This window comes from Gossypium raimondii, chromosome 8, assembly GCF_025698545.1.
Source record: "Gossypium raimondii isolate GPD5lz chromosome 8, ASM2569854v1, whole genome shotgun sequence".
Lineage (NCBI taxonomy): Eukaryota > Viridiplantae > Streptophyta > Magnoliopsida > Malvales > Malvaceae > Gossypium > Gossypium raimondii.
Genome location: NC_068572.1, coordinates 40611017 through 40683105, shown reverse-complemented (window position 1 = coordinate 40683105; position 72089 = coordinate 40611017). Strand labels below are relative to the sequence as shown.

At 33.2% G+C, this 72089-nt stretch overlaps 2 protein-coding genes and 1 long non-coding RNA gene across 5 annotated transcripts; 1 reads left to right on the top strand and 2 right to left on the bottom strand.

The window, feature by feature from the left end:
- Positions 1-37789: 37789 nt before the first annotated feature.
- Positions 37790-42222, top strand: LOC105791450 (importin subunit alpha). The gene is made up of 11 exons (XM_012619517.2): positions 37790-38168; positions 38466-38562; positions 38654-38745; positions 38832-38963; positions 39053-39238; positions 39324-39487; positions 39629-39707; positions 40394-40522; positions 40598-40725; positions 40817-41191; positions 41776-42222. The coding sequence occupies exons 1-10, from the start codon at positions 37944-37946 to the stop codon at positions 41187-41189; spliced, it is 1605 nt and encodes a 534-aa protein (XP_012474971.1). The 5' UTR covers positions 37790-37943; the 3' UTR covers positions 41190-41191; positions 41776-42222.
- Positions 42223-42655: 433 nt separating this feature from the next.
- On the bottom strand, positions 42656-45870 carry LOC105791449 (uncharacterized). 3 transcript variants are annotated; one of them, XM_052634648.1, is made up of 6 exons: positions 45261-45870; positions 44550-44776; positions 43663-43915; positions 43484-43569; positions 43302-43393; positions 42656-43213 (listed from the first exon to the last, which is right to left on the bottom strand). In XM_052634648.1, exons 1-6 carry the CDS (start codon positions 45603-45605, stop codon positions 42957-42959), a joined length of 1260 nt encoding a protein of 419 aa, XP_052490608.1. In that variant the 5' UTR covers positions 45606-45870; the 3' UTR covers positions 42656-42956. The 3 variants fall into 3 exon arrangements, with proteins under 3 accessions (XP_052490608.1, XP_052490607.1, XP_012474969.1); XM_052634647.1 differs by having other exon boundaries at positions 42656-43216; positions 45261-45869; XM_012619515.2 differs by having other exon boundaries at positions 42656-43216; positions 44550-44749; positions 45261-45866.
- Positions 45871-49189: 3319 nt separating this feature from the next.
- LOC128042884 (uncharacterized) lies at positions 49190-50179 on the bottom strand. Its single transcript, XR_008198405.1, has 2 exons — positions 49943-50179; positions 49190-49401 (listed from the first exon to the last, which is right to left on the bottom strand). It is a non-coding gene; the product is annotated as an uncharacterized LOC128042884 (long non-coding RNA).
- Positions 50180-72089: the final 21910 nt, after the last annotated feature.

Genomic DNA, 72089 nt, shown 5'->3' with positions numbered 1-72089 from the left:
CTCTAATTTTAGTGCCAAAAATATACTTGTTTTTGTTTTCTACTTTTAACACTTGTTCGCTGTCTACCAGAACTTTCAACTTAGCAAATATATTTTCTTTCCGACATAAGTCACTTCTCAAAATTTCCCCATCGCTTAACAAATTATTTACATCATTATACAACATCAGTTTATAAATAATCTATAATTTATCATCTATAGATACAAAACTGAAAAGAAAACTAGAGGATAGAGGAAGCCAAACTAGTTGTTTAAAAAGTGAAAATAAACATACACTTAAAACGAGCAAATAAAAACTCGATGTATATACACAATAATTTATAATACTTGTTACAGCATTTTTCAAATTTCTAAATTTTGAGATGTCAACCACTTACTCTTTTAAATTATTAACAATACTTTGTATTTAACCTAAAGTTTTAGAGAAGTGGATTGCTTAGATGAAGTTTTTACGACACGTAATCTCCAACTCTACAAAAAATTATCTTTTAAGTTATGCTTAACTAATACATATTCAACAAAAATAAAATATCATACGTCAATCATATTGGAATAATTTGTATAGCCTTTCACAACTTTAGATACTAATTTAAGTACTCATTTAAAATTAATAATAACTTTTCTTAACAAATTTGAATTCTATGATTAAATAATGTGAAATAGAACATGACTGGCAGATATCCAAATTTTCTTTATTTTTATTAGGTTTATAGGTATAAAAATCTTTTAAAATATAAAATTTAAGTCCCTACATTAAATTCACATCTAATTGAGTTTTGTCATTAACTAAAAAATAAAATTTAACCCCTTCATTAATGGTTTCATCTTTGATCAAGTTGACCTTTAAAATTAATTGGTGGACCAATCAAATAATGTCATGCGGCAACTTCTAATTTAATCTTATATTTTCTCATAAAAACCATGAAAATTATCGAAATATTTAAAAAAAAAGATTGATATAAACTTATTGTTAGATTATTAAGAGTTGTGTGACCCAAATTCCTATTAAAATAAAATACAAGTGACAAGATAGGAGGATCTACGAGGGCAAAGGCCGCAGCCCGTCGTAGATCCCCAATAAGCAAATTATTAGACTGGGGCTCGTGGTACGGTACAGGCTGTACAAGTGGAATCCGTATAGAAATTTAGCTCCTTTATTTTGATATTTGATTAGAATAAGGTGTTTTAACCTTACTGCATTAATTCTATTAGACTTTGATTAGAATAAGGTTTTTAACCTATAAATGGATGTATTCGTCTCTCCTCTTGCACCATTCAAATTTGACATAGTGAATTTTCTTCTCCTCTACCCGTGGTTTTTCCCCGAAAGGGTTTCCACGCAAAATTCTATGTGTTCTATTTTTCTCTCTTTTTTTGCGATTCGTTGTCATTATCGACGTTCCAATTTTCACACTTATAAAAAGTATAAAAATATAAAAAAAATCATAAAAACTTATGTATTATAAAAATTCATAAAATTATAAAAAATTATAAAAATTAATAAAACGTATTTAACATATTCAAAATAAAAAAAAGCTTATAACAATTCACAAAACTTATAAATAAATATAAAAATTCTTATAAATTATAAAAAATTAAAATTTATAAAAAAATTCAAACCCTAAACTCATAATGAACACATGACATCAAACCAACCATTGAATAATGAGAATAGTTGTCAAATCGTTAGGGTCATTTTCATATTGAATAAAATACTCTCCATCTTTCACAAATAAAATGATAATTGTGGGACTCTCTCTTTTTATTAACAAATTATTGTTACAATTTTTATCTCCAATTTTTCAAGTACAATGCAATAGTTTAGACCTTGAAAAGTTGAAAATTATTTGCTAAGTATGGTATGGTATAAAGTATTTTTGAAACACTTAGATACCATCAAACCAAAATTTTATTATCCAACTATTGCAAATATTAACATATGGCAGCATGAAATATTCTAAACAAGATTTTTAGAACCGAACCGGTGACTGAACTGATCACGCCATCGGTTGGAAGTGGTCAAGCTATCGGTTCAACAGTTCAACTAGTCCATCCGATTTAATTAAATAAATCATTAAAATTTAAAAAAAATGAAAAAAATCTTGTTCAACCACTCGATTTGTAATGGTTCCCAGGTCAATTGATGTAATGGCTTTCTCCAGATCGTTATCCTTGCCAATTCTCGGTCTAACCAACCAATATGGTATAGTTCTAACAATATTGATTTTGACACGATTCCCGTTATCCAACAGTTGTTCTAATGTCATGCATTCATTTTGATTTTAGGGACTTAGTTTCCAAAATAAGGAATCGATAATGTTTTATAATTTTATTAAAAATTATAATTTTTTTATAATTTATTAGAACTTATTATGAATTTTTTTATAAGTTTTATATATTTTTATAATATTTATAATTTTATATAAATTTTTAATATTTTAGTTTTTTTTAAATTTTAAGAATTTTTATTTTTTTAATACTTTTTATGATTTTTTATGAGAAAAATATTGAACTAAAACCAAAAGATGCCAAGTAACATCATCTGATTGGTCTGTCGATTGATTTTAACAGTTTATATGGCCAAAGATGGAAACCATTAATTGAGGGACTTAATTGATATTTTTATTAACAGTAAGGGCTTAATTGAGTGTGAATTTAGTACAAGAGCTCAACTTTTTTTTTCTTAAAGCTATATGTAACGCCCTAACTAATTTATTTATTTTTATTTTAATTTTATCATAAATGAGTATATGCTTTAGTGGTTAAGTGATATAGGTGTGTGTTTGAGGTTTTGGGTTCAAGTCCCACTTTTTGGAAAATTTTATTATTTTTATTCTAGCCTTATCATTGATGGGTTGGGTTATGTTTTATCTTTAGTAAACTTATATTGGAATGAGCTTGCTGGTTCGAGTGGTAAAGTGTTATTTTGTTGAAGGTCTTGTGTTCAAATCCTTGCAATGAGTGTGGGGGTTAATTTTTGCTTCAATTGTGTGATAGTTTGGTGGAAGTGGAATTTTGAGGTAGTTAGACGTGGTTGAGTAGGATTACGAGGGATTTAGGTATTAGTAGGAAGTTAGGATAATTTCTTTTAATTTCATTTTTATTTCATTTTTATTTTTCCCTATAATCCCTGGTTTTTGACGTTCTCCTCTCCCCTTTCTTTGCATTTTCTTTTCTTTTCTTTTCTTCTCTTTTCTTTTTTCTTCTATCCTGTTCAGAATCTGTCGTCATAACCTTGTGTCTTGGATTTCTAATTTTCTTCGTTCGTTTTGATAAGTGGGGTTTTGGTTTTTCTGTAGCTTTCGATTTTCGTAAGGCCAGTTGGAATTATACCTTTTGTTTTGGGGTAATGGTGTGTAGTTAAAGGATTTAATTTCTGTGAATGTGTGTTGCATAGGAGAAGACTGTGAAGCAGCGAATTGCGCTCCAACAACCTGATTTCGTGAGAGAGGTTATTTTTGTCGCCAGTAAGTTCATCTGCTTTGTTTGGGTTATTGTTGTTGATTCGTAAATTAAATTGCTAAAATGGTGTTTGGTATACTATTTTAGGGTTTTAGAGGTCTCGGGATTATTTTTGCATGAAAAATGCACCAAGTGTGTAACGAAAACACGGAAAAATGAGGTTCGACAAAAGCCAAAAAAGTGGCCTCTCGATGCCACACGGGAGTATGCCCGGCCGTGTACGACACACAGCCGTGTGACGGACGAGTGTGTGGCCGTGTAAGTCACACGGGATAGGCCGATTTGGGCGTATGGGCCACACCGGCGTGTGGGTCATGGGCAAGGCTGTGTCGGCCACATAGGCAAGGCCAATTTGGGCATGTGGGCCCACACGAGCATGTGGGCTCAAAATTCTAAAATTCTCCCTAGGGTCGTACACGTTGTTCCGATTGACTATGGAGCTTTCGTAAGGTCGATAAGGGCAAAAAAACCCTAATGTATGAGATTTTTTATTTGTATAAACTGATCTAAGTTTAGGAAAACTGATATGTATGTCTGATTGTGTTGCATAAGCATGTATGATATTTGAATACGAGCATGCGAGTCATGTTAAATCTGTTAATTTTGTATATTTGTATTCTGTATCTGTTTATGGGGTGGGTTTTGTTCGTTGGAGGAAGCGCTCTGTGAGGCGATAATTCTCCATTATTCTGGCAGCACAGGTGCAAATTATTCCGATAAGTGTCGTATCGGCACTATGTGGTGTGCAGGGCTATGTAGGTGTTTTATACCCCACGTGGTTTGTTGGGATGGTCGGAGATGGTGTGTAGAGGATGGGGGTAGGACTTTGCATATATGTATATTTCAGATAATCTGATTCTGACAAGGACTTATGTTCTCTTCTGTTCTGATATACTGAAATTCTGAATTTGATGCATGTATATTTCGTTGAGTTACACACTGAGTTTATGAAAACTCATATCTGTTGTCTATTCTGTTCAGGTAATCCTCAAACATAGGCGGGTCAGTGCGACGAAGTCTCAGCAGTGACCACTAGGTTGCGAACTGTTTTGGTTAATGGTCTTTATTGAAAATCTGGAATATTTTTAGAGTTTTGTAATTTTGGGACTCTCTAGACTGTTTGTTTTAATTTTGGTTTTGGATGTGTTTTTGACTTTTATACTAAGATGTTTGACAAAGCCACAGTTTTACGCAAACAAATATTTTTCAGAAAACACAAACTCGGTTTTCAACTTTAATAGTATCAAACTTTCGCTGCAAAATAAGTTTTCTGAAATAGAAAATTAACAATGTTTTCCTTAACGAAAATAATAATATTTTTGAAAAATGTGGGTTCTTTTTAGTAACGATTAAATGCGAGAAATTTTACATAATAAGATTGATTCCAAAACCCTTTTTCGTAACACTCCCAGATTCGGCCATAACGTCTAGGCCGGGTTTGGGGTGTTACACTATAAGCTTTTTTATTATTATAATTTTATATTTTAGATTAATTTTAATAATTTTATATGAAAATAATTTGATATACTATGAGAAAATTTTAGATTTCATAAATATATTTAAACGATGACACATATTTATTTAAGATATGGTGAAAAAAATAAGTTCTAAAAAGGGGTTGTAGTACTATTTAAACCGTTTAAACTTATTTTTTTTATAACATAACAAAATTAATCAGGATGTGGTGTGGTGGTTGGTTACCTCATCCCTTAATCATGAGGTTAGAGGTTTGATCCTCACCCATGAGAATGGAGCACACTTCATGGCTAGTTGCTTACTATTAGGAAAACACTTGCGTCGAGTGAATGTAGGAAACATAGTAAAAAATGGATGCGCTTAGACATTCCATTTCCCCATTTTTATTCTTCCCAGAAAAATATCTCTTCAAGCTTCTTCTTACTTTAAGAGTGTACAACTCGCCTACGGACATGATGAATATATATATATTCTATAGCTAGCTTTAAAAACAATTTAGATAATTTTCAGAAAAGTTCTTTGACCACCCCTCGATGTGCGTAGGTCTAGGCAAGAGAATCAAAACAAATACAATCATAAATATAGCGGTTATTTGCAAGTATGATAGGTCAGTTGTAAGATTTTTATGTTACAGCTAAACATGAAATATTTCGAGGATCGAACCTAAGAGAGTTTGAGTGAAAAGGTGATTAACAATGAAAATGCATGCAAACAAGAAGTCTAGCTAGCTACTTATTAAGTATCATAGTACAAAAAATCATTATCAAAGGTTAACTACGCTATCTAATACCTAGAAGGACTAAATTACAAAAAAATCAAAAGTGCACAAAAATCAATTCAAAAAGCTAAAGTGGTCGATTGACTTTCATGTTGCTAGTTAATTCTTGGATTAGGGATCAAAAGATTTCAAACTACTAATTGGTTCAATTTTAGCTCTCGGCCACCATTTTACCCAATTAGACGATTTAGTTTGGTTTATCTCTCAATCTCACTAAACTAAATCGGGACAATCAGATTGGTTCCCAATAGGTTCTCCTCTTGATATCACCTATCTAATTGTTTACCTAGAGGTGTCAAATCTAGATTTTGAACTTTATTCAATTTAGTCCAATTTTTACAATTTAGTCCCTAATCCAAAAACTAACCATGCAACATTTCTACCAACCAACCACCATAAAGTTTAGTTACTATCCATGATCAACACAATAACATCATCCAAATTCATGCTCAAATAATTAATTAAAGAAAGTATAAATGTAAGGTTAAAGAAACCTTAGGGATTCCTAAGGAAAGTGGAGATTTTTATGCTTTTGAGAGTTAACAAAGTTGAAATATATTGAAGGATTAAAGGAGAAATCAAAATACAAAGTAGAGTTTGTGTATCTAAGTACAAAGAAAAGAAAAGAAAAGCTACAATAAAAATTGATAAAACTACTAACTACAACTACTAAGCTAAAAAAAATAAAGAACTAAAACCTAAAAATGGAGAAAATAACTACTAAGCTAAAAAGATGATAAAAGGTGGCTCCTTTAAGTTTGATAGCGAAAACATCTTTAATACAAATAAAATTTCAACCTTAAAATTGAAAAAAATACCCTTAAAATGGATGAGTTGACTTGTCTTTGTGTTGGACATAAAACTACCCCTGTAGTATATTTCAACCTATCAAGTAAAGGTGTCATGACATCCAAGCTTCAGTGTCGCGACACCCTCGATAGTGGCACACTCTTGGCTCTAGGGTTCTCGATGTCGTGACATTGATTGGCTAGTGTGGCAACATCTTCGATAGTGGCACTGACTTCTTCAACAGCCAGCAGTGGTATTGGGACCATGAAGGCTTGGTGTCACGACTTTAAGCTTAGTGCTGCGACACAACACCCTTAGTGTTGCAGCACTCTCAGCAATCTGCTCTAGGTTAATTTCTTGTTGAAGTCTTGCTCCTTTAAGGTAATGGAGGCTCAGTGTCGTGACACCCATGTCAAATGTAGTTCTCCTCAAGGTTTGGTCATTGTCGTCTCTCTACACAAACTCAAATGGCCCATTAAAATCCCAATGGCACCATTTTTCCAATTTGGGCCTTAAAAGGACTAAAACTAAATAAAAACAATCATTAACGCTAAAAACTAAAAATCAGTGGAAAGTATAGAAAAAACTCATAAATTACTTAAGAACAAACTCAGTAAGTGTTTTAGATATCCTAATTTGACGTAGTAAATTACGACATATCAAACTCCCTCATACTTAAGTCTTTGCTTGTAATCAAGCAAACAACTAAGACAGTGCACATGCAACTTAGACGACCTTTAAACAATGGTGAGATCTAACAATCAATTGATGGATATGTACAGTGCAACAAATTCTTCTACTATACAAACTAAGAATAATGAATCATAAATTCACAACTTTGGAAGCAAATCAACCTAGTTCACAAAGTTACAGAGTAAATAAATATAGAGGCAATCCTAGAAAAGCAATATGCTTCATACTATTCCATTAACATAATATAAGCACATATAAAGTATATATACAAGATGGAATTTGACTTATTCATCTCTCACTAAGTTTTGCAAGTATTGGTTTTATAAACAAAGATGTTAAGGTCACATAGGCCTTTTAGGATTGTAACGTTTTGAGGCTTAGGCTAGTATGAATTCAAATAAATGGTCGGCTTAAAATGATTTAAGCACTAAGAATAGTATAACACTTGACATTGTTCCCATTTCCCTCCATATGTGATCATCAAGCTCACTGCCTTATTTCTCCTTCTCTCACCTCCCTTTTCTCTCCAACAATGTGGAAGATATGGCTCGATATTAACGAGTATAGAAAACTAGCAAGCAATTATGCATTGTGAAAGTGAAAAGTCCTTTTTAAGCTCATGAATTAATTTTTCACTTTGAGCATATTCTAAAATTTTTCACTATTTCCACTCACAATGCTTTTATCCTTATCTGTATTTTTATTCAATCATTTTTCTTTTGACCTTTATATTGCTTTTGTTCACTCAACACTTTTCATTCTAAGCATATTTTTGCAAGAGTTTGTACGTGCTAGATCGGGCCATCTCTTTACTATTCACTCAAATTTATTTTTTTAAAATCACCAAATTATTTCTACCTAACCCTCATGTTCGTGGCTTGACGTCTATTTCGTAGTGTAACACAAATATAAGACAGACAGTTTGAGAATTAAACTCAACTTAGGCTCAAGGTTTAAAAAAATAGGGGTTCGTCAAGGGTCCATAATGGATCAAAATTTGGGAACTAGGGATATATATAGCATATAGGTTAGTCATTTAGGCTATTGACTACTCAAACAATGTCTTAAATCATCCCTAAACATCTCAATGAATACAAAACCAAAACATGCTTTTAATAGTAATTCCATGAATAACATTGAATTCCAAAACATTAATCGCCTCCGAACATACCAACATCTAGAGTAGAAATCCTGCACAAAAGATGTAAAAAAGCAATATCCGCAAGTATACAGGTCAGGTTGTAATATAGTACTCTGAGGATTGTACCCAAGGAAGGCAAGCACTAAATTAATTCTAATCTAAACATAAATATATCTAATTAGTACTTAAATCGAATTATAGTACGAAGAATTAACGGAGAGGTTTTTGATAAATTATACTAAAAAAATAATAAGAAATAAAATAAAATAAAATAGATGAAAAACAAGAATCAAATAATTGAATGTGTCAAATCTAGGCATGGGTGATTAGCTCGCTTTGGTAGTCATAATCAACTGTCGTCTTGGGTTTTCTTGTTCAATCAGCTAGTCAATACTCCAACAGGATCTTTCCATACATCCACTGAAATACTGAGTCAGCAAGAACTACTTATCTTCTGACCTAACAGTCTAGATTGGTTTAGGGTTAAGGTGTTCCCAGATAGGCCATATCAAATTTGGGTTAATTCCCACCTTGATGATTTCCTAAGGTTGTCAAGCCTAGGATCTAGATTCTTCCTTTCCTAAACAATTGATCCATTAAGAAATCCCTACAAAAAGTTAATTATTCATACCTCCACTCGCTAATCCCCCACAGGAGGATTAGTTCCTAATGAATCTAATAAATGATATAAAATTAATGAACAGAATGAACATAAAGAACAATTAAAGAATAGAGTTTAGAAGAAGCCTAATTTGTATTAAGCACAAAATCCTTACAGAGTTTGACAGTAATCTAGAATCTGATTTCTTCACAAAAATAAATAACAAGAACAGAAATCTAAAACCTAAGAAAAGGAAAAATGAAAGACTAAATCTAACGAATAAATTATACAATATGAAAGGTGTATGTAACATGTGCTAAATGAGCCTATTTATAGACTTTAGGGTGGTCGTCGTCCTTAACCCTAGGTCAACTACCATCCTCGTGTTTAATGTTTGATTGTGCGGACCAAAACACCCATTACTCATAATTATTTCAAGTTCAGAGGTGATGTCGCGACACACCAGGTCATGTGTCCCGACATTGAGGGCAGTATGCTCAGCTTCAGGGAGTCTTCAGGGGTATGTTGGGACATCCTCAAGCTATGTCGCGACATTGAAGGTAGTTTTAGAATTCTTCTATTCTGCTCCCTATGTTGCAACATCGCATGCTCCGTGTTGCAACCTAGTGACCACTCTTGAGTTAATATGCCTTCTAATGGTCTCCTGCACATTCACAAAGTATATTAGCTTACCCTTAGGCCTCATTCGACCCCAAATATCAATAAAGGACTCAAATTGCACGTTTTATAAACTTAACTAATAGTTACGAAATTGTAATTAAAACTTAACTAAAATGATTATGTTCGAGCTCCTAAAGTGCGAAAACTAGTTTAATCTGCTACACCAAATTACGACAGATCAAACATGCATTTGCACATCTATCTACATACTTATTCATAATTTGGTCTAAAATATAAAAAAAAAATTATATATTTTGATCACCTCTACTCTATTATACAATGTAACTAATTAAACTTGTAACGGCCCGATTTTTAGTGGTGCAAGAAACAGTGGTTTTGAAACCCCGTTCTTTGATGATCGAGTTTGTAAATATTATTAATTAATATTTAGGATTTAATTATATTATTAGTGAATTTTTTTCTAGTGAAAATTGCAATTGTATAGTTAGTTAAAGTACAAGTGTGCTGGCCTTAAAGTCAGTGGTGTCAGAAAATGAGGTACCAAGACCTTGTTTTCTTTTATTAAATATTTATTGACTGATTATATGGATGAATTGAATTTTAGATAGGAAATTTTACTCAATTAGTGACTAATTAAGGTACAAGGACTAAATCGTAAAAATAATTTCTATTGATTTCCATTAACTAGAAAGGGCTAAATAATGATTATTCAAGGCTTTAAATGAAAAATTAGCCATTTTAAGTTATAGTGGGACGGTTAAGTGTATAAAATTGATATTTTATATGTTAAAGTTTAAATGAAAATAATAATATATATGTTAATAATATAATAAATTAAGAAGCCATCGTCTCCTTTTTATTTTTCTTTCCCCCATCATCCAAAAACAAGAAAAATAAACATGGAAGCATTTTTTATTTCAAACATTCGGTCAAGCTTTCCATTCTTACATGGTAAGCTAATCAAATCTCATTTTTAGTATTTTTATGTTTTTTAGATTGTTGTAACTCGATTTAGCTAATCCGGATGTTAGTTTTCACAACTGTTAAAGTTTTTAAATGTTATGCTTGAAGAAATTGGTAATATTTAATTAGATTTGATGCTTAGATATGAAAAAGGATTAATTTGTAAAGTGAAAATTGTTAATTTTGAATATAGGGACTAAAGTGTAAATATTTCAAAATTGGTATGAAATTTTTAATTATAGATAATAGAGGGTTATAGAATGATGAAATTGAAATCAAATTGAAAAACAAAGCTTGAATTTGAAAGGTATAGTTATTTTGATTTTATGGATTAAATTGAATAAAATGTAAATCTTTAGGGAGATCCAAAAATGAAATTTAACGATATATGTTTATAATAATAGGCTGTTAAAAGATGTTTAGAATTGATAAATTGAAATAAATTATTATAGATCGGGATTTGAATCAATTGAAAGATAATAGAGAAATAGGAGAAATTGCAGATTAGTCATTGACACTTCTTTTATTGTTGTTTGTATCTGATAAGTTCATATGAGACTTATTTTTTTAATTCATAATATGTTTGTATTATTTTATTAACTCTAGTTTTGTAAGGATTATTGAAACCTATAATGATTTCTGAATGGAAATGGGAGCAAATCACCATGGACTTTGTGACAAGATTGACATTATCACCGAAAAATAAGGGTTCAATTTAAGTGCTTGTAGACAAGTTGAAGAACTCTGCTCATTTTATTGTAGTTTGTTAAACTAATCTTTAGTTGGCAAATAATTTTGATATAAAAAATATTATTTTTTGAATCAAAATCATTTTAAAACAATACTTGGCAAAAAGTTGATCTCAAATGATATCTTAAAAGAAAATATATTGAACTTATACTTAGAAATTTTTTAAAAGCCAATTTAGTTAAAAAAATGTCTTAGAAATTTTTCCAAACAAGTTAAAATTGCTCTAGACCAAAAAGTATTGATCCAGGATCGATACTTTTTTGTCAAGTATTGTAACATCCCGAATTTTGGGCCTAGAAGAAATAGGTTTTGAATAAGGGAACGGTTAGAAGATTGCACATAAATATTTAGTTGTACAAGAAAGTGACATAAATGAATGTTTGCTTAAATGGTTAAGTGATTTAGGAGTGTTTGGAAGTATTTGAGAAGTCAGGGGTTCAAGTCTTAACTTTTGCAAAATTTTTAGTTTGCTCTTAAATGAATCTGGACACTGGCATATAGGCCTTATAAATAATAGTGTTTGTTTTATGACATGAAAAGTGCTTGTGGTCTAGTGGTAAGGTGTCATGTTGTGTAACTGTGAGGTTTGAGGTTCAAGTCTTGGGTTGCACTTGGGAGTATTTATTTTGCTGCTTGAGCTGGGTAGGTGGTGGAGTTGGAATAGAACACTGCTAAATGGAGTTTGAACTGGTCATAGAGGGAGTTGAGGAGAAATAGGTGGAGTGACTCAAGGAGGGATAAGGGGAGAGATTTGGGGAGGAAATCAAGGAATTTGATTTGGGAGGGTGGTTGTGCCGAATTTGATCATTTATCACTTAAGGTATTCGGTTTTGGTTTTTTTGGAGCTTCTCTCTCAGTCTGTTTCGATTTCTGTGAGTTCGGGTTTCACGTTTTAGTTTTGGTGTCGAATTTTGCCAAGTACTGGAAGTTACTCTCGGGTTTGCTCATTTATTTCATTTTCTTCTCTTTACTTTTCTTTTTTTCCTTTTTGTTTGTTGTGGCCGAATCCCCTCCTTGCCAAATCTCTTTTCTCTTCCCTCTTCTCTTCTCTTATCTGCCGGGCCGAATCACTTTTCTCTCCTCTTCTTTTTCTTTGGCTGAATGTCCTTCTCACTCTATCTTTGATTTCAATCTCTAATTATTTTCTTTGTGATCGAGGGCTATTTCTTTTCCCATATTGATTGTGGTTCAGCCAATTGTCGCCATTCCATTCTCTAACAATTCGAATTCCTTTAGGAGGGAAGGAATATTCAAATGTTTCCAAGTCATCGAAATCTTCCTATCCTCTCTCGATCTAAGGTAGGTATGTGGGCTAGCATTCTTGGTGTAGGCCGAATGCTCTATGTATTTCTATAAGTTATCATGATTAAAAAAGTTTGTTTAATAAATCCGTTTCCAATGCAGATATCCGTCAAGAAGATTTTTGTCAACCTTCGTCAATGGTATAAGTGGTCTAAGCCATTTTTGTTAGTCAAGATTTTGGGTGTTCGTGAATCTAGGTGCGTCTTCACAATCAGGTGTGTAATCACCCAATGCAACTGTAGATCGGCGAAAAGCCGTTAACACAGCTTTTTAGTCCACACGGGCGTGCGATCACTCGAGTGGTAAGCCCAACATGTAATTTGTGGGCAAATGACTGAAATACCCCTACAGGGTAAAATGACCGAAATACCCTCGGAGGGTAAAATGACTGAAATGCCTTCGAAGGGTAAAATGATCAAAATACCCTCGAAAGGTAAAATGATCAAAAATACCCTCGAAGGGAAAAATGACCGAAATGCCCTCAAAGGGTAAAATAACCAAAAATACCCTCGAAGGGTAAAACAATCGAAATACCCCTACAGGGTAAAGTGACTGAAATACCCTCAAAGGGTAAAATGACCAAAATACCCTCGATAGGTAAAATGATCGAAATACCCCCAAAAGGTGAAATAACCGAAATACCCTTGAAGTAAGAAATGACCGAAATACCCCCATAGGGTCAAATGACCAAATTACTCCCATAGGGTAAAATGACCAAAATACCCCGAAGGGTGAAATGATCGAAATACCCCAAAGGGTAAAATGACTAAAATACCCTCATAGGGTAAAATGACTGAATTACCCCATAGGATAAAATGATCAAAATACCCCCATAGGATAAAATGACTTTATACCCCTAGGAGATGAAATGACTGTATGGCCTTATGTTATGTATGATTGTTTGTTCTATGATATGTATGACATTCTGCATACACGTATGATTTATGACATGACATATTGCATGGGGCTGAGATACTATTATGGAGGAAGTATATCATTCTGGCGACTTTTTTGCGATCATGTCATTGACAACTTTGTGCGATCTTGTTACTAGCGACTTTCTTTGCGATTCTATTCTTGATGACTTTCTTTGCAATATTGGTGTGTTAGCTGGATGGGTCGATTTTATCCCCACATGGTGTGTTGGTGGTACAGAGTGGTGTGTTGGCTGGATTGGGATGGGTTGCATCATTGCACGGTACTGATATTGTTTAGGGCTAAGGCCCACATTGTTACTGTATTGGGCTAAGGCCCACATTGTTACTATATTAGGATAAGACCCACATTGTTACTGTATTGGGCTAAGGCCCACATTGTTGTTGTATTGGGCTAAGGCTCACATTGTTGCTATATTGGGCTAAGGTCCACACTGTACTGTTACTGAATAGGGCTCAGGCCCAGGCTATCACTGCTTGTTGTTTACTAATTGACTGATAGGGAATTACACACTGAGTTTCGTAAACTCACTCTTTTCCTTTCAACCGTGTAGGTAATCTTTAGTCTTAGGCAATTTGGTGCTGCAAGGGACTCGAAGGTGGCCACACAACTGCAGCTGATCTGCACTTACTTTTTTTTTAAATTTAAATTAAATGTTGGGTTTGTTTTTGTAATAAGGCCTCCAAGTTTGTTTAAATTTTTAATTGGGCTTTTGCTTACTTATTTTAAACCGCTAGTTTAGTAGAAGACGAATCTTCAAAATAATTATTATTTTTGAAAGACACTTCAACATGGCACGCCAAATTTGACCATAACGTCTAGGCCGAGTTTGGGGTGTTACATTTAGTGGTATCAGAGCCAAGTTACAAAACTCGGCTGTGGAATGGGTTATGAAAATATTAAGAATTTCTAGAAAACTATTCTTGAAGTGTTTTGGAAGGTTTACAAGTGTGGCACATCGAGTCTCTAGCACTAAATCCGTAAGTTTTCTTTATACTGTAGACTGCTTGAACTGAAATACACTGAGAGACTACTATATATAGTAGTACTGTACTGATACTCATTAGTTAGAGTAAACTGAGACTGTAGGAAACTGGAAACTGTAGGGAGACCTTGATTTCCGAAAACAAAACTTTGATTACTATTTTTCATAAGACATCGGTTAATAATTACTGGAATTACGAACTAATACATAAAAATTCTTAATCTGATAATACGTTATTTGATATGAGCATAAAAGGTACACACGGACGAGGTACAAAAGACCATGGTAGAGGCCGTAGAGGTGTTCGAGTTGGGTCATTGTCATTTGGCCATATACCTAATTTGGAACTAGAGTGCGCAGCGGAAGCGTAGTGGTGGAGTCTGTGTTATGCAACTGGTCTTATAATTGGAAATTTCGAGGATAAAATTTCTTTAAAGAGGGGTGAATTGTAACATCCCGAATTTTGGGCCTAGAAGAAATAGGTATTGAACAAGGGAACAGTTAGGAGATTGCACATAAATATTTAGTTGTACAAGAAAGTAATATAAATGAATGTCTGCTTCAATGGTTAAGTGATTTAGGAGTGTTTGGAAGTGTTTGAGAAGTCAGGGGTTCAAGTCTTAACTTTTGTAAAATTTTTAGTTTTGCTCTTAAATGAATCTGGACACTAGCATATAGGCCTTATAAATAATAGTGTTTGTTTTATGACACAAAAAGAGCTTGTGGTCTAGCGGCAAGGTGGCGTGTTGTGTAACTGTGAGGTCTAAGGTTCAAGTCCTGGGTTACGCATGAGAGTATTTATTTTGCTGCTTGAGCTGGGTAGATGGTGGAGTTGGAATAGAACACTGTTAAATGGAGTTTGAACCGGTCATAGTTGCTTGAGCTGGGTAGGTGGTAGAGTTGGAATAGAACACTGTTAAATGGAGTTTGAGCTGGTCATAGAGGGAGTTGAGGAGAAATAGGTGGAGCGACTCAAGGAGGGATAAGGGAAGACATTTGGGGAGGAAATCAAGGAATTTGATTTGGGAGGGTGGTTATGCGGAATTTGATCATTTATCACTTAAGGTATTCGGTTTTGGTTTTTTTTGAGTTTCTCTCTTAGTCTGTTTCGATTTTTGTGAGTTCGGGTTTCACGTTTTAGTTTTGGTGTCAAATTTTGCCAAGTACTGGAAGTTACTCTTGGGTTTGCTCATTTATTTCATTTTCTTCTCTTTACTTTTCTTTTTTCCTTTTTATTTGTTGTGGCCGAATCCCCTCCTTGCCAAATCCCTTTTCTCTTCTCTTTCTTCTCTGCCGAGCCGAATCACTTTTCTCTCCTCTTCTTTTTCTTTGGTCGAATGTCCTTCTCACTCTGTTTTTAATTTCCATCTCTTATTATTTTCTTTGTGATCGAGAACTATTTCTTTTCCCTTATTGATTGTGGTTCAGCCAATTGTCGCCATTCCATTCTCTGACAATTCGAATTCCTTTAGGAGGGAAGGAATATTCAAGTGTTTCCAAGTAGTCGAAATCTTCCTCTCCTCTCTCGATCTAAGGCAGGTATGTGGGCTAGCATTCCATTGTTAACTTTCGTCAGTGGTATAAGTTGGCTAAGCCATTTTTGTTAGTCGAGATTTTGGGAGTTCGTGGATCTAGGTGCGTCTTCACAATCAGGTGTGTAATCACCCACTACAACTGTAGATCGGTGAAAAGCCGAAAAGCCGTTAACACGGCGTTTGAGTCCACACGGGCGTGCGATTGCTCGAGTGGTAAGCCCAACATGTGATTTGTGGGAAAATGACTAAAATACCCCTGACGAGTAAAATGATCGAAATACCCTCGGAGGGTAAAATGACCGAAATGCCTTCGAAGGGTAAAATGATAGAAATACCCTCGAAGGGTAAAATAACCGAAATACCCTCGAAGGATAAAATAATCGAAATACCCTCGAAGGGTAAAATGACCTAAAATACCCTTGAAGGGTAAAATGAGCGAAATACCCTCAAAGGGTAAAATAATCAAAATACCCCTACTGGGTAAAATGACTAAAATACCCTCAAAGGGTAAAATAACCAAAATACCCTCGATGGGTAAAATGATCGAAATACCCCCAAAGGGTAAAATAACCGAAATACCCCCAAAGGGTGAAATAACTGAAATACCCCCGAAGGTAAAAATGACCAAAATACCCCCATATGGTAAAATGACCGAGTTACCCTCATAGGGTAAAATGACCAAAATACTCTAAAAGGTAAAATGATCGAAATACCTGAAATGATCGAAATACCTCTATAGGTTAAAATGACTGAATTACCCCTATAGGGTAAAATGACCGAAATACCCCTATAGGATAAAATGACTATTATACCACTAGAAGATGAAATGACTATATGGCTTTATGTTATGTATGGTTGTTTTGTTCTATGATATGTATGACATTCTGCATACACGTATGATTTATGATATGACATATTGCATGGGGCTGGGATACTGTTATGAATGAAGTATATTGTTACTGACAGTTTTGTTGCGATATCATTCTTGGCGACTTCTTTGCAATCTTATTACTAGCGACTTCTTTGAGATATTGGTGTATTGGCTGGGTGGGTCGATTTTATCCCCACAAAGTGTGTTAGTGGTACGGAGTGGTGTGTTGGCTGGATTGGGATGGGTTGCATCATTGTACGGTACTGATACTGCTTAGGCCTAAGGCCCACATTGTTAATGTTTTAGGCTAAGGCCCACATTGTTACTGTATTGGGCTAAGGCCCACATTGTTGTTGTATTCGGCTAAGACCCACATTGTTGTTGTATTGGGCTAAGGCCCATACTGTACTGTTACTGAATAGGGCTCAGGCCTAGACTGTCAGTGCTTGTTGTTTACTGATTGACTGATAGGGAATTACACACTGAGTTTTGTAAACTCACTCTTTCCTTTCAACCGTGCAGGTAATCCTCAGTCTTAGGCGATTTGGTGCTGCGAGGGACTCGGAGGTGGCCACACAACTACAGCTGATCTGCAGTTGTTTTTTTTAATTTAAATTAAATGTTGGGTTTGTTTTTTGTAATAAGGCCTTTAAGTTTGTTTAAATTTTTAATTGGCCTTTTGCTTACTTATTTTAAACTACTAGTTTAGCAGAAGACGAATTTTCAAAATAATTACTATTTTCGAAAGACACTTTAATGTGGCACGCCAGATTTGACCATAACGTCTAGGCCGAGTTTGGGGTGTTACAAGTATCGATAAATTTAAATGAGTATCGATAGATTCAAAAATTTATCGATACATTTTTTGGTATCATATGAAAATGACATTCAACTGTCCAAAATGTTTCCCAAATATCGATTTGATATTAATACCTTTTGCTTGGTCTCGATAAATTTATTTAAGTATCAATATAAGTACACCTTTATCGATACATTCTTTTATAACCATACTAAATTGGTATTCTAACCTCCAAAGGATTCATTAAGTATCGATACCTTTTGTTTGGTATCGATAAAGTTCTTTTGCTATCGATAGTTTTGATTCTTAGTCATTAAATGTTATTTATATTCATAATTTTAGAAAAATATTGATACCTATTGTTGGAGGTGAAGCTAATGCACTTGTATTTTCATCCCCAACAACTCTATTCAATATCCCAACAATCACAATGGTTGGAAATCAATTGAATGGTATAAATACCAACTTCTAAAGGTTCTACAACAACGAGTGAGAGTATTCAAGCTTAAAGATCAGTCAAACAACCTTTGTGCTCAAGTTTTTCTTACTTTTCTTGTATACACTTCGAGCTTCTTTGTTTTTCTATCAGCTCAAGTGTTTTCTTTGTAATTTTGCTTAATTGGCAAACACTTTGATCTTGTAAGTGTTATTTCTTTGTTTGCTTACTTGTCTCTCTTTGAGAGGGTTTAAGTCTTAAGATTTGTGTAGAAATCTTAAGGGAGTTGTAAGGTTAAACATTATCCTCAAAGGTTGATCAAATTAGTAAATTTGGGAAAATCTTTTGTTGTGAAAAACTAAGGTGGTTGAGTAGGCAATTGGGACCAAACCACTCTAAATTGTTGTGTGAATTGTTTCATATTCTTTCATTGCTTTCTCCAAATTTTCAAAAGACCAATTCACCACCCTTTTGTCTATTTTGATTGAGTTTTTGATCCATTATCGAGCTAATAATTGGTATCAAAGTTAGTCTCTAAAAGACTGTTTAACAACTAAGAGAAGATCCTCAGAAAAGCTCTTCAAATCATAAATTCAATCAACAAGATGACATCTACATCTGATTCAGTCTTGCTTGGAGTATCCCAACCTATCTTCAAACCTCCTTACTTCAATGGTGTCAACTATTCATATTGGAAGACTAGAATGATACTATTCATTCTAGTCAATAATCTTGTCGTATGGGATATCATCACGGACAGTCCCTCTATACCTTTTAAACAAGGAAAGCTTCTAGTTCCAAAAAGTAAAAAAGAATGAAATGAGAAAGATAAGAGCATTAAATTAGAGTTTCATCTTGTCCCAACACCAAGAAGATATGAGGCAAGCTAGAAGTCACTCATAAGGGCACAAGCCAAGTTAAGAAGTAAAAAGTGGAAAACCTTACCCTCAATTATCAAACTTTCAAAATTAAGCTCAAAAAGGATATTAAAGTAATGTTCGATAGATTCATCATCATCATAAATGGGCTTAAATTTATAGGAAGACATACCCCAACAAAGAAGTAGTAAGAAAGATGCTAAGAAGCTTACCAAAGTATTGGGAAGCTAAGGTAACCACTATAGAAAAAGTAAAGTATTTTGAGACCCTCTATCTAAATGAGCTAATCGGTTCTTTGCCCGCTCATGAGATGAGACTCGAGGAAGGGGTAGAAGAAGAAAATGTTGTGAAGAAAAAGGTTGGTGTTACTATTAAATCCACCACAAATGAAGATAGTGAATCAAAAGAAGAGGTGGATGAAGACAAAGATATGGCTATGTTTGCTAGGAGATTCAAGAGATTCATGAAGTCCAATAAATAAAGAAGATTCTAAAAGAAGTAGGGTTAAATCTTGAATCTACCAAGGAGAATGATCTCATAATTTGCTATGAGTGCAAGAAGCCAGGACATATCAAGTTTGATTGTCCCCAGTAGAAGAAAAAATTATCTAGCAAACATAAACACAATACTAGTGTAGTTACTTGGAGAGATGAAGATTCTTATTCATTTGATGAACTACAAGATGCTTATGATGAGTTAGGCTTGGATTTTGAAATTACAGTTTCAAAATATAAGAAAAACATTCCAAATTAAAAGATGTAAATAATTCACTCTCCAAGGTCAATCATAAACTTGAAAGTAAGATAAATTATATATAGGAAATTATAAATGATTTTGAAAAAAATAATTCTAACTTGCATAATTTACTTTCAAAAGTTCATAATGATCATCAAAATCAACTTGAGTAGCTTGAAAAATAAAAAGCTTTACCTAACAAAGTTTCTCCAAAAAGATTTAAAAAAGAAGAAAATTTGAAAGCTCGATGAAGCAAATCGAAAATGCCAAGAAGGGGTGAATTGGCCTTTTAAAAAATTTGGTGAAAGAAAAGGCAAGAAAGAAATAAAAAACACAAATAATTTAGAGTGGTTCAGCCCTAATTTCCTACTCCACTACCTTAGCTTTCCACCAGTAAGAATTCATCTCAAGTTCACTAATTTGTTCAACCTTTGTGGATAATGTTTAACCTTACAACTCTTTAAGATTTCTACCCCAAATCTTAAGTTTCAAAACCTCTCAAAGAGATACAAATGAGCAAAAAAAGAAAGAATCCTTACAAGATAGATTTGTTTGCAAATTGAAGTATAAATACAATGAAATACACTTGAACAAAAATAAAGGAGATAAGGCTTACAAGTGTATGTAAGAAGAATATGAAATTTTAAGCTCTAAAATTGTTTGATTGATGATTTTTCCTTGAAGTACATTTCTTGGATGTTGTAGGACTTTAAAAGATGATATTTATACCCCCTAATAGATTCCCAGCATTTGAGGATGTTGGAGAAGTTAATATAGCCATTAGGGATGAAAAACTAGAGTATTTATTTCACCTGCAACTTCGAGTATCGATACCTCCAAAAAGAGTATCGATATTTTTTTGTCATAAATGCTAATTCAGTGACCGTTGGAATAAAAATTGATACTTCAAAAATATTTTATCGATACTTCCTAATATAGGTATCGATACCTGATATATGAAAAAGAATATAATACAAGTTTGGTATCATTTTTAAGTAAGTTATCGATTATTTTCGAAAAAGTATCGATACCAAAAACATGGTATCGATAATTTTTAAGTTTTTAACAGAATGCCTTTTTGGTCTCGATTTTACTAAGGGTATCGATTATTTTCAAAAATTATTGATACCTGGCAAAACAGTATCGATACTTTTTGGCCTGAAGCAATTCTGACTTGTTTGAAAATCATTTTGATATGTTAAAATGATTTTAACTTAATTGAGATCATTTTGACTTGGTTAAAATAATTTCACTTGATTTTAAATTTTTTCAAAATTTTCTAAGAGCTTATTATAAGTATTAACAATTTTATTTCTTAGAATTCAAATTTAAAATTATCTTGTCAAATTCAGCTTATATTCAAAAAGACTTTTAACTTTTTATATCAAAATCTTGTATCAAAGAAAGATTAATTTAACAATTCAAAAGGAAACTTTATTAAATCAAGCTTTAATTACTATAAACATAGAAGTCCTTCAAGATTTTACAAGGGAAAACTTGTTAAGAGTATATGGGTCCCTAAAGGACTTAGTGATACTCAAGACAAGGATGCTCTTCTAAAATGGATATCCAAATGGACAAGAATCTTAGGAACTAATGCTTATGGACCCAAAATAATTTGGGTACCAAAAAGCAAAACTTTAATTCAATGTTTGTAGGGAAAGGAGCATTGCTTCAAGGTGAACAACACAAGTACGAACTCATGGTACCTTGATAGTGGATGCTCGAGACACATGACCGGTGACAAGAGACATTTTATCGAATTGATGCCAAAAGTAGATGAGAAGTTACATTTGGTGACAACTGCAAAGGACTTATTGAAGGAATTGGCTCTTTTGGTAAAAACTCTTTAATCTTTATTAAAAATGCCTTATATGTCAACAGTCTTAAGTATAATCTATTAAGTATTAGTCAATTGTGCGATAAAGGTTTCAATGTCATCTTTGAATCTAACGATAGTAATTGACATTGTATCTAATAAGATTGTTCTTGTAGGACATAGAATAGGAAATATATACATGGTGCATTTAGATGACATGCATGAATCAAACATATTCCTTATTGATAAAAATGAAAAAAATCATTTATTGTGGCATAGAAAATTAAGACATGCTAGCATAAGCATATTGCATAAATTAACTAAAAAAGACTTAGTAAGAGGTTTGCCAATAATTGATTTTGATTTAAATAAAGTTTATGGTGTGTGTGTTAAAGGCAAATATAGGAGAGTTTCTTTTAAACTAATCAATGATGTATCTACTAGTAGAGTTCTTCAGTTAATTCACATTGATCTTTTTGGACAAATTAGGACTACTAGCTTGGGCGGAAAATAATATGCTTTTGTGTTTGTAGATGATTACTCTAGATTTACTTGGGTTCTTTCTTAAGTACTAAAAATGAAGCTTTAGAAAAATTCATTACAGTTTCAAAAATTAATCGAAATGAAAAAGGTTACTCTATCATTAGTGTTAGAAGTGACCATGGAACTGAAGTTCAAAATCTTGGTTTTGAAAATTTTTGCAACTCAAATGGTATTATCCACAATTTTTTTGCACCTAGAGCCGCTCAACAAAATGGAGATATTGAGAGGAAAAGTAGAACTTTAGAACAAATAACTAGAACCATACTTTGTGAAAACAATTTAGCAAAATATTTTTGGGCGGAAGCCATAAACACCACTTTCTATGTTGTTAATAGAATAATGATTAGACCTATTTTAAAGAACTCCATATAAACTTTTTTAAAACAAAAAGCCTAACATTAGCTATTTTCATCCTTTTGGATGCAAGTGTTTTGTTTTAAATAATTGTAAAGACAATCTTGGTAAATTTGATGCAAAAAGTGATGAAGGAATTTTTCTTGGTTATTCCTTAAATCCTAAAGCTTATAAAGTCTTTAATAAAAAAACTTTACTAGTTGAAGAGTCAATACATGTTATTTTCGATAATGCTAACCCTCTTCCTAGAAAGGATTCTTATGTTGATAATGATTATGTAGGAATATTAAACAATGATGATAAGACTAATCATTCATCAATTAACAAGATTCAAGAACAAACACAAAAAGCTCTAAAAAAGCTTACCATAGAGAAAAAGGAAGTCAATCATACAAGAGAGTATAACTAGGTAAAGGATGATAAGATTTTGGGAGATCCATCCAAAGGGGTAACCACTAGATCTTATCTTAGAAATACTTGTAATTTTGTTGCATTTATCTCATGCATTGAGCCTAAAAATATCAAAGAAGCATTAAATAATGAATATTGGATTTTGGCCATGCAAGAAGAGTTAAATCAATTTAAGAGAAGTAATGTATGGATCCTAGTAGAAAGACCTTATGATAAATCTACTACAAGTACTATATGGGTTTTTAGAAACAAGTTAGATGAGAGTGGTATCATTGTGAGGAACAAGGCTAGGCTTGTTACTCAAGGTTACACTCAAGAGGAAGGAATAAATTATGATGAAACATATACTCCCTTAGTTAGAATGGAAGCTATTAGGATGCATTTAGTTTTTGTATGCTTTAATGATCTTAAATTATATCAAATGAATGTTAAAAGTGTTTTTCTAATTAGTTTTATAAATAAAGAAGTGTATGTAGAACAACCACTCGGCTTTGAAGATTCAAATTTTCCAAATCATGTTTTCAAACTTTTAAAAGTCTTATAAGGTTTAAAAAAGCTCCTAGAGCTTGGAATAAAGATTATCAAATTTTCTTATTGAAAAAGTTATTGTAAAGGGAATGTTGACACAACACTTTTATCAAAAGAAAAAACAAAGATTTGTTATTATTTCAAATATATGTTGATGATATTATTTTTTGTGCTACTAATGATTTTTTTTTCAAGAATTTTCCAAGCTAATGCAAGGTGAATTTAAGATGAGTATGATGGGAGAACTAAATTTCTTTTTGGGACTCCAAATCAAGCAAAAGAAGGATGTCATCTTCATCAATCAAACTAAGCACATAAAGGTAATGCTCAAAAAGTTTGGGATGGATAATCTCAAACCATAGGGTGCACCAATGAGCTCCTCTACAAAACTTGACAAAGATGAGGAAGGTAAATGTGTTGATATAAAATTATATAGGTCAATGACTGGCTCATTGTTTTATTTACAAGCCATTAAGAGAATCTTTAGATACATTAAAGACACTCCTAATTTAGGCCTTTGGTATCTTAGAGACTCTTCATTTAGCTTGCATGCCTTCTCGGATGTAGATTTTAAAGGTTGCAAATTAGATAGGAAAAACACCTCCGATACTTGTCAATTTATAGGCAACATGCTCATATCATAGTTTTCAAAGAAACAAAATAGTGTTGCATTATACACCACCTAAGTAGAGTACAATTCTACCTATAGTTGTTGTGCTTAAGTTTTATGGATGAAACAACTTATGGCCTATGCAATTGATGTAGATATCATTCCTATCAAGTGTGAAAATACTAGTGTTATTTGTCTCACTAAAAATCTCATCCAACATTCTAGAACTAAGCATATTAAAATTAGACACCATTTCATTAGAGATCGTGTCAAAAAATGAGATGTAGTTCTAGAATTTGTTGACACTTTGAACCATTCCTTCTAGTGGGTCTAGTTTATCTCTTAGTGAATGCTTTCATTCTTTGGGGGAATGAAAGTGGTTTAATACATATGTTTCTTCTAGGTTTGTGAAGACCTCTAGACCTATTGACTTAGGTGCTTCCTATAGGACGCGTTTTCTACTAACATGTCAGACATGTAGCTTAAAAATACGTCTTACAGGATGCGTTTTCACTGCCATGTCAGATGAAAATGCCCTTTATAGGGAGCATTTTCTTTCTAAGTATTTCAACTACAAACTTGATTGCTCATGAGCCCCTACAACCAGAGATTCTTGGGATAAATTTGATCGAGAAAAATGTAGAAATTGCACTTGTAGAACTCACAAGCCAAAGTTAATATTAATTATTGAAGTGTAGAAGAGCTAATTAAAACACTAACTCATGCAGTGAAAACACTAATTTATTCGTTTATTCATTAATTTTTTTCTGTAAATTGTAAGTTGATATAATTATTGAAGTAAGATATAATACAATTCACAAGCCAAAATTTTAATCTTTTTCCGAACCTTCTGAACAATTCTTTGCTTTTTGGAAATATTGTACTTAACAAATGGACTGAGAAAAACTTAAATGAAAAAATAACATAAATAATTGTAAAATTTAAACTCTCAACTTGATTGTGTACAAATCACACCAATTTAATAAATTTATTTCGTATATTGTAAAATAACTATAAATTTAGGGTGTAAAACAAAGTATACAAAAAATTACAAAATTACAAAATAACATAATCATCGGTGTCCCAAATGTGTGCCACAATCGGGTGGGCATCGGGCACACCTAGAGTTCCATCGCACTATTTAGTTTGATAGTTCTTCTCGACTTTGGCTTCATCTTAATGTGCATGTTGGGGTTGATCGCTGACTTCATCTCCTTCCTCTGTGGTTGACTGCGACTGCATCCTAGCCGCCCATCATAGATCCCCCTGTTTAAGTCAACGGTTGCAAGGATGACCCACCTCAGTAGAATAACAATGATGGGGGTGTTTGCGACACTACTAGTGGCCACTATATGGTGTTGCATAACCTGATTACGGATAGAAGGTGGGAATCATCGACGATACCGGATGCGTCAGTGTTGTTGGCAAGATCGACATGTAATATGGCATGGTGGGTGGCAGTCGTGCATATTTTATCTCTGGAGAAGGTGTTGATGTAGGGAATGATTACACGTGTTGTGGTGCTTGTGTAAAAAAAAACTAGTGTTGAATGTGTTGATGCAGGGAATGATTGTGCGTGCTATGGTGGTTGTGTGAAATAAACTGGAACTAAAGGTGATGATACAGGGGATGAGTGTGCGTGTTGTGATGCTTGTGACTGAAAAACTAGTTAGAAGAAAAAAAATGAACTATACTGACCAAGAGGTTGTATGGCAATCGAGTCCATCGGTGTAGATGGAGCAAATGTCGATCTCGTCATGACATCTCCTATCAACCTAGGATTGAGACCCTACTCTTGGCCTCTTACAGTGACGTTGTCAACTCCTTCCTGAAGCCGACAGTAGATACGGCTTGTAGTTATGCCTAAACCACTCCATGTAATTCGAAAATGTTGCCAACTGTGGTGTGAGAAATGGTTCACGTATTGGCAAGTAATCGTACCCATGCTGCCACATATCGATGTATTTCTTGCGAAACGCTGGTCAATCTTCCTCGAGTCTCCCCCACAAATTTGTCTTATGCAAGTCATCGAGCTTTTGGGGTGGCGGTGGAATACATTGCTTACACTCGAATTGTCACATCACTCAGTTGGATTTATGCATCTCGACAGTTGCAAAAATGACCAATGGCATTTTCACATGCTAGATGTTGCGATTGGCCAAAAATTAGATCAAAACGCATTGTTAATTCCTTGGATTCGCATATGGCATCTATACAAATTGTAGTACGAATTTATATATTTTAGCACATACCTAATATTTAACTTCAAGTGCTAGAATTCATATTATATAAATTTGAAATTCATAAACTAGTCTCCTCTTCGAGCTCGGTTGGTATACCGTTGTGTCTCGTGGGGTTGTTCCACCTATTCAAATAATATGTTTTTTTCAAAATTACAACAATGAAAAATAAAAACGGTAATGATATTATCAAATGAATTTTACCATATGACGAGTGAGAATTTGTAAGGGAGTTCCACTCGGGGGCATAAAAATGGTAGTCGATATCATGCCCACGATTGAAGAAGCATACAACTACCGATTTTAACTTTATCTAGTATCGTTGCTCAACACATTTCTTGGTACAAGGTCGCCAGCACCGCTGATCCCCAACTAAGTCATCCTGATTCTTTCAAGTCAGCTCGTAATAGTAGCCACCTTAAATGTACCAGATTGCGAGATTTATCTGGAATTAGAATACCTTCAATCAACCTCAAGATCAATGTGCACGTGAATTGTTCCTTTTCATTGTCACTTGCAGAAGCCTTGATAGTTTGGACTTTGGAAGTTGTCTTCCAACAATCTCATCTCGATTTGGCTACCCTTAAACTTGTTCGGCACCTTCTTTAGTAGTTGCTCGCATGTTGCACTCCAATCCGAACTAGTAACTGGCCTCATAACGACATCCCCATTGACCGGTAGATCGAGTTGTAAACTGATGTCCTTGAGTGTAATTGTACACTCATCTCATGGAAGATGGAATGTGTATGTCTCCATCTTTCGACCAAAGCATTGATAAGTAAGGGGTCCAATTTAGTCCCCTCGAGCATGCAAGCCATGTATAAAAATCTTGCATCTCGCAAGTGTCCATGAATGACATCTGGTGCACCTTCGCTTAAATTGTTTATGTACGCCTCAAAAATCCAATCTTCAGGTTGAGTATAAAAACATAAAAAAAAAAGTAATAATCTAAACAACATAATAATTAACTATTTAAGATTAAATAATTTAATAAATTTTCTTAACAACATAATAATTAACTAATTATAATTTAATAATTTAATAATATTTTATTACCATTTGTAATTGAACATTGGAGTTTTGCTTGTCATATTACAAATTATAATGAATAAAATAAAATCGAAGGATTCAGACAAAAAATTAAAAAGAAAAGATTTGAGAATTTAGATTTTAGATTTTAGAATTTAAAATTTAGAATAAAAAATCGAGAATTGACAATTGAAAATAAAAAATTAAAAATCAAAAAGTGAGAATTGAGTTGAAAAGAATGAGGTTTGGAGAAGTTTATATAGGAAATAATATGGTTGTTGGTATCCTACCGCTGTTGGAATTCTGCACGTTGGCCAGAAAACACTACCTATATTAGTAAAAATGCGCCCTATAAAACACATTTTTCTTTCTCTCTCTAAAAATAATGTAGATCAATAAATTTTCAAAAACTCAATGTGATTTCTCAATTAATTATTTTTAACATATTCACATAAATCAGCCTTAAATCAATTGACCGTCATTTGATTAATTAAAACTGAGTTGATTCTTTCCAGATATTAATCTTTTTATTTTCAAATTTGCATAATTTACTAAATTATTATCTTGTTGGATATGCATTTTAATGAGAATAAAGATGGTACATATATTTGGTTTAATTCCTTAATTGTTGTGATAAAACCTTATTAAACACGTAAATAAATTATTTAACGTAAATTACTTACAATATTTTTATTTTCTGGTAAATATATTTATTATTTTAACATTATTAAACCTTATTAATATATATTAAAGGTGTTCATCTGTTAAATAATCTATTTGCCTCGTGTCAATTTGGGTTGAGTTTAAATTTAGATTATTTAATCTTAAGTTGATCTAACCCGATCAATTTTATTGTTTAAAATAATAAAAATAATGCTATATTAATATTTATAATATTTATAATTAACTTTAAATAAAAATATTTATTGCTACATGTAAACAATAAAAGAAAAGTCATTTTAATTAATCGAGACAAGTTAAGTTCGCTAAGAAATTTTTTGAAACCTGACCTCAACACAGTCTATGAACACTTTTAATGTATTTGTATATCTTTATTATTTTGAAAATTAATTGCAATAAATTCACAATCGTGCTCTTTTACATTGACTTTTGTAATGATATGGGTCTCATTTTTTTAAAATTACATTTTCCTCTAATTGTTATGTTGTAATAATTATTAATGAATGAAAATTACTATTACATCTTAAACTAATGGAGTGTATATTTATTATTAATCCTTATAAATTATTACATGTTATAGTTTGGTATCATGAATTTCTTTAAATTCTGAATTTTTTATAAATATAGTAATTAAAGCATCTATTTAATTTTTCGATAAATCTCTATTTAATCTTACAACATAAGTCCCTTTTATTTTAAAATACTTTCAAAAAAAGTCTCTCTTTTTACTCGAATTATATGAATATAGATACAAACTTAACTATATATTTTAAATTTTAATTTTAATTTTAAAACTAAATAACGACATAATTGTAAAATAATATTAAAAACTCTATAAACATAATTTTATATTTTTAAAAACAAAAATATAATCTAACTATTTTAGTATAGCAATTCTATAAACACAATTTTAAATTTTCTAATTAAATTTCAATTTGGTATTCAATTTTAATAAAATATAAACAATATCACGATAGATTTATTTTACATTTTTTACACCACATTTATTTTATATTTTGAAACTTCAAACAATGATGCTAATATTGCACTAAATTATTAAAAATGTGTATAATGATGATAATATATTTTAAGATATTATGTAATTTTAATTCAACTAAGCACACCTTTTTAATCTATTACATGTGTTAATTAATTATAAGTCTTTTTTTTAAATTGGACTTATAACAATATTTTGAAACAATTATTCAAGATTGAGATTGAAGATATAAAATATTAACATAACGAGTTCTTTTTAAAATTGTAAATTTTCAATAATTTTGTTGAATATCAATAATTAATTCAAGTTTAATTTAATTTTTTCTTAATTTATATTTATCATAATACTAATTATCATAAATTTAAAAATTAAACATTTATATAATTTTCTTTTACTTCCTCAATCATTATATTACTGAAATGTTATAAATTTTTGTAATAAGTTTTAACAAATAAATATAAAATATCATTGAAATATTACAGAAAGCGCGTCTTCCGTTCTCTCTCTTAGGGTTAGGGTTTTTAATATTTTTAGGTTTAGAGTTTTTTTTAAAAGGGTTCGGGGTTTTCGATTGAAATCGGTGAATTTCAAAGGTAGTTTTGAGGAGTCAGGGATGTGATAACATGCCTCATATGTTGTGACGGGATAGGACCATCACCTCATAAACCCATTTTTGGGAAATCTAGTTTCGGGGTGATTGTGCTTGATAAAATCAGGGGTTGAAGTCCAAGTGGAGGCCTCAGTCAGCGGCCGTGATGCGGTCACGGGTTCGAGTATAATTGGGGGCCAGTTGATGGTCATTACGTGGTCACGAGTTCAAGCTTCTTGGATACTCCACAAATGATGTCGTATATATACCATATATAAGATTAAGGTCAAAATCATAGGGAAAAATGGAGGGATTTCAGGTGCAATCAATGTAACTTTTTTCTCTATTTCCACGCTGTCAATATCTTTAACCTTTCATTCTTATCCAAAGGCTAACACCAAAGTGGACACAAGAGGGGGAGAGCGGTTGTTTCAGCGGAAGTAAAGGTTAAACTTTGGTCAATACGGTAACAATTGTAGTTATTAATGAGTTGTTTAATAATGACAACCGCTGTCAGCCTTAAAGGAGCATCACTTTTGCTCCATCGAAACATTTGCTCCCCTCTTGAGAGTCCTCTTGCGTTCACGACGATGCTGGCCTTCAGATAAGAATGAAGGTTAAAGTTATCGGCTGCCTAAAAATAGAGAAAAAATTACGTCGATTATAGCATGAAGACCCACAGTTTTTCTCTATGGTTATGCCCTCAAACTTCCAAATGTTATTTATAAGGTAACATTTTTGGGTATCCGAAAAGTTTGAGCTCGTGGTCGCGTAACGACCGTCAACTAGCTCCCCCGTTATACCTCGATCCATGACCGTATAACAACCGTTAATTGAGATCTCCATGTATACTACCACCCGTGACTGTACAAAGCAAAATCTCCTTGGAACCTGACTTCCCCAAGATAGGCTTCAGAGATAATGGTCACATCTCAACATGATATATGAAATGTGTGTGGCTCGGAGCGATATCGCATTACCGATGACTCAATAATACCTCGAAAATCAACCAAAATATTTTACTGATAGAAATTTTTAACACTGAGAAATATTTTGTAGAGGAGAGATAGAGTGGTTGTGGAAGAATATTTTTTAGGGATGATGAAGTATGGAGTGGAAGACCCCTTTTTATAAGCGTGGGGGAAGGGTTGGATTACGAAGTAGAAATTTCCCGCGGTCGAAAACACGTTGCAAGACTAGCATCTTCTAGGAATATATTCAAAATGTACTTAAAAATGATTGAAAAATTGAACGGACACGTACTTTTGAAGAAAAAGGTTAGAGAAAGAACCAAAGTCGGTTCCAACGAAGCCAGAACCTTGCGGGTCCGACAATTATAGCTTGGACAATGCTTCAGATCTAGATTTACGATACAGGGCATATGAACCTCCCCCCATATGACTAACATCGACTTATCAATCAAGGGTAGTTTAGAGTTTCCACGTCTACCGCATAGAACACCTGCCCATGCACGCACATCTCGTGACGTATGAGTACTAGAAGTTGGTATGGAATAATCAAGCAAAGATGTTTTCCTTGTTACACTAAAGAGGTATAGCTTCAAGAACAGCATGAACTACCACGTCACGAAGTCCCATTCTGAGAAATTCGAGGGAACTTGTGCAATTCACAACGAGAGGTGTAAGTGAAAAATCATGACATCTTTATAGAAGAAGATCGGGCTGTGGATGATAAAGAAGTATTTCGGTCCACATACTTATATTGTGATAGGTGCAAGTCAGGATCATCCCAAGCTAGATTCTAACATGATTTCTAACATTATCTACCGATGGTGAAGGTAAGTCTCAGAATTCTCGTCCCGGTGTTAATTACAAACATTTGTAGCCAGCTTGGCTACATTTTATTATACTATAAAGCGTGGGTTGGAAAAAAAAAGCTATACATAAGTTGCATCATAGTTGGGGCAGTTCGTATAATTATTTTTAGCAATGGTGTCAAGTGTTGAATCGATACATTTCAGGTTTCATAATCGATCTAGAAACACACCCAGTGTACTTCAACGATCAATTGATCCTTGAGAAAAGAGTATTCCATTGATTCTTTTGGACCTTTGAGTAATGCAAAGAAGCTTTCTAGCACTGCAAGCCATTGGTACAAATTGACAACACCTGGCTGTACAGAAGGTATCAGCATCGATTGTTGATTGTTGTTGCTTAAGACAGTAATCGGAGGATTTTTTCGATTACGTTTGCAATAACTCCTGGAGAAATGATAGATGACTGGGATTTATTTCTGAGCCGATTGCACCACCGCATTTGCCCGCAGCCCAACATATTTGTCATATTTGATAGGGGAATCGAAATCATGTCCGCGATTGAGCGGCAAGGTAGCTTTTTGGTTCGCACCTACATAGGTACTGTTTACAACATGTTAGATCCAACTACCATACAAAATGACCTTCAAAAAGTGAGCGAGATGTAATCATCAACATGGGTATGTAATTGGCACTACCTGCACAGTCATGTGTTGGATCGCCGGCACCCCTATGGCGCAGCAAAAAAATAAAAATTTGGCGATCCCAACCAGGAATCCATGTGTGAGGAACGAATCGGGGTGAAAAGGTTGCGAAATTACCTAATGTTTATTCAAAGTAGACAGCAACGCCTCAACAACGAGTAGTCTGATCTGCTGTAGAACCAAACCGCAATCTATCGTGATCTCGGCCTCTACGTAATCCACCCAGTTAACTACGAACGGAAGAAATCCCCAAAACAGTTTTAAAAGTGATTTTTTCTTTTATGGCTACTAGACCCAAGCAAAGGAAAAACGGGATCCTTATAAATCTTTTATTTTTAGGGTTTTTTTAGGAATTAAATAAATATAATAATATTTTAAACCGAAAATTATAATTACATTAATTATAATATAATTTCGGTAAACCATATAATTATTTGAATTCATATGCTAACCAAATTCATGTCCTCATTATGCGTACAACAACCTTGTATATAATGTGTTGGAAATTTGATTACCGGATTAAATTAATTCTATAATTAATTTAATTCAAGCGACCCCCAAAAAACAATACCAACTATGGCTTATTCCGTTCATTTCAACTATAGGGTGTGACCCTGTAGGTTCCTGTAACGTTAGCAGTAATACTAGAACGATTCCAATATTACAAACAATGAGTGGCATCTAGCAATGCATCATTGCTACCTAAGTCACAAGAGATCATGATTCGACATAACCTTTTTATGATTAACCTTTTATGCAATAATCCTTAAGTCATTTATCTCTGGATTGGACACAAGTCATGGAATAGTCACACTTGCATAGTCCATTCCATGTTCCTTGATATCTTAAGCAGATTACGATATACAAATAAGTATGACATCTCATATCAACTTATTTGAGCATGGCCATGTATTTCTAGTCTCACTTAATCAAGTGGCCTAAGATTTTACTCCCATTATGTAGGAGGGACTTATTCTATATCGACCAATCATATCCCTCTACATCGATTGTGGTATATCCAACATCAGCCTTTATAGAACAACCAGTTACGGTGTACGTTTGACTGTATCAAGATATACTACTCACGATGTTGGGATTATGATGATCTTAAGTCTGAAGATCATATAAATATTAATCACTATGAGTAATGTCGTGAAAATTACATAATAATCCAAGAAACATACTCATAATGGATCAATCCAATATGTTGTTCTCTAACACACATATTCATGCATCGATTCTGACATTCCATATCAATGACAACTCTTTATCATCAATCAACTGCATGTTAGTCTTAATGCATTATCGTTATCCTATCCAACAATAATACTTGACTAAGGATCTTTTAAGAATAATCATATTATTCTCAGGATATTATTATAAAACAGTTTATTTATACACACAGAAAAAACAGAAAATAATGGTAACGCCTTATATTAATAAACATGATAAATCAAGTATGTTATTACAACCATCTCATGATTGATCTTTGGGCATACTCTAACATCATGTTGTACCCTATTTCATTCATTGTTTGCATTCATTGGTATTCTTTTCTCGACAAGTTACAAGCTCGTCTAACATACTTTTAATGAAATTTTAAATAACTTGGGTGCCATCCACAGCTATAGTGTGACATACATTGCCAACATACCTTTTGAACAGTGGACGCAATCGTATGACGGGGGTTTACAGTACGAGTACATGACGTCAAACTTAGCAAATCGTATCAATTTCGTACTAAAGGAAACACATCATTTCCCGATAACCTCGATTGTAAAAGAACCAAACTTTCATCTGACTGCATTGTTTCCAAAGAGGGCAGCGACGTACGCTAAACAGATAGCAGACAGCCATACTTAGTGTGATGATGTAATAAAAGGAATTAGGTGAACTATGACAAGAGCAACCACTATGTATGTAGTGTGCCACTTGCGTCGGAACCGGGAATTTCAAGTCACATAGCATGCTAGGCCAAATTAGGACATGTTAGGGGCATCATATCGTGTCAACCTAACAGGAGGGACATGCAATTGTGGGAGGTGCCAAGCTCTTCAGTTCCTATGCGCACATATAATTGTCGTATGTGTGAACCTAAAAATTGAGTACACGTCTTACATCAATGATGTATACAGTCTAGAATGCATGCATAGAGTATGGAGTCTTGAATTCCCACCCATCCCAGATGAGAGTACGTGGCCACTAGTGTTTAGCGTGCTATTCGAGTTGGCACTGAACATGAACCTACGTCGCGTCCCAAAAGGTTGCCCAAATACCACCCAGATACAGAACAATATGGATATTCAGGACAAGGATAGTCAACAAAGGTTATGCGAGTATTGTAAAAACTCGGAGTATATAGAGGCAACATGTTCTATGTTGAGGGGTACTTTGGGGACTCATCGATAGCATTATTTTTTAGAAAAGAATATATTCAATACGATGCTTCCACTATTTTGGTGTTCAAAATTTGTTTTTATTATTAACTTACACATAACTCAGTTTAGAATGTAACGAAGGCAAATATAATGTTGGAATGAAAATCTATGGTTTCTTTATTTATGTCATATATATTTACATCGCAGTAGTAATAAAAAATACATTAATCGTGTCATGGGGAAGAACGTGTGCCGTAAGGTAGTGGACAACACTCGTGAGGAGGATTTTTGGGCACAACCGAATATGCAGACCTATAAACTTTCTCATTGCATCGTCCTCGTCATCATCGCCTTCACCCCCACCTTCTTGTTCATCTCCATCGTCATCATTGTGTTCATCTTAGTCTTTGTCTTGATCTTCGTGTTCGCATTCATCTTTGCCTCCATCGTCTTCCTTCGTACACGAGTGTCGTGTCATCCTAGCCTTTCATCATGTATCTTCCACTCTACCGACAGACGGTTGTGCCAATAACCCACTCCGATAAAAAAATAACATGTGGGATGTTTGTGTCATTATCAGCGTGTAATCGTAAGGTGCAAGAAAACTTGAATACGTCGGTATTGACTCAAGCATTGGTGTCTACATCAGTGTCATCATCGGTGATGGTGCATACGTCGGTATTTGGGTCGACATAGAGGTGTAGAATGTGAAGGACATTGGTGGCCTAAAACATGTATCTACGAGAACAGAAGAACCAGACACGTACGGTGGTGGTACATTGTGCGGTGCTTGTAAAAAAAATGGGGTTAGTGAAATGAATAGGGACAAGTTGAGTGAACTAATCGGGATATTGCGTAGACATATGTGGCGCTTCTTGGGGTGGAGCCAATGACGAACCAAGCATGCAACTACATTTGGCTCAATATTGCTGTTGGGGTGGTCGTCGTTGCCTCTTCTGACGAAGTTGCCTACTCCTTGCCTCCACTGATAGCATATATGACTTTCTAGTGACTCTGAACCACGACAAGTACTCCAAACAAACTGCTGTGTCCACTTAGAACAGTGGTTCGTAGATAGGTAAGAGTTTCATCCTATGACCCCAAGCCTCGATTCACTCATTGTGCATCTCTCGTCAATCATCATCGTTCTTCCCCCACATGTCCACCTTGTACAGCTCCTTCAAGTCTCACGGTGGTGGCAGAATTTGTTGTCTCCACCCAAACTGTTGCATCACCCGGTTTGATTCTTGCATTTCCACCATCACATACACTTTCAACGACACAATTACATCCCACATCCCTTGATTGGCCAACACTTCCGGCGGGATGCATATCGTTGTCGACGTATGGCATCCATTCAAACTGAAAGGCACAATTGTAAATTACATTATGTATGAAATTTTAGTTTACAAATTATTGCGTAATTAATATAGGTTCGAAAGAATAAGTAACTAACATCGGCTTCCAAGCGTTGATCTGACAACAGCCTAATATCTTTCAACTCATTGGTAATCCCACGTAACTCGGTCTATGGTTTCACCTATAAAAGCGATATGTTAGTTCAAACATATGATAAATAAAAACATTTACTGTACAAACTATGTATTTATTAATAAATAGTTTTTACCTTATCATCAAAAGAAACATGTATGAGTCGTTCACTCAGAGATATAGAAATGGTAGTTGCCACTAGACTCGCGACTGCAGTAGAAGCAGACAATTAACGATTGACATCTTATCTGGTTCCGTAGCCTAACACAATTCTCGGTATAACATGGTCAGCACGGATGATCCCCTACTCAGTTTTTCGCATTCTTTAAAGTCTATTAGGTGTAGTAGCCACCTTATGTGTACCAAATTTCAAGATTTATTAGGCATTAAAATGTCCCCAATTAACTGAAGGATGGATTCCTGGACATATTGTTCTTTGACGACCTCGGTCGCATCCATAAGAAGCTTATAGAATTTTTTTCGCCAACCAATTCATCGATATTCGGTCGCCATCAAACTTGTTTGAGACCTTCCCAATAATGTTATGCAAAGATCCTTTTTATCGGGAACAATTGTTGCTCCTATGACAACCGACCCATCCACTGGTAAACCAAGTTGTAACGTCACGTCCTTTAGTGTGATTGTACACTCGTCATGTGGAAGATGGAAAGTGTGTGTCTTGGGCCTCCATTTTTCCACCAATACGCTGATAAGTCTAGGATCAAGTTTGCAGCCCCAAGCAGCGAGATGCATGCAAAAATCCCGCTTCTTGCAAGTAACTACGAATTTCAGTGATTGGAGGCTTTGCCAAATTATGCATGAATGCCTCCAAAACATGATCATCTGCCTATTTATAATAACAAAAAAATATTTTAATTTATAAAAAACTATTTAAATTTAACTTAATTGAAAATAACGAAAATTAAAATTTCTTCTTACCATTATCGCTTGAGCGACGAAAAGGTGTTTGTCATTGAAACAAATTAGAGAAGTTGTCATTCGTGAAAACTTAATCGGAACGAATAAAATACGGAATAATTAAAAAAAGTAATATTTTTAAATGAGAATATTGAAAAATTTTGAACAAGAACTTGAAAAAATTGAGAAAGTTAAGAGAGTTAGGAGATTAAAAAGAATTGAGAGAATAGGATGTGAGTGGAAAAAATTATTTTAAGGGCGTATTTATAGGTAAAAAAATTTGACCGTTGGCCCTTTTAAATTTTTTTACTGTTGCTCAGCCAACTGTCATTTGAACGTTGAGGTAAAGTGCGTCTAGCTGGGTGCTCTTTTCGTTTCTCTCTTCAAAAACGGACTATATCCCTAAATTTTAAAAAGAAACGGCATATAAGCATAATTAAAAAAATGGTGTAATTGTTTAATTTAGCCCAAAATATACTAGCTCGTGTATTTTTTATATTTAAAACTTAGTTTTTTTATTTTAAGGAATTTAGTATATTTACTTTTCGGATTTAGAAATATAAGTCTAATTGTTAACATGGTTAAAATTATTCTACTAAATTCAGGTTTACTATAATTTTTATTACATGGCTATCAAATGTGTTTTTTTTAATTTCAAAATGTCATACTAATAAATTTAATTAATAAAATAAAATCAATGATGTTAACAATTAGACCCAAATTTAAGAATTAAAAAAAATAGAAAGACACCTAAGAACAAAAATAAAGAAAGTAAATTTCAAATATGCAAAAATGAGCTGGATTCAATAACGGCATGGGTACGTTAGAGGATCCAAAACTTTCAAATTCAAAATCAGTGGCACCGTTGTTATTAACACAACATCAAAGCCCAAATTGCACCACAAAAATAATAAATAATTTCAAACTAATTATTTAAAAAAAGAAATCCTCTATAAACCATATCACTCTCTAATCGGCCCCTCCTCGCTCTATCATTTTCTCAAACAACCAATCGACTCTCCCAGAAATCGTACATCGACTGTGAATTAATCGGCGATTCCATCAGATTGAAAGTAAAAATAAATAAATAAATAAAGAATCGACGATGTCTCTAAGACCGAACGCGAGGGCGGAGGTCCGGCGGAACAGGTACAAGGTGGCGGTTGATGCGGAGGAAGGCCGACGGAGGAGAGAAGACAACATGGTCGAGATCCGAAAGAACAAGAGAGAAGAAAACCTTCTTAAGAAACGCCGCGAAGGACTTCTCTCTCAACAACAACAGCCGCAGCAACAGCAGCTGCTCTCTTCCGCCGCCGGGTCCGAGAAAACGGTATTGTCTTCTGATTAATTGATTTTGATCCGTCGGATCATGAATGATAACTAGGGTTAAGTTGTTATGCATGAATTTCTGCATTGAGTTGATTGGCAATTGATTTATCTCGATTGGTTAATTTATATATTTATTTATAAATAGGAGGTAGCTCAAACTTATATTAATTAAATGAAGTAAAATACTTGTTTAATTTACTGATTTTATTAAGGCTCAATAAAGAACAATATTTGATTTTATGTATTTATTTACTATTGAATTTAACATGATTTTGGTGCGTTTATAATGTAATTGCAGTTAGAAAGTCTTCCCGCCATGGTTGCGGGTGTTTGGTCAGATGACAGGAATATGCAGCTTGAGGCAACTACTCAATTCAGAAAGCTGCTATCAATAGGTTGATAAATTGTTTTGTTGTTCTTGATTGATACAATTTGTTTTTAGCTCTGTAAGTTTGATGTTATTTCTTATTCTTATTTTATCTGCAGAACGTAGTCCTCCGATCAACGAAGTTGTACAGTCAGGTGTTATTCCTCGCTTTGTTGAGTTCCTTGCAAGGGATGACTTCCCACAGCTTCAGGTTATTTAGATTTTCTTGGTCTATTTGTTATTGTTGTGATCGCTTCATCTTTTTTAAGTGTTTTTGTTTGTTCTTTTGGGTTGTAGTTTGAGGCAGCTTGGGCTCTCACAAATATTGCTTCAGGGACATCAGATAACACCAGGGTTGTGATTGATCATGGAGCTGTCCCTATATTTGTTAAACTCCTAGGTTCTCCAACTGATGATGTTCGTGAACAGGTATGTGTTGCAGATTGCAAGTGATCTTTGTTCATTTGTACAGTTTATTTGCATTTCTCATATGGGGTGTCATTCGTTTGGAACTATAGGCTGTTTGGGCATTAGGAAATGTTGCTGGAGACTCTCCTAAGTGTCGCGACCTGGTCCTTGGCCATGGGGCATTGATGCCACTGTTGGCACAATTCAATGATCATGCAAAGCTCTCTATGTTGCGAAATGCTACTTGGACTTTATCCAACTTTTGTCGGGGCAAACCACAGCCTTCATTTGAGCAGGTTTGACTTTTTTTTTTTAACACTAATGTTGGAGTTGTTATGACTCTTTTGCTAATACATGGTGCTTTTGAAATTTAATAAGCAGACAAGACCAGCTTTGCCGACTCTTGAACGCCTTATTCATTCAAATGATGAGGAAGTCCTTACAGATGCATGCTGGGCCCTATCATATCTCTCAGATGGTACTAATGATAAAATCCAAGCTGTTATTGATTCAGGTGTCTGCCCTCGACTTGTTGAGCTTTTGCTGTAAGTGCTTCACTTCTTTCCCTTTTCTCAAAATTATTTCTGATTCAATGTGTTTTCTTCCTTATTTTCTCCCCTAGCAGTTGCTTTTTGATTTCTAGTTGTTTTGAATATCTTCTTACATATTTTGCCCCTTGTTGTCAGTCATCCATCCCCAACTGTCCTAATTCCTGCACTTCGCACTGTTGGAAATATTGTTACAGGGGATGATATGCAGACTCAGGTATGGATTTCGTTTTTGGCAGATTTGTTACTTTCCTTACTGTTATTTCTTCCTCTTCAAATTTGTTTTGTGACTTTACGCAACATTCAATAATGAATTCTGACTTGATCATAATTCTTCAAAATTGACAGTTCTATCTTTTTATTAGCACTAGTTTGACAGAATGTCTATACATGTCAATGTAGAATCCGTTGGTCCTTTATTCAGGTTGGCTAGCTAGATATTTCCGACCCTTTTTTGAGTTCAGAACCTTGACTTTAGCATTGTTTTTTCCGTTAGATTTTATTTTAAAGAATTTTTCTAGAAAACTTGAAACCGGGCATTTATTGCTGAAGATTGACTCTTGTGTTTCAATTAACATTTGACATGCATATAGAGCCGAAGAGACTTGATGCATGTAATGAGTGTAGACAGAAATAAATTGCACATCTTCCATGATTCTATCATATTTTGTGTTTGGCTTCTTGATTGGCATATGATTAATGTACTCTTGGTCTTGGTTAATTGGCATATTATGAGGTGAATTGGTTTATGCCTTAAGTTACATTTGGATTAGACAGAATTGTCAGTTGTTTGGACAATTCCTTGTGCTTTTCTTTGGAATGCAGTTTTTGTGTTCGTGTCACTACTTTAGGTTGCCTTGTGCTTCTTCAGTATAGTGATGCTTCATTATATTCCCCTTTCAGTGTATAATAAACCACCAATCCCTTCCATGCCTTCTGAACCTGTTGACAAGTAACTATAAAAAGAGTATCAAGAAGGAAGCTTGCTGGACCATCTCAAACATCACTGCAGGAAATGTAGATCAGATACAGGTATGTTGATGGTTTGTTAGGTTTCAACTGTAGTCTTTTCACCCAGTTTGCATGAATTTTGAAAATCCTTTGCAGGCTGTAATCAGCGCTGGCATTTTTGCCCCTCTAGTCCATCTACTTCAAAACGCAGAGTTTGAAATCAAGAAAGAAGCTGCTTGGGCAATTTCAAATGCTACCTCCGGCGGCACCCACGAACAGATAAAGTATATTTTCTTTGCCTTAATCATTCTCTAGGGTTCTTCTTGATACGAGAACAAGATCCGGTAAAATGATTTTTTGTTTTTGGTTTGCCAGGTTCCTGGTGAGCCAAGGTTGCATTAAGCCATTGTGCGATCTTCTAAACTGTCCAGACCCAAGAATTGTGACAGTTTGTTTAGAAGGCCTTGAGAACATTCTGAAGGTTGGGGTAGCTGAGAAAAATTTGGGTCACACCGGAGAGGTCAATCTCTATGCCCAGTTAATTGATGATGCTGAGGGGTTGGAAAAGATTGAAAACCTCCAGAGTCATGACAACAATGAAATCTATGAGAAGGCGGTAAAGATTCTTGAAACATATTGGGTGGAAGAAGAAGATGAGCCATTACCCCCTGGTGATGCTTCTCAATCTGGGTTCCAATTCGGAGGCAATCAACTTCCTGTTCCTTCTGGTGGATTCAATTTCAGTTGAAGGTACGCATTTGAATATACGTCTGATTACCTTTCCCAAACAATCCACTCAGTCTGTTAGGAAAGTAGCGTTTCTCATAAACCAGACAGTAGGCTGTGATAAATGTTTCCTTAAATGTATGAGAGATTATACGGCTAGGGGTGTAATTGAACCGAGCTGAGCTTGACTTGAAACTTGGGTCAAGCTTAAAAATAGATGTTCAATCAAGCTTGAGCTCAGCTTGAGATAAGTAGCTTGATTAAGCTTGTAATATTCAAGGCATGTGAGCTGTTTGAGCAGAATATTACTAAGCTTGAGCTCAGCTCGATAATTACTGAATCGAGTTTAAGTTTTTTTTGAGTCGAATGCTAGTAGCTTGCAAGCGCCAGTGTTTCATTTAGACCCTTATTATATATGGCCATGCTCTGAGATCTTATTTTATCCTCTTGATGGTTCTTGTAAAGTTTAATACGCAAGAAAATACCTTTTTTATTTAACGATTAGATTATTGCAGAGCCTAATTTCTTAGTGAGTTGCATGTTATACGACAACCATCATGTTTCTTGTCTTGGTTAGAAGATTTCCTTACATGATTACAAATTCGCAGGACACATGGTTGGAGTAGTAGGAAAGGGGATTAAGGTCGGGTATTTTATCTCGGTGTTTGGTTTCGGTATTCACATACAGTTGAAGTGATGCCAAAGTGTGTGATTAAGAAGTCATCTCAATAAAGACGGGTGAATGACACACCATCATGGTAAAATTGTTCGAGGAGAGAGTGTCTGGTAAAACCGTTTAAATACTTATTTTACTTCTCCATACGGTAATTAAAATTCTTTCACAGCATCCTTGTTACTGGATGCAAGGGTGAGTTTATTTTTCTTTATATATATTATATACATATATGTTTGTCTTTGTTTTCACTGTAGTGGGTAGTTGTGGTTTCTGATCATAAAGAGCCACCAATATCAGTTTTGAGAAGGGATTATTTATCTTTTTCATGTAATGTATGATTTCTTTAGAAACAAAAACAAAAACGACACATGGTTTCCCACTTCGCTTGGGGTACGGGTGTCTTAAACTTGAGTTCATATATTGGAAACCCCAACCGTGTGAAGTTAAAAAAATTCCGAATAGCAATTAAAAGGTTTCAAGCAACTTATTTGAATCGAGTGATGAATTAAAAAAAAATATATACTATATTAAAAGTTGATTAAATCAATTGGTAACATCTATCGACTTAACCTATTCTAATTCACTATATACCCGTTTAATCACGTACTTTTGTTCGCTATAAGATTTGCGTTTTTGGCTGCCACCACAGGAACGGCTATGTTGAACAGTCGGTACCCTCTCCCATATTAAAATGTAAAATTTTATTTCTTTGTACTTAATTTAATATCTAATTTTTTAAATAAAGTTATGGATAAATCCAAATTTATAACAATAGTTAATAGAAGTCCTGAATTTTTTTCTAAAACCAATGGTGCAATTAAAATATAAAGATAAAATCTGAATTATAATTTTAAAAAAGTTCTATGTTAACAATTAGGCCACAACAACGCTAGGGCTTAATTTTTTTTCTTTTTTGCCTATAAAACATTTGCACTACCTATATGTTTTCACAAGCATCATAGAACTCGAACCGGTGACGGACGACAAAATAATTGAGTGGGGATATAAATTCCAGGTAGCTGATCGTAGTTACTTGGACTCGGTATACATGAGAACACATCCGCCTTCCGACTACTCAAAAGAGCAGTTACAAAATTTAAGGTACCTTTGTAATCACCGTTTTGAGTTATGCGATACAAAAAACTGGAAATCGGGAAGATGGACTCGTAAACCATGCAGCCAATTATCAGCAGCATGTAACAGAGAGCTCGCTTGCTGCCATTCTTGGGAACAATTGGAAGTCAAAATCGAGCCTCTCAACTTATAGGATGCTAAACCGAAAACAGGTAGAGAGATCTGTGAAGATGCATCAAAGCCACATACTTTCCTGCTGCTAGAAGCAGAAGAATGGAGTTGATTTTTACCTGTAACTGCTGTAAAAATAAATAATATTTTTAACACATCACAGCACATAATGTAACCTGCTCATGATTGTAAATGAGAGGGAAAGGAATGTACTTTGAGAATGTGTCGACAAAGAATGGAAGGTCAAGAATGATGCATCCAGATTTTGTAGGGTTGGACCCATAGGTATTCTGTATATTGGGTACCTAACCAAAATCGAATAACCGAAAACACATTCACGGTAAGTTTAAAAGAATAGAGACATGGTCAAGCCTTAGAAGTATAAGATGTCCTACCAAGCCACCGAGATCCAACTTGCTGGTAATAAATCACAGCTCCTGTACATCCTGATGTCTGGAAATTGAGATGCCAGACTTGAAACCTGTTGGGTCAGAAAAATAAGTGCCACAAGCATCCAAGTCAGGGCAACAAACATTAACTTAACATTCTACATCACCACCTAACATGAACTTGCCTTGTCATATAAAGGTTTCCGGTGATGTGGCTGTTCTTGTTCAAAGTATTCGAAAACCAAACGGCCAGGTGATTTGCCAACCTCCATTTCATCACTAGATGAACTCGTAGGAGGTTTACTGGTCCCCTGGGAGTTGTGCTTCTCCCATGCTCCATCAACACCGCCTTTCAGTCTCCTGTCTATTTCACAGTCACTACTTCCAGCACTACTAGTTTGTCTTGAAGACTCGACATCACTATCCTCACTAGCCCTCCTGATAGTTCAATACATAGTCAGATTTGCAAAATTAACAGGAAGGCAACTCAAAAGCTTCACAGTGTATTTATACATGTTATCTAAAATCACATGTATAGCTCTTAAGTTGCAAACAGGTGAGCCAATGCCTTGAATTAGGTTTAACAATTTGGTATTCCTTATTAAGAGAAGTAGTGCCTGGAAGCAGCTGGAGATAAATCACTTAAGGAGAAAGGCAATTATCATGTCTATCAATAATGTCAGAGGAAGGGTGAGAGGAAAACAGGCCTGTGGTCTTTGTTGAGGCCAGATTTGTCATAAAACATCAACCATTATTTCAAGTGAATAAAAGTACAAACTTTCAAGATTCAATAGAAAACAAGTATGAGAAGCATATTCCCTTGTCAAAGACAAGGTAACTAGAGATCATTTCAAATTAACATACAGAATCCTTAAAAAACGGATTATTCCTCAAATTAAATAGATGCGTCTAATGCAGGAAAGCCAGCCAAGCATGCTTAAAACAATCAGGCTATTTAAAGATGGCATTCAAGGTTCTTGCTGCCAGACAATAAGGGAAAGTTTATATATATCAACAATGAATTCAAGTAATTACATCATCGCAATATCAAGAGGAAGCATAAGAAGCTTACCTAGGCCTATGTTGATCTACATACAACTGTATGCCTGACAAGGAAGGAACGTAGTATTGCTTAACGGAATCGCTCCCATTCAACAATAGCGGCACTCCAACTCCATATACACTCCACTCACTAAAACATTCCCATAGGTCACCGAGACAAAAATACGGGTGTAGATTTACTTCATGAGTTCTCCATCCCCTCATTTTTGCCTTCAAATAAAAAAAAGAGGAAATTTCCTTCAAAGAAAATACGCATTGCCAATTAAGCTACTCAGCTTTTGATCATTAATGAAATAAAAAAGTAGCAGAGAAAACCAATGATTCTTTTATTTCCAAGAACAATACTCAACAATGTTGTTCGAAACATGATTAATTTTAAATCTTCTTCATCACTTTAGGATCACAAGAATGCAAGTCATTATAAAGCTAAGACCCTACACCATTAATTAGCAGTAAGTATGGATGTTCTCTACAAGTTGGAATTTCTAATAAACTAAACATTGGATTTCTAAAAAAATAATTGAAAATTATTTCTATCACACTATCTATTATCTCAGCTTAATCTCAGGTTGGCCCTAAAAAAAACACAGTATTAATCAACTCTCCAAGACTTTGCTTTGCTTTTTTTTTTCTCAGCTACCAAATAGAGCTAAACAAAACTCAAAATATAATATTCAGTACTTATATTTAGTGACAAACTTTCCTTCTTTTTTAAGAATACCTCAGAGAAGCACTGAGCTGGAACAAGAGGAGTGACCGATTCCATGAGCCGATCCAAATTGGTCAAACTAGCAACCTCCGGCGATGACTGCGCCGCGGACAATGTAGATTCGTCCAAATCCGTCCGTGACTCAGCCAGTGAATCGACCGAGTTGACTCGGCTCTCATCTTTTAACGGTCTCCGTAGCTCCTTCTGCAACGTTCTGTGTAGCTGCTGCTGCTGCTGCTGCTGCCTCTCCAACTGCTGTTGTTGTAATAACTGCAGTTGCCGCCTCACCGCCGGCGGGTTGTAGAATCGGTCTTCCGTGTGAGTTCGAGTCACCGCGAACCCGCCCGAGTTTGACATTCTATAATTAAATCTCAACCCAAAATGAAAGAAATAAATGAAAATTACAATTTGCTCAAAAGAAAAGTTTTAAAGCTTTCTGGGAAGTGGGGAGGATCAATGAAATTGAAGGGATAGAGAGGGAATTAAAGGCTTTTGTAAGGGTTTTAAAAGGTATAAAACTTGAGGACGAGAGTTAAAAGGAAACCAAAAATGCCTTTTCAATCACTATTTTCTCTTTGCGTTATTTTTCTGCTGCTTTCTTTTCCATCGTCTATGAATTTCTCCCTTCTTTTTTTTCCCTTTTACTCCCTCGACTAAAATTAATAATTTATATTCCAAGCATAATATGGACGGAGAATTATTTAATTCATTTATTAAATAACTAAAATTATTTTTTTCTTATTTTAGAAAATCTATATATATCTTATTTGAATGGAATCAAACTAGTTGGATAAAAAAATTAGCTAGTATACCGATCTGGACATAGGGGTTGAATAACTTTTTAATAAACTACCCGAAATCGATAAAAAAAGGTCAAAAATCAAGACGAAAAATGGCGGTAGCATCCATATATATTAATGTTTTTAATTATTTATTTAATTATTATTAAACCGACGATTAAATCAAGAATCTTGATCTGATTGATTCAGTTATCAATTTAGTTATTAAAACAATGGCCTCAATTAGCTATTGGCATAGTGGCGAATGCTTTTCTCGTTGTCAAACTTGGACAATCTAGACATAGGGGTTGAACTACTTTTTAACTGAACTACTCGAAATTGGTAAAAAAAAATTAGAAATCGAGACAAAAAATGGCAGTACCAGTTATATATATATATATATATATTAATATTTTTAAATATTTATTTAATTATTATTAGACCAACAATCAAACGAATAATCTTGATCAGATTGATTTAAATACTAATTCAGTTATTAAAACGTTTGCCTTAATTAGTTATTGGTATAGTGGCAAATGCGTGTCCTGTTGTCAAACTTGGACAAATTTATCCCTCCAACTTTTAATAAAATAATTTATAAGTTAGTTTTCTTACATTATTGTTATATCTTTTCTTATATTTTATGTCAAAATATAATTTCGATCCTCTATTATCTCAAATTTGTGATTTAATTTCTATACTTTAATATGACATAATTTGATATCTTTATTTTATAATATCATTTACTTTTTAGATAAATTAATGTTATTAATTAGTTCAAATAGTTTACATGGTTAATTTATTTGGATTAAAGTCTTGACGTGACTTTTTAAAAAACATCAATAGAAATGACTAAATTATCTCACATTAAAGTACTTAATTCCAAATTTGATTATATCAAAAGGATCAAGAAACAAAATTTGACCAATATATATAAAAGATGTATGTTGTTGATTCAATGATAACAACAAGAATAAGGAGGAAATATGGAGGAAAGTGTGGTGGTGGTTACAGAGGTCGGTTTACGCAGTCGAGGTAAAGAGACGGAGGTTACAGAAAGTGAGAGTGAAGAGAGTATGAAGGCTAAGTTGATAGAGTATAGGTTTATATGCTTGGAGAGTCGATCCTTTCTTTTTCATTATTGGGGATATTTATAGGCGGGAGTCCTGTGAAAAATGGTGTTAATGTGCTAAACTTGGCATCTAACCATCATTACGGAACAAGTCGGACAAATGTCTTCGACGGGATGAGGATGTTTGTGATGGGAGAAATCTTGCCATTCATTCTAATACAACAGTACAAATCTTGCCAACGATACCACATTCTTAACAGAAGGCTAGAGGCCCGGAGCAATAAGTGTTTCCTGTTTATCTGAATGGTTAAGATGAGAGATAAAACTTGGGGTGACATTCAAATTGATAACTAATTGATTTGTTGTCCGAATGACCTTCTAACTTGCTACGTATCCTTCTTCGAGTAGGGTATAACATGTCATCCAATTTAAATTTATAGTTAAATTAATAAGTTGATAATTAATTATGATCAAACTTGGTTGACACTAATTATAATTTGGTAGTTGTTGAACCTTAATTGTCACAAATAAAATCGTCCGATCTCTCTAAATATTTTATATTAATTTTCTTAGCTTTCACTGAGGAAGATTTAATTGTTTTGACTATAAAATAATAGGGATTTCATTTCATTATAATATTATTTTGCAAATGCAATGTTATTATTAGGGTATTTTTGGGAAGCACAGACAAGATAAAACACAAATTGAATATCTTCGTCGTCCGCAGCTATAATTTAAAAATTCAAATTATGCTATTAGACATGTACATCATCTAAATTGTAGATTTAGTTTTTATATTTAATTTGATCAATTTTAGTTTTGTACTTTTAAATCTTGAAATTTTAATCTTGACCTATGGCAACAGTAAATTTGTTTGGTTAAATTATTTTATTAGTGTTGTATTATGCGTAAAGTTATAGATTTAGTCTATTTTCACCAATTGGACCATTCTTAGTGGTTATATTTTTGAATTTCAAAATTTTAGTCTTAATGCAAACAAGAGTCATTAAATCTATTAATTGATTTTTGTGAGTAACAACGCATTACACATACAATAATATGTTTGTCATGTCAAATTTTAAAAATAACAGAACTTAATGAATTTGATAGTTATCATTTGATTAGAACTAAAATTTTCAAATTCTAAAAGTACAGGGACTGAAAATGACCAAATTAAAGTATAGGTATTAAATCCACAACTTACAGAAAGTACAGGGACTAATAGCAGAATTTGACCTTTAAAAAATTGATTCACCTCATGCAGATAGTAAACCGTCGAGACCAAGTCCACATTTTGGCCTCTTTGGGAGCCTTTGGTCAAAATGTCCATCGGTCATCTGCTATTTAGCATAGGCGACAAATCTACTTTTGTCTGTGTCACATGAAAAAAAAATACATATTTATAATTTAATAGATATTGTTAGGAGAAATAATCACGAATTTTAAATAAATTAATTTTTATGTATAGTTGTAAAACATACTTAAAAGATATTTTTATTATATTATAAAAAAAGGGAAAAAGTACAACTTATAATCCAGTACATTTAACCAATGTTGTAAGAATCAAATTAGAGGTTTTAGCGAGGCACTCACATTATTGGTTAAGGCATACTCAAGGTTCTTAACAACACGTTTGGTTCACTGGAATGGAATAAGGTTGTAATGGGATAGTCATTCTATGAGAATGAAATAAGACTGTAATGGATTTGAACAAGCATAACAGTGGTTTAGTTGGATGCACTTACCAAAATAGGTTTTTAGCGGCGTTTTTTTAGGCAAAAAATGCTGCTGATGTCAATGCCGCTAACGTTTGCGGCATTTTTTTCTACAAACGCTGCTAAAGGCCATGTTCATTAGCGGTGCTTTTCCCACAAACGCCGCTAAAGGCCATGTTCTTTAGCGGCGCTTTTTCCACAAATGCTGCTAAAGGCCATGTTCTTTAACGGCGCTTTTCCCACAAACGCCGCTATTGTTTGGTGGCCTTTAGCGGCGCTTTTTCTAAAAATGCCACTAATTTTGGGATTTTTGTGAAATTAAATTTTTTTATATTTTCAGCCATACTGTAGCAACAAATCAAAAGCAACCCAATCTAAACCAGCCAAAAGCAATAAATCTATATAATATTTCAAATTAAACAAATAAAATAATATTAATATCAATAAATAAAATATAATTCATATTATTTTTACAAAACTGTTAAAAGTTAAAATGATAAAAATATTTATACAATACACTATGACGGCGGATGTTGCGATTGCTGAAACATCTTCATCATATTCGCATTTTCTTCTAGGCATTTTATCTGCAATACACATAAAATAGTTGAAAAGTTAGTAACTAATTACAACAATAACAGCACATATAAAATAGTTGAAAAGTTATGTATTATGTATGTTATTAATTATTGTATTTAATTTGTAAGTTATGGAATGATATATTTTACAATGATTAAGTTATGTAAATAATATGAGTTATTAAGTTATGCATATATATAAGTTATTAAGTTATGTAAGTTATTATGTGAGTTATGATATAACATGTATAACTTATTAAGTTATGTGAGTTATTAATTATTGTATTTAATTTGTAAGTTATGGAATGATATGTTTTAAAATTATTTAGTTATGTAAATTATGTAAGTTGTTAAGTTATTAAGTTATGTAAGTTATTATGTGAATTATATAAGTTATTAAGTTATATGGTATGACATATATATATGTATTATGTAAATTATGTGAGTTGTTAAGTTGTTAAGTTATGTAAGTTATTATGTGAATTATATAAGTTATTAAGTTGGACATTTTTTTTAAGAAAACTAATTAGGGAAACATAGGAATAAATACCTTATATTTCCTCAATTTCGAAGCAAATCCTGGAAAAAAAGACAGAAGTACATTACTACCGAAAAACAGAAGTAAGAATAACAAAACAAAAGGCAACAGAAGTAAATTTGGCTAATAAACAGAAGACAAAAGTGAACAGCAACTACAGCCTAAATGAGAAAGCAGTATGCGCAAACAAGTTCATATGAACAAATATTAGAGCCATAGTCATTCGGGCCTACAATGCAACAAGGCAACAAGGCAACCAGGCCTTCATGAGGGTGCCACTGTTTCAGCTAAGAATCTCAAAGCAACAAGGCAACACAGAAACTACTGCAGACTAAATGCAAAATTTAGGAACAAGTAAATAAGGAATTCTTATATTTTAAATAAAAAATTATAAATAGTGAGATTTTAACTTAAAAATATCTTTAAACCAAAACCATAATTTTAATAATGATTTCTCAAAATTTTAACTTAAAAATATCTTTAAACCATAATTTTATTAGTTGTGATAACATATATACTCAAAGAACCATATTCAAACTAGAAGAGCTCCCTTGGGGGGGCGAGGCCGGTTTTACAAGTAACAGCACTGCTACCCTTTTTCCATTCAAGATAGAATACCTCTAGCTAACTAAAGAAACACCTAATCAAGCTTTTTTTATAGGAATTCATATATAGCCATAGAAAAGCAAAGAACCACATTTAATTGCAGTCGTCTAAGTATAATATTAAGGTGAAGATAACCCCAGTTGCTTTTGTCTTTAAGTTGAATTGCAATCAGTGACGTTTGATACTGCTTTACAAGAGTTAAATCAAATAGTAGCAGAATAATGAGTTCCCCCACAGCATAGGATAGCAATGTCAAATAAGATGTGGCTAGATATTCATGCATTTGCAGAATGAAGGCATATGCAGACATGGCATGAATTATAGCGATTAAAAGACAAGGCATGAATTATAGCAGAATGACAAATTGAAAGACAAGGCATTTACATACATGCAATATATCCCACAAAGATGGTGCAAATGATCTTGTAATGGAAAAAATATTTCAAAGTAATGGAAAAAATTGAAATATGAGACTAATATAATTGTTTCATTAAGCTGTCGAATTATAATTTCTGATGAAAATAAAATAGAAATATTATTCTCATTTAATTACGAAAGTCAAAAATACGATTAAAATTGAAATATTATTCTCATTTAACGGTATTAACTATTTAAATTAGTTAATGATATTGTAAAATTAGATGATTAAATTGTAAAATTTCAAATTTAAACGACCAAAAACAGAAACTAACCTAACTTTTAAAAATTTCTTATAATCCACCTTCTAGAAATGAATAACAGATTGGTCCTTTTTTTCTAAAATGGCAATAAGCATGGTTTGAGTTGACCCCCTCAAAAATCACCAAATCCTTTAATCACACTATTTTTTTGCAACTTAAAAGGAAAACAAATACAGCTGCTTAACACTAGTTTATTATGAGATCAAATCCCTCAAATTTGATGTGACTCCAAAGCAAATAATAATGTGCCAGTATAATGAAACTTTTGAGAAATCATGGATACCACAAATCCAACATATTGGAACCCTAAATCCCAGTGTAATTAACTTCAGTACATTTTTGAATTAGTTTAATCGGAACCCTAAATCCCAAATAGCTAGGACTAAAACAAAACCTTAAAAATTTAATCGACCATTGACAGAAACGGCTTACCTGGGACACAAATATCGTAGCTTTGCCCAACAATCGTGCAAAGATCAATTCCAACCTTGCTTCGTTTCTGTTGATTGCTATTCATTGGTTCTAAAAGTTTCTATCCAATATACTGGCCACCAAGTAGAAACAACTAACAAGAAATTCAAATTATTTCTCAACATTGCTCAAGACCAAACGTGGGAAGATTTCTGAGAAAAAGAGAAGAACCTTACCGATTTCTCCGATGGCAGAGGAGTGCGACAGCGTGTTTGGCGACGGTCGACGAGTGCGACAGTAGACGAGCGACGGCAGAAGGGGAACCTTCGGGTCCTGGAAGTTATGCAGACTAGGGTTCTTGATTTGGGGGAATTTTGAGGAAATTTGGGAGGGAAAAATGATGTGTTTCGGGTATGGGAGAAATTGGAGGGGATGAAGAAATGACTGGGAATAAAACGACACCGTATTACTTCAGCCAGTTTGAAACATTGCGGCGTTTTTTAGTAGCGACACTAATGCCCAGGCAAAACGACACCGTTTTGCGAAAACTGAGAACAGAACCTTGCGGCGTTTTTTCCTTAGCGCCGCTACTGACCACCTTTAGCAGCGTTTGTCCCTTAGCGCTGCAAAACCCATTAAATTCGCAGCCAAAAACTGCACCGTTTTGTCTTCATTATTAAGAATATTTTGCGGCGTTTTTGTTCAAAACGCCGCTAATGTCTAGTTTAGAGCGGCGTTTTTCATAAAAACGCCACTAGTACATTAAATTTTCTATTGAAACAGTACTGCTTTTGGCAAATTTTAATGCATAGTTTTGTTTAGGTCATATTTATAAAATTAGATAAAATTATCAATTTTAGTTTTTAAGTAATATTTATAAAATTAGGTAAAAATAAAAATTTTAGTGTTTTATTTCTTTTTCCTTTTTATTTTAATTTTATTTTTATAATTTTTACAATTTTTACAATTTTACAATTTTACAATTTTAAATTATTATATTCAAATTATTATATATTTCATATCAATTTTAAATTAATAATCTTTACAATTATATAAAGAACTTATTTAATATATAAATTAAAAGTACTAATTAATCTAAATCTTAAACCCTAACACGACCCCAAATCCCTAACCCCTAACCCCTAAACTTTATTTAATATATAAATTAAAAAACACTAATTGATCTAAACCCTAAACCTTAAACTCGACCCCGAATCCCTAACCCCTAAACCTTATTTAATATATAATTAAAACACACTAATTAATCTAAACCCTAAACTCTAACCTAACATTGAATTTATAAACCCTAAATTAACCCCTAACCCCTAACTCATAAACCTTAAATCACATTAACCCTTAAACCAGAATCCCTAATCCATAATCCCTAATTCCATAATCTATAAAACTTAAAATTGTAACTCCTAAACCGGTCTTAAATCCTAAATTAACCATATATATACCCTAAACCATATTTATTAAACCCTAAACTATAATGATAATTAAATTAAATATTTTAAAATTAATACTATCTTATCTCTTACAATTATATTTGAAATTATTTAGTATATAAATTAAAAATCAATCAGTCATGTACCCAAAAATTTTAAAATTATAGCTTAATAATAGTATTTTAATTTTTCTATTATTAACAAATATTTTTCTATGTTTTTATTTCAATTTATTTCTACGTGTCATTATTTCAAATTAATCCATTTTAACAAATATTCATTTAAAATTAAATTGAATTTTAATTAATATAAATAAACAAATTAAATAGTAATTAATTCAATATTTTAAAATTAATACTATCTCTTTTACAATTATATAAGAAATTATTTAATATATAAACTAAAAAAATCAGTAATGTATCCAAAAAACTTTAAAATAATTTTAAATAATAGTATTTTAATTTTTCCATTTTTATAAAATATTTTAAATTATTTTAAGCCCTGAGCATTAGCGGCGCTTTCTTAAAAACGCCGCTAAATCCCCGAAAGCTAAGAAAACGACGTCGTTGGGCTTAGGTTTTTTCTCGGCGCTTTCTCAAAAACGCCGCTAAATCCCTGAGCATTAGCGGCGCTTACTTAAAAACGCCACTAAATTCCCGAAAGCTCAGAAAATTGTGTTGTTGGGCTTAGGTATTTTTGCGGCGATTTCCCAAAAACGCCGCTAAAGCACTGAGCATTAGCGACGTTTACTTAAAAACGCCACTAAATTCCCGAAAGCTCAGAAAACAGCGTCGTTGGGCTTAGGTATTTTTGCGGCGCTTTCCCAAAAACGCCACTAAAGCCCTGAGCATTAGCGGCGCTTACTTAAAAACGCCACTAAATCCCTGAAAGCTCAGAAAACGGCGTCGTTGGGCTTAGGTATTTTTGCGGCGCTTTCCCAAAAACACCGCTAAAGCCCTGAGCATTAGCGGTGCTTATTTAAAAATGTCACTAAATCCCCGAAAGCTTAGAAAACGGTGTCGTTGGGCTTAAATATTTTTGCGGTGCTTTCCCAAAAACGCCGCTAAAGCCATGAGCATTAGCGGCGCTTACTTAAAAACGCCACAAAATCCCCGAAAGCTCAGAAAACGGTGTCGTTGGGCTTAGGTATTTTTGCGGCGCTTTCCCAAAAATGCCGCTAAAGCCTTAAACATTAGCGGCGCTTACTTAAAAACGCCACTAAATCCCCGAAAGCTCAGAAAACGGCGTCGTTGGGCTTAGGTATTTTTGCGGCGCTTTCCCAAAAACGCCGCTAAAGCCATGAGCATTAGCGGCGCTTACTTAAAAACGCCACTAAATCCCCGAAAGCTCAAAAAACGGTGTCGTTGGGCTTAGGTATTTTTGCGGCGCTTTCCCAAAAATGCCGCTAAAGCCCTGAGCATTAGCGGCGCTTACTTAAAAACGCCACTAAATCCCCGAAAGCTCAGAAAACGGTGTCGTTGGGCTTAGGTATTTTTGCGGCGCTTTCCCAAAAACGCCGCGAAAGCCCTGAGCATTAGCGGCGCTTGCTTAAAAATGCCACTAAATCCCCGAAAGCTCAGAAAACGGTGTCGTTGGGATTAGGTTTTTTTGTGGCGCTTTCTCAAAAACGCCGCTAAAGGCCTCAGCATTAGCAGCGATTTATTAAAAACGCCGCTAAATCCCTGAAAGCTCGAAAAATGACATCGTTGGGATTAGGTACTTTGCGGCGCTTTCTGGAAAACGCCGCTAATGCTTATTTTCAGCGGCGTTTTCCACTAAGCGCCGCTAATGATCGATCTTTAGCAGCGTTATTTATCCAACCGCCGCTAAAAACGCCGCTAAAAGCCTGTTTTGGTGTAGTGATGGAATAAAATGAGTATTGTAATAGTATTCATGTGTTTGGTTGAGAGGAATAGATATGTAATAGCAAAAAAATATACTCGAATGACAAATATGCCCTCTAATATTTTAATTTATTTTTCACATCATTTTAATATTAAAGATTAATATTTTCTAACAAAAGAACAATATTTAAATATAAAATATTTTATATTAAATTATATTATAAGATTTTTTATTTTTATATTAAATTATATTAAAATGTTAAAAATATTTTATTTTTATATTTTATATTTTATGAAATTTGGAAATAATATTTTATATTAGATTATATTAAAATATTTTTTTATTTTCTCCATCTTCTTCATCTTTGTTAGTCCCCTCTCTCCCCTCAAATTCATCTTCATCTTCCTCTCCAACATTTTTCCAAAAATCCAATAGACCATCGTCATTGCTACTGCCTTCCGCAATCGTCAATCACGAATATGAATTTACCTAAAATTTACCAAGAGCTTTTCTTGATCTCCCCTTTCATATTTTCCATTTTGGTTTCTTAAAAACCTTCCAAAAGCCTAGATTTATAAAGCTTCTATATCAAAATTTCTCTCTTTTTTTTGGTTATTTTGTTTACTAGTACTGTTAGAGAGTACTACTATCAAAATAAAAATATTGTTAAAGAAGTAATACCAATATGAAGACTTCACAAATATAGGTGATTCAACGCTTCCTCAACTTTACATGCATCATACAAAACAGATGTTTCTTGTAAGAAAAATGAACAAAGAAACTGAGAAGAAAAAAACATTGTAAATTCCCTTGCCAAATTTACCAGTGATACGCTTACTTGGATTGAAAACCAGCATTTTTCTGCAAGGTCAATTGCCACAGAAGATACGTCTGGGAACTTTTTAGCAAAATGTTACTTAGAAAAATAAGTAAGCTGCTTAACATACTTTCGAGCATTGTAGCTCCTAAGGAATCCGAGATTCGAATCTTCTGGCGACCCTAGTAGTTATTTTATGAAATAATCAGAAAGTGAGGATAATTTTCTAAACATGTTTTATCATCATGCATTCAATGTCCACTAAAAAATTACAACCTGCTTCAATCTTTCATTGTAACAATACCTAAAACTGGTGATTATATAATATTCAGTACTTTTCTATGAAACTAAATAATTGGGTTTAGGGTTGAGTGAAAACCAAAGGATGAATACCTGAGCAATAAGCTCCAACTGATGAACATAATCTTTACCAGAGAAAAGTGGCTCCCTTCTAATTATCTCCATTAGAATATAACCAACTGACCAGATATCGATGGCAGCAGTATACTCTGAACAATTGAGAAGCAATTCAGGGGCTCGATACCATCTGGTTACAACATACTCGGTCATGAAGTCTATATCTGAGGTGGTTATTGCAAGACCAAAGTCACAAATCTTTAGATCACAGTTTGCATTGAGAAGTAGGTTGCTAGGTTTTAGGTTGCGATACAGAACATTTGTTGAGTGTATGTACTGAAGACGCCGCAACAGTTGGTATAAGAAATACTGCAAAACAATATAGTTATAGCCCAACTTCTGATAATACACAATCAAAGTAAACTACCATTGGTGATGCGTGATATCGAAATATGGTTATTGCAATCGACTATGACATAGTACACAGACCAAGATAGAATACTGATGACACCGGTAGCATCACAAACTAGGACCTTGCTAAAGGGGGAAAAAACTAATAAGAATGATATATAACCTACCTAACAGTGATCATCGGTGAGAGCCTCGCTAGACCGTATTATCTGATGCAGACTAATGTCCATTAGCTCATATGCAATGTAAACATCATTGAGCTTTTCCTTCTCTAGCAAGGGTATTATGTCCTTGATTTTGATAATCTGCAAAAAATGTTAATGCAACACTTCATATGCAACACTTCATATCCCCCTTCATAGTATAACATGAAAAGAATAAGCAAACCCAGTAAATTGTATTAACAATGCGAGTTAAGAATCTAGTAGATTACATTATCATGATCCATGTGACAAAGGAGCTTGATCTCACGGAGTGTTCTTTAGCATCAATCCTGTGGTCAAAAGCATTCACAGTCTTTTTTATTGCGACATATTCCTTTGTCTTAAAATTTACGGTACAACTGCAATTATCACAGGATCCAATTTCATTGTGACTCGAAATATTGTTTTAAAACTTTAATCTCGCAGTCTCTCTTTTAAAATTAAGGCTATTTGATCAAAGCACCAAACTAATAAAAAAATCAAACCAAAATTATTACTTAAAAGTTTAGTAAAAATAATAACTTCTTCAAACATCAAATTGGAACAAACCCATAGCTCATTTCTGAAATTTATGGAGAAGGGCACTAAAGATTTCCATTTTATACATTTTTAATTAGCTCTACTAAGAACATATGAGTTTGTAGGTATTGGCGAGTAAACCTAAGTCAGGGGTGAAAATAGGAGGATAAAGCGGAACCTAAGTTTAAGAGGTCTGCGGGAATAAGACCGCTTGAGCGGGTAAGTTCGTCGGGGTCTCATTTGGGAACAATAAAAGCGTAATAGACTAGTAGAGATTATCATAAGCCTATAAAGAGGAAGGATTTGTAATCTGAGGAAGTAAATGAAAGATAACCAAATTGTAGGTAATGGCATTCACATCCAAGGTTGTGAATAAAATAAAAAGAGAGATAAAGCTCGGGAAGTTGGGATGAGGCGGAACCAGGCATGTACCATAGTGGGTTGTACCGTAAAAGGACAAGCTTATGTCTCAGATAAAGAATAAGCCACTACTAGTAAACTGCGAAAAAAAATAGAGGCGCCGACCTCGTTGGTGAAATATATGGAAGGCCAAAGATGACCAGGGGGTTGAAATATTTGTCTTAAACTTCGTTCCTTAAATATCTAAATCATTATTATAATGTCGCCTTATAGATTCTCACTAAGTTCATTTGAACTTACAAACTTGTTGCTTGTTGCAAGATATAGTTTTGACTCAAGATTCGAGTGGAAGGACAAAGCCGTATATCACCAGTTGGTGTGAAAGGCATGATTTCCATTCATGGGCATAAATGAGGCACTCCTTAGGAGTTGTGCTCAGGGACTAAACTGGTTGTATTAATGTAGTACACTTTGATGAGCGTCGAAACCACCAAATAAAAATATTCCTATAATAAAATAACTCTAAATAGTAGAAAAGAGTAGTAGGGTTGAGTCCACAGGGATTGGTAATTATGATGAACTTTCGTATTTTTCTTATGAACATAATTTCTGTCGTGTCGATAATTGTGGCATTAGTCGTGCCCACGACTCCAAACGGACCAGCTGAAAAATAAATAAAATAAATTAGGGGAGTTAAAAATGTCTAGAAATTAAATAAGTGAGATAGTAGAAATTAACAATTTTGTAAATCGGAAATAAAATTAAATTATAAATTAAATTTGAATTTTGTGAATAGAAATAATAAGCCTTAGCCCTAGACTCGGTGAACTTTAGTCTCTGAATCGATCCTCGAAAATGAGTTTTCTCCTCCAAATAATAAGTTGGTTATAGCGGCTAAGAACGTCCTAACCACCAATTCTTCCTCTTGTAGTTGATTCCGGTACAGCATGCAAATAAACCCTTACCAATTATCTAAACGCGATACACACGTTCGCGATTCAAGACTTCGGTAGCCTTGCGTTCTGAAGAACCCAATTCGGATTAACTACCTCAACCATGCGGGACATTTAAAACCAAACACTATCTCCCTTGATTTGTTTGCAAAAATCCAAATATAGCACGACCGACTCATTTCTCCAACTGTCCGCCAAAATGACTCCAACCCAACGTACGTTTTGAATTGAAATCGAGTTAACTTTAAGGGATGAATTTGTCAGTCCCGATATTCCAGAGAGATGGTGAATACTGAAGGATTTTTAGTGCGGATACATTTCTCACGATTCCTGATCGGAAAGAATACTGGCCTAAAGCTAATTTCAATTTAGTGAAGCATGAAATTAATCATGCTTTGGTTGGTTATGGAAGTGGACTTGAATGAAAATTGTGGTAGGTGAAAGGGGAAGGGCTTGGGAAACAATTAAGCCAAAATATTGAAACGGAAACAAAAGTTGGCAGAATACCTGCATTCTTTCACGCAAAGTAAGAAAGAAAATAAATTGATTTTTTTCTATTCAATTGCCAGGCAAATCAAGGTGTATTTTTCAAGTCCACCATCCCACTTATTTATACATAAATCACATGCTAAAATTAGGCTAGTCCCACGTACCCACTAATTACATGAAATAAATATCAGATTTCTTTTCTAATTTGGCTTTTACAAAGTCAAAAATCTGATCAGCCACTAATTGTCTCCAAATTTTTTATTCGACCCCTCTTCAATTGCTCATCCTTCAATTTAATCCTTTTCTGCTTATTTTCGAATTAAAGTATCTGAATTTCGTTCCTGGAAAGATTTAAACTTAAAATTCACCACTTAACATAAATTAATTCAAGAACAAGTTGATTTGAGTACGTAAAATATGCAAAATAAATATGTTATCAAATCCCCCTACTTAGCCTATGCTTGTCCTTAAGAATACTGTATGTTCCTTCATTAGAAATTATTCAGTAACTTATTAAAAATCAAGCCTCTTTTCCACAACTATGATCAATACAAACAATTTAGGTGAAAAAATGAATAAGTGCTCAAATACTTAGTTTGATCAACAAGTGTCCATAAAACTCAAACATGCAAATTAAATCATTTCACTAAATTGAGTTTAAACCAAAATTTGCATGGTATTATTCTTAATTAATTTGTGTAGTAAATTTGGGACATAGTCAAACCTTTTTATGCGAATTAGGATGACAATCCAAGCACCCTACTCCGGTTACTTAATTTGATATGTCACCAAACAGACTATTTTTCCCTACTCATGGCAGCTTAGTTAGCAGAATGCTTGTAAGTTTTCGGTTCGTCACTTGAACCTTTTTACGTGAGATAAGATGACAACCCAAGCACCTTATCCCGGTTACTAAATTCGATCACTTTTCTGAAATCTTCACTCATAACTTGAGTTATTAGCGGAGTAGTATTTCTTCTATCTCTTTTTTGTTTTAATTTATTTATTTACTTACAAGCAAATACAATATTCTTACCAATCAATTATAAACAACCAATTTTCATGAAACAATATAATTACATATATCAACTTTAAAACACACATGTCGATTAAACTAGATATTTGAACACTTTAATTCAAGAATCACCCAACTATCTAAATTGACTAAGTAATGAAATTAGAGGCTCAATGTTAAACAAATTAATGAATAACCCAGCATAGGAACTAATATATGCAAAAGAGAAACATGCAGTAAAAGAGATTCAAACATGCATACTTACTAACCCAATCCCCCACTTAACCTATGATTGTCCTCAAGTATATATTATATGAATCAAGTATAGTAAAGAGAAAGGTTAAGTATACTCCCCATGTGTATCTAACGTGGTTGTCGGCATTGAGAGTGACTACTTTGCAAGATGTCGAGAATCGTGGAGACTTGGGTTTCTATTGTTTCAAGTCGAGCTTCGATCCGACTTAAACTTGCCTCTACTAATGAATGAGGCTGCTCTTCTTGCTCCTTAGTAGTGAAATTGGGACGTTGCGAAAAGACCCTATTACTGTGAGTTGTTCGTGTACCTAGAGGAACAAAACAATACGCAGTAGGGGTGCTGGCAAGAAAACTCATAGAATCCAAACAATACTCATCTAGATTATCCATAATATATGCACATGTTTAGGACGATAAATCGACTTTAGAGGGAAAAAGTTGAGAGGTTAAATTTGTAATATATAGGCCAAGTATTAGTGGTCGATTAGAGCATAAAATAGCATGAAAATTTCATGCAAACCAATATCCTAAATTAACTTTAAATCCAGAATGCATACACGACAAAAAGAACAATTATGTTTTAGTTAAAATAGACGACGAATCATTTCGACCTGAATAGCTTTTAGCTAAAAATCGATAATATATCTCAAAACGGGTTCATGCACCAACAAGTCCTTAGAGGTCTTGAGATTATAAAGTTGATTCCGAGAATGAGTTAAAGCAAAATAAACAATATTAGATCAAATCACTTGGTATATCCAATAATGCAGTTTGGTAAGAATCGCTTTAAACATCGTCATGGTCAACGAAACCCATGGCGATGTTAAAATCTAAAATTGACATCCTGAAGTATTTAGCAAGTAATCGAAAATAGACAACAACTTGAGTTTCAACAGTTTGCAATGCATTAATATAGCTAAATGTTGTATAGAACTCATAAACTAGTTCATAATATGCAGTACATGAAATATTTGCAAATGAATTCTAACCAACAGCATCAAAATAGTTCAATATAGCATCACATATATTTAACATATCAAGGGTGTAAAGACGAATTTGCTTCCAGATCGGGAGTGGACGTTGTTGAATATTGTCATATCTTGCATGATGCTTTGGGGCTGTAAAGTTTAAAGACCCTCATAATCGTCCTTCGGTGGGAGTAGTGTAGGTACGGCCTCGCCTATTACGTTGACCGTCTCGAGATGGTTGAACATTTTCGTTAGGCGACCGGGTGGTGGACTTGAATTTCCAGCAGCGTCAGTACTGCTATGTGGAGGCATCACTAGCACATCAATTGGTGGTCAATGTGTTCGAGTGGAGCACAACCCTATTTGACGCTAAGAAACATACTCGTTTCTAGTTAAAGGACCTTTGCCATGGTCGTTATAGGTCCCTGCCTCATCCGAACAACCTGCATAATATGTTAGTAAAGGTAAAAGTAGGTTGTAAGTTATGAATCGACCTTTCGAAAGTAGCGGGACTGTTGTGCGAGCATTCTGTCTCAATCGAAGTTGGGCTTCATTGGCGAAAATTCCTAATAAGCACGACTGTTCGTTTTGTAGGGGCGGAGATGGTTTTGAGTTGTCATCGTCTAAATCGACGACTGGAGGAGCTGAAAATTAGTTTTGTCCACGATTAAAGGAAGTTGAGAACCTATTGGCTACTTGGTTCCTTGTTCGAACCATGGAACATGTTCGTGCTCAAAATCAATGTCGATTATTTTATAGTGGCTCGAGGCGGTGAACGGTGGCGAGACAGTGGTGTTGGCTTACGATGGAGGAGAACAGCGTTTGGGTAGTGGTTGTGGTGAACGTAAATGTGTTGGAAAAGTAGCATTATGGTGGGAGTTCTAAATGTAGTTTCATGATGGTTTAGAGGGGTCAGTGGCTATGTTGAAAAATAAAATAAGAAATAGGAATGGTGGCGTTTTGGGGAAAGAGAAGAGAGCCGGTCGATGAAGAAAGAAACAACGATACCACGTTGACTTTGTGAGGCCTAAGATCGACGGCTGAGTTGTTCGACGATGGTGGCGACCGGTAAATAAAGTTGGGGAAGAAGAAGAAGAAAGAAGGAAAAAGAAAAAAAGAAAAGGGAATGTTGGGGTGGTGCTCGGTGCCAAGAACGAATTGGCGACTGGCCGACGTGGCGGTGGTGTTCGGCGATGGTGGTGACGTGATGGTGTTAATGGGGTTAGGGATTTTTTTGAGAAGAGAAAAAGAAAGGGAGCGAAAGGGTTGGGGGCTTGAGGGTTTTCTTTTTCTTTTTTTTTTTTTAGCTGGTTTGAGACTTTTTTTCCACTTTTTTTCTTTCTTTTTTTTCTTAGGTCATTATTGTTCGTTTGGCCCATTTTCTTTTTCTTTTTCCTTTTTTTTTGGGGTTTAGTTGGGCTTGTTTGGGTTTTGGGTAATTGGGTTTGTTTTGGGTTTTGGGTTGGTATTGGGTATAGGATAAGTAGGTTAAGTTGTTTTGGGTTTTAGGGTTATTATTTGGGTTAAGGTATTGGTTATTATTTGTAGGAAAATAGATGAAACACTTAACATGGTGTGCCCACGCCACGATCGGTATCTGATTTTCGAAAAATTGACAACCTTCGCCACATTCCTAAAAAATAACACATTAAATGGATTAAATAATAATTCATTTTATTTCCAACCTAAATTAAACTAAAATTCAAAATTAATCAAATTAAAATAAATTTGGGTTGCCTCCCAAAAAGCACTTTTGTTTAACGTCGTTAGCTCGACGATCTAGAAGTTTATTCAATCGGCTCTTCGAGGATTAATTCCTCAACCATGTGTACTTGAAAATTTTCGTAGAAAGGATTCAATCGTTGTCCATTGACTTTGAAGATTTTTTTTCGGATTCTTCACTTTTGACTTCAATTGTATTATACGAAAATATTTAGGTAATAACAAAAGGCCCTAACCACTTAGTTTGGAGCTTACCTGCACAGGTTCTTAGTGTAGGGTCATAAAGTAATGCTTTCTGTCCTACCACAAATTGTTTACGACTTATTTTTTGATCATGGTATGCCTTGATTTTATCCTTATAAATTTGGGCACTTTTATACGCTTATCGTCGAATTTTCTCAAGTTCTTGAATATGTAATTTACGATACTTACCCGCAGCCTCCAGCTCCATGTTGCATTGCTTAATCGCTCAAAATGCATTGTGTTCTAATTCTACAGGAAGATGACATGGTTTACCAAATATAAGTCGATAAGAAGACATACCTATGGGTCCCTTATAAGCTGTACGGTACGCCCACAACGCATCATTTAGTTGCAAACTCTAATATTTCCTATCTAGCTTAACGGTCTTTTCCAAAATTAATTTGATCTCTCGGTTTGATACTTTTGCTTAACCGTTTGATTGAGGGTGATAAGCCGTAGCAACTCGTTGCACTATCCTATATTTTTTCAAAAGTGTGTCGATTACCTTATTGTAGAAATGCGTTCCCGTTCGCTGATCAATGCTCACGGTATGCCAAAACTAGAAAAAAATATAACTCTTTAGAAAATCCACTATATTTTTGGCATCAGCACGACGGGTGGTTCTAGCTTCTACCTATTTTGATACATAGTCAATTGCAAGTAAAATATAAATGCTACCGAATGATGAGACAAAAGGCCCTATAAAGTCAATGCCCCATACGTCAAAAAATTCACATGCATGTATAGGTGTTAGAGGCATTTCATTATTTTGGCTCAAATTTCCTTCCTTTTGACATTTTCCACAAGTTTTACATAAACCATATGCTAAAGTTAGGCTAGTCTCACCTACCCACTAATTACATGAAATAAATATAAGATTTCTTTTCTAATTTTAACTTTCACAAAGTCAAAAATCTGGTCAGCCCCTAAATGTCTCCAAATTTCTGATTCGACCCCTCTTCAATTACTCATCCTTCAATTTAATCATTTTCTACTTGTTTTTGAATTAAAGCATCCGAATTTCGTTCCTGACAATATTTAAACATAAAATTCACCAATTAAAAGAAATTAATTCAAAAACAAGTTGATTTGAGTACGTAAAATATGCAAAATAAATATGCTATCAAACTTAAATCAGAATGGCAAAAAAATTCAGAAATTTCATCATTTTAAAATTGTAAGAGTTCGAAAGTTTGTTCGAAGTAGTTTATGAATGAAGTTTAATTTTGTAAAATACAGAAACTAAATACTTAAATAGGACAGTCAAAGGTTTGGTCAAGTTATGCATGGTTCGTGACATTCGATACCCGAACTTATGGATTGGGTCGGGTATAGAGTTTTACATGAATAGTAAGAACATACTTGAAAAAGACTTCGAAGGTGTTACCTAAGATGTTGTAACGGACATATCTGCCATCATAGGTTGGGGTTCCTCTAAGATCAATCGTTGTTCCTTCATTATCCATATTATTTTATCACTTCCCTTGGAACGAAAATAGTGGTGCAAAAAGAAAGGAAAAGAAATGTGTGCTTTTATGGAAGAAAAAAAAAAGCAAGCAATGGAAGTTGGGTGAAAGGGGCTGTTGGGTTGAGTGAGGATGGTTTCAAAATGGTGAGGATAAAATTGAAACATTTGGGGCTAATTACTTGCTCCATACGCCTTGAATCACCAATTTAGTTGGGAGGGCAAGGAATAGCTATACTCCCTTATCTTTGAATAAGCTCATATTCAACACGGGCCGTAATAGGTAATTACGGTCAACCAAACAATGGTTTGGTGGTGGGCCTGCTGAATTGGGCAATAATGCATTCATACTCCCCTGAACCAAACATGTTGTAAGTATCTAAGTTTGAGTCCCACTGTATGCAATTGTGATATGTTGGTCTTTAATCTCACCATGTGGGTATGTCATGGGTAGATTTTACTAGGTCCTTTTTATTTTTTTGTCCGTTGTGCTTTGTATTGGTTTTTTTTATATATATGTTTTACAATATAATTAGAATTCAGGCTATTCATAGATAAAATAAACACTCACTAATAAGCCACAACTTGAGGGTTTTGCTTTGTATTGGTTTGGTTCTATATTATAGTTGCTCATATTTGTTTTTGTGCTTGTAATGTACTTTTGAATCTTATTTACAATAGTAAAATTTAAAATATCAAATTAAAAGCTAAGTTAATTGGACTTTGATTTAATCTCATAAAATATTTTTTCTAAAATTATTTAAAAATTAATAAAAATATATATTTAAATAAATATAAATGAACCAAAATAAATAAAAAATATTTTTTGTCCTAAATAAAAAAATAAGAAAATTCAAATGTTTTTCTATTCATGATATTTGAATTTTTTATTGAATCAAAATGGTTAAAGATATTTCTAATTATATCGCTAGTTAAATTAATTGAACCTTTAATTTCCGGTTCAACCGGTGGATCTAATCCAACTTTTAAAAACCTTACATTTAACATTATATATGGTATTTTGTATTTAATAAAAATACTTATTATATATCAAAGAAATAAAAAGTCATATCATTAATGATCACAAATAATGAGCGCTACATTAAAATTTACAGCTCCAATCTGGTTTGCTTTTCTAGCATTATGACGGCTTCGTGTAACATTTAAATCTCTTTTAATTAAGTTTTAATTAGAAATTTTAATTTCTTTTTCTAAAGTATTTCCAGGTTAAATTATGGTTTAAAGAATAAATGTATCGATATCTTATTTATAAGTGTCAGAATACGTACTAAATTATTATTCTATAACAACCCATTTCTTTAATGTGTCGAATAGTGATTTTGGGACCACAAAACTAAAGTGCAAGTCCGTAAATATTATTATTTAATATTTACAAATATTATATGGTGTAATAATAAAATTTTATTTAATAATTTTGGTTAAATGTAAGAACAATTAGGTTCAAGTGGTAAGACTCTAAGGTCAAGTAGTTTTAAGAAATAAGGTATCGAACCTTATTTCTATAAACCGAGCCATAAATATTTTATAAATATTTTTGGATTGTTATAAATGTTGCATTAAAGTTTTGTTGAAAAATTTTAATGTTTCGATAGTTAATTAATTAAAAGGACTAAATCGTAAAAACTAAAAAATTAATCTCTATTAGTTTAAATGTGTTAATTTATTAAATAATCATAATTGGATGGCCTTAATGGAAAATTTACCCATACCTAAGATGGTGGGACGGTTTTAAGCTTTAAAATCTTTTAATTTTATATGTTTTATAAGATAATTCATTATTATAATAAAAAAAGGTTAAAATATATGAAACAAAAGGTTGTCTTCCTAATTTATTCTCTTTTACATTCACCGAAAGCCATTGTTGGTGATTTTGAAGCTTCGGCCAAGCTTTGCATGTGAGTCCGTTTTTCACCTGTTTCTAATAATTTTTATGTTTTTGAGATCGTTGTAACCAGGTCCAGCTAGTTCGTACCTTTGTTTTTGAAACTATTAAAGATTTTGAATATTGCCATTGATGAATTTTTGTAAATTTTTTTAACTTTTTCCTTAATGTTTTAAATGTTTTTGATTTAGTCCCAAATCATTTCTAAAGTGTTTCTAAGGCCTTGAGGGCTTTAAAAGGGAACAATATACATGTGTATGAATGAATTATACTGTGGTTAATGAAATGTTTGGAAATGTATGTTCTTATGTTACGGTTTGGTGGTAATGCTCCTTAACCCTATTCCGGCGACAGATACGGGTTAGGGATGTTACCTATTCTTTTTTAGCTTCAAAGTCTTCATAAATTAGAACTTTGAAACACATGTATCGGAACATTATGACTTATGCATCATAATTTATTCTATTTTATATTTAATTTAATTTTTTTCAATTTAGTCATCTCTCTTAATTATACTATATTTTTCATTTACTTAATCTACTCTTAATCATATTATTTTCCATATATAATTCACTTCACCTTAATATTTTTACTTAACTATTTTTTAATTAAATAATTTCTCAAAACTTTCATTTAACCACTTATGTAATTATTTTGCTCATTTAATATTACAAAATTTACAGAACAATCCATAAAATTCTAGTTTTGCAGTTTTATAATTTGGTCCCTGAAGGTCAATTTCTACTGTTTTATGATTTTAGTCCCTGAAAAAAAATCTATTTCTTCCAAAAACATCCCAGAATTCCCAGGTTTTTATAAGTCAATCCCTTTATCTCAAATTTCCAAATTTTAAAATATTTACAATTTAGTCCCTACAACATCAATTCTTATCACATAATGTTCTCTTTTCTAATTTTAAAAAAAACTATACATAACAATTAAGATATTAAAATTTCAGATTTTCACATTTCAACTCTTAAATTTTGAACTTTAATGAATTTCTCGATTTAGTCCTTTTAATCTAAAACATGCTAGTTTAAGTAAAATTTTTCCAAGACTTTAAATATCATATTCTTATAGTCTTATCATAAAAGCCCAAGATTTAATATCTCTATTTAAATCCTTAATTTCAGAATTTTTAAATTTAAAATTTAGTCCTTCAATTTTATCAAACTAATCACATTAACAAATAATTTTTCAACTTACTCACCCAAATAATATTCAAAATAAATATCCAACACTTTCAACATCACAAATACACAATTTGTTATTCACACTAATAAATTTTGAATTATAAATTTTCATAATTAAACCACTCACACTTTCTTTTAATTATTCACTTAAAATCATCCATCATTCTCTTCATACATAAACATAATATTTTCTTTACTTAGAACATAGAAAATAATTACACAAAATTAATTGTTACAATATCTCATCAAATTAAACACTCAAATAAATATAACATAATAATTTAAACCACTTACCTTAATTTCTTCACATTCCCATGCTTTCTCACATTTCCATCTTCATCTTCAAGCTTGGATACCTTGAGTTCCTAATTTCTCTTAACTTCATTTCCAACTCCAATTCATTTCTTCCAAAATGACAATCAAACTCTCTAGGATCTCTACTTCACTTTCCTTTTCGATGGCTATGGAAAATTTCATAAATTTTGGATGAAAATGGTGGGTTTAATGAAAAATGACTAAATTACATAAAGTGCAAACTTTCTTTCTTCTCCCTCTTATGGATGTTGGGAGCTTTGTGAAAGTATGAATAATTTCCTTCATACTTTCTTTATAATTATCATATATATTAAAATAATAAAATATTATTTAAAATAATAAAATTATAAAATCTTACCAACATGACCATTTTGCCATTGAAACTTTTTAATATTTAGAATTTGTCCATTCACATATTTGGCAAAATTAAAACTTTAGTCCCTAGACTTTTTCCACTTTCTTACTTCGAAACCTTAACTTTTGAGTATTTATGATTTGGCCCCATTCCTTTTCACTTCTTTATGATTCATTCCTTGCTTCAAATCATTATCTCACAACATATTACTTGTTTTAATTTCCTTCAATACTCAATACTTTTTTGTACTAACACTGATAATTCACATTTTCTTTACTCTAAGAAATCTTAACACATATATTCTCGAGTTTATACTTCTTACAACCTAGGGGCCTTTAGGGATGTTACAAGGGGATGTTTAGATTGGATAATCGTTACTAAGGAGTTGTAAGATCCCATTATCATATTACTATATTTGGTTCAACATTTTTTTATCGGGTTATTATCATGGGAAGAAAATATAAGATTTCATAGTCACATTATTATCTCGATTTAAATTTTTTATCATTTTAAAATCGGTGATATGATATTACCATGTTTGGATCATTAAGCTCACATTACCATCATCAAATTACTATGTTTCCTTCAACAATTTTCTTGTAGACCGATAATATGATATTGTTAACAATGTCCAAACTCAATAATATAAGAGTAATTCCAATACTATTATTTTTACATGAAAATGAAAGGTTTGAGTAAATATATTCTCAATTTTAATGACTTTGTCCAATTTATTCTTAAATCATAATAGAATAATAATTATTAAATCGAACTCGAAATTTGATTATGGTCTCATTAATAAACTCTATTTATCATTATTAAAATAATTATATGATAATTTGTAGATAAAATTTTAGATTCTACAAATTGAATTTAAATGATAACACATACTCTTTTAATGTGCTAAGTAAAATATTATTCTATTGGACTCCTAAAGTGTACTAATTGGTCTTGTAAAATTAAATTTCTTAATAACAATGTATCAAATACTATATGTTATTTTTATTAATGAGTGAAATGAAAAGTGAAAATTGTATAAATCCAATCAATGCCACAATATTAGAACATATATAAATAGTATATATGAAATAATAACACTAACTAATGTATCTATTCACAACTCCACATGTTTATTACATTTTTGTGTTTATTATATATATTATTTTTAAATTTATTTATAAAATATATAAATATTAATATAAAAATAATTTTAATGATTTATTAATTTTAATATTTAAATCGCAAAAGATTGGTTCAAATTATTTTTAAAAAGTCTTGTTACTCTCCTAATCATGAACAATCAGAATCGAACTCGTAACATATTTTATCCCATGTGATGCATGAATTGTTTATTTGTAGTATAAAATTGTTATTATTTAAACATTAATTATTAATTAAAATTGTTCCTGAAATAATATTTGGAAGATATAAATAATATTTTTAGGATTTTATTTTAATTATTTTCATGTATTTGTATCATTTGTGAGTTTGTTTCTATTATTTAAATTATTTATTTTGTGGATCCATTAGAAATATTTAAAGGATTTCACAAATTATATATTATTTTAGTTTTGATTTGTCAGATTATTGTATTTCATTCGACTATATTTTTAAATTTATTTACATAAATGTTAAAATATAATTATAAGGTAAATTTATTTATAATTAAGGGTTCACCTTCCAAGTAAAACAGGGTGTAACATCTAATTATTATAATTTTAAAATTATCTTCTATTAATTTAAAAATATATTATAATTTTAAAATATTATTTTCTATTAATTATAAAAAATGGATATATAGATAAATTATGTTGTCATGTGTCGATAGGATAAATATGCCACATATCAAAAATAGACGACCAATGCCAATTGAGACCTTAAGACCTTGTAGTATATATATAATTTGGTCATCTTAATCACAAATTACAATTAAAAATATTATTATCTTTTATTTTCTCAGCAAAGTAAAAGAAATTACATTTCAACCAACTGAACCAATCATGAAAAATTTAATAATCCAACTAAGGTATATAATTTTATTTTGGTAAAAATATCATGGATGTCCCTGTACTAGGTGTCAAATTGTATTTTACTCCCTCTACTAAAAAATGAGCATGTTAATCATTGTACATTAGATCATAGAGTGAATTGGTCCTTTCTGTTAAAAATTTCATTCATTTCTATCATTAAAAATTGGCATGGTTGAAAGAATAACCAAATAGTGACACGCGATGTGCCATGCATACCTCATGCTAACATACATGGACCAATTTTTAACAGTAGAAATGGATAAAGTTTTTAACAGAAGGACAAATTCACTTTGATCAAACATATAGGGACTAATTTGTTAATTTTTTAATAGATGTAGTAAAATACAATTCAAATCCTAATACAAGGACCTCTATGGTACTTTTACCATATTAATCGATTGAAATGCCCTTGAAGAAAAGAGAGTTTAGACTTTGAATAGTAAACCCGTGAAGAGTAAAATATTCGTTTGGGCTTTGCTCCCTCCCAGAGCCCCAAACTAGTAGTATTGAAGCTGGGCTACTGAGATGTTGGGCTGACGCAAGTCAGAGTAAATTATAGAAGTGAGTAAATTATAGAAGCAAGTTGAAAGGGAATATGAGGGAGCCTTTTATACTGGAGGTGTCATTGGTTGCCTGAAAGTGCGTGATGGGCAAGGACTAAGTGATTGGCAGGAGCTATTGTCAGTTATGGAGCTTAGCTATTTTGCTTGGACTTGTGCCTATTCTTTTGGGTTTCATGGGCTTGATATCTATGTGTAGGTAATACATATTTGTTTAATGCTCTAAAACTCACAAGCCCATGAAATCCCTCAATTCAAAACTCTCATCATCTTTCTTTCTCCACGTCTTTTTTTCATTGTAACAAGAAGCAGTTGCTGAAAGTTTTTTAGGCCTTCAAAGCACCTAAAACTACCACCTCCTGGACTAGTTTGCTCTGTTAACAAAACTGCCTTTTTCTTCAAATCAAAGTCTCCTTTTCTATTTTCACCTTCAAAAGACTTTGTTTTTTAGTTTGCTGTTTAAGGGACATCTAACTCCATAGTACTCCACCTTACATTCGTTTGTAAAATATAAGTGTTATTGTAGATCAGTAAGTGGGGTGGTTTCACATCTTTTTGAGCAAGGAATCCATGGGAGGGTGGCCAAAACCAAGATTACAAGTATGATCTAATTTGTCCAGTAATGGAATTAGGTTCTTTGTACTAGGGGTGAGCATTCGATCGAATTGAATCGAAAATTTTCGAGTTAATCGGGTTTTCAAATCTCATTTTATCATCCTAACTTTATTTGAAATTTTCTCGAATCGAGTCGAGTTAGATGGAATTCGAATCGAATCGAATCGAATATATTTGTTCGAGTTAAATTTAAAAAATAATTTTGGGTCCTTGTAACCGTTGTCACCCATCGTAATAAAATTTGTCCACCTTAATCAATTTTTTTATTAACTTTCATCACCTCATAATTTATTTATTAATTTTTTATATACTGGTTAGCTTATTTGTTTGCTTAGTTGTTTCAATTATCTTCAAATTCTTGTCACTATGTATTTTGAAATTTAAAATATATTAAATATAAAAATATGATTTTTAATAAAAT

Coding starts and splice junctions, on each gene's coding strand:
- LOC105791450 (XM_012619517.2), top strand. CDS start 37,944: ATGTCTCTAAGACCGAACGCGAGGGCGGAGGTCCGGCGGAACAGGTAC. Junction 38,964..39,052: donor CTGATGATGTTCGTGAACAG/GTATGTGTTGCA, acceptor TTGGAACTATAG/GCTGTTTGGGCATTAGGAAA. Junction 40,523..40,597: donor GAAATGTAGATCAGATACAG/GTATGTTGATGG, acceptor AATCCTTTGCAG/GCTGTAATCAGCGCTGGCAT.
- LOC105791449 (XM_052634647.1), bottom strand. CDS start 45,605: ATGTCAAACTCGGGCGGGTTCGCGGTGACTCGAACTCACACGGAAGAC. Junction 43,394..43,483: donor AGTTGGATCTCGGTGGCTTG/GTAGGACATCTT, acceptor GATTTTGGTTAG/GTACCCAATATACAGAATAC. Junction 43,217..43,301: donor TTTGTCGACACATTCTCAAA/GTACATTCCTTT, acceptor TTATTTTTACAG/CAGTTACAGGTAAAAATCAA.